The sequence below is a fragment of the Lissotriton helveticus genome, chromosome 10 (genome assembly GCF_964261635.1).
Source record: "Lissotriton helveticus chromosome 10, aLisHel1.1, whole genome shotgun sequence".
Taxonomy (NCBI): domain Eukaryota; kingdom Metazoa; phylum Chordata; class Amphibia; order Caudata; family Salamandridae; genus Lissotriton; species Lissotriton helveticus.
Window position 1 is genome coordinate 798,492,486 of NC_136071.1, and position 72,089 is coordinate 798,564,574.

Sequence of the window (72,089 nt, forward strand, 5' to 3'; positions counted from 1 at the left end):
ACCCTGCTACAGCACAGGCATTGTCCCCAGCAGTAATTCTGCAATGCCGGTAAGAATAGCTGTGGTGCCTACTGGACTCACTCACCCCCGCGGCGCCCCACGCCGTTATTTGCTGGGCGGCAACTTACTAGACATCACTTTCGTGCCATCTAGATTTCAGCGCGTTCTGCTGCCTTGGAACTATTCGCACAACAGACTGCTACTGACGACCCACCCCCAGGCAACATCTTCTGAATTTTCATAATTTGAAAGAACTAGTAACATGTCCTCATCAGGAATTCAAAAGAAATTGCCACGGTCTCTTCGTTGTTTAAATGTTTTTACTGTTTTTGTTTTGTTGTATATATTTATATGTTATTAAAGTTTTATATTCCTACTACTTTGTTGGAGTGCTATATATTTTTAATGTGACACATAATTGTAAAAACTTTGATGTACAAAGAGTCATTCCTAGAATCTTCCGCTTCAGGCTCGGTCCCCTCCCCAATCACAATACAGGATGGTTTTCAGATAGTAGGAACACGTGTGGTGTGACGGATCTCATCGGGTGTGGGCCTTGATCTACTATAACTCCTTTGAAGAGGGGTGATTCTTTACAGCTGGAGCCATAAACTACATCTGCAGGGCTAGCTGATAGCCTGGACAATCGGACACAGAGCAAGAGGAGTGTCAGAGGGTGCGGTAGTGAATAGGGCGAAAGGGAGGTGTCGGGCGGGCACAGAGTGTGATTCTCAGAGAAGAGCAGCGCAGATGGGGGGAGGTTTATTGCCCATGCATAAGACAGAGAGCGGGGGTGACCAGTGCCTGGGGAAGATGCTTGCGAGGGTGGGGAGCCATGCTACGAATCGACAGCGTGCAGAGAGTGGGTCTGGTCAAGGCATCTAAAATGGCTGCCGTGCACGACAAAAGTGTGGCATTTCAAAAAAGGCAAGATGGCGCAAACAATGTTTTTCAACACTTCCTCATTTCCTTCGAATCGAACGTTAACAGACGTTGGTGCATATTACCAAAGTTAAGCGATATTTATCGCTAACGATGCTTACCAACAAATTTTTTACCGCTAAGCATCGTCAGAAATTATCGAAGATAAACCTTGCTATTATCAAGGTTTATCGCAAATGCGATAAAAAACGGCCGCAATGCATGAATATCGCTAAAAAGTCCGCGATATTCATGCATTACCGAGCTAATGCTCTTAGCCATGTTATCCACCTCCCATTGGATAACATGGCTAAGAACTGCTCAGGGCAGGTGTTACTTTTTGGAGATATTCGCGCTTAGCGCGAATATCTCCAAAAGTTGGTAATAGGAGATATATATCTTGCATGTTGTAATGCAAATTATTGTGGTATATGGAACTCATACAATAATCTCTCAGGAAAGCAGAAACTGATCCTTTTGGGACCGCCTGAGAAGGCCTAGGGGGTGAGGGGTACTCTACTTTGCCCCCTTTTCACGTTCCGAACTATTTTATTTTACTCTCTTCTGTAATTACACAAAATAGCAGCGATAAGATGCATCAGAGACACACAGTGAGAGAAAGGAGGCCGGAGATGAAGAAGAGATGTCAAATACACATTGGAGATAATATAGTGGGAGAAGGGAAGTAAATATGAGTAAACTTACCATGTAACATAAAAATGTTGCACTCTATACTATAAGTCTCATTTTATACTACAATCACTTCGCTACAACCTCATAAATTAAAAATAAAAATGAATAATGTCTCAAACTATTTTTCATTTCTAAATATAAATTTATTCTTCAGAATTTTTCTAAATTTGAAAGAACTAGTAACATGTCCTCATCAGCAATTTCCTCTTCAATCATCTCATCTGGAATCTCCTCATTAAAAGTCTGCAATGATGATTCTGGTAACTCTATGGTCTCCAAACATTCGATAAATTCGCCATCAACAGATTGATCAAAAAAATCATTCAAGTCATCTCCTCCTTGTGACAATATTTCATTATTGGTGCTGTCAATTTCAATCAATGTAGTGGAATCATTCAAGTCATCTCCTCCTTGTGACAATATTTCATTATTGGTGCTGTCAATTTCAATCAATGTAGTGGAATCATTCAAGTCATCTCCTCGTGACAATATTTCATTATTGGTGCTCTCAATTTCAATCAATGTAGTGGAATCATTCAAGTCATCTCCTCCTTGTGACAATATTTCATTATTGGTGCTGTCAATTTCAATCAATCTAATGAAATCATACAAGTCATCTCCTCCTTGTGACAATATTTCATTATTGGTGCTCTCAATTTCAATCAATGTAGTGGACAATGCAAAAGAAATTGCCACGGTCTCTTCATTGTGAGCCATTTTATTTTTAAATTGCTTGCTGTAAATTGCAGAAAAAAATAATCACTTTCATTTATCGTTTTTAGTAATACATAATATAAAACTAACTTTATCAAGTATTTAGTATAACAGAAGGACTGCAAATAAATAACAGAAAACATTTTTCAAATTATCTTCAAGTGTACAACATAGTTCCCCTTACAAATTAACAACTCACCTTTTTAAAAGTAGGAGAAGTGTTAGTACTGTGTAAATCAAACACCAGAAATTCACCACCAAAAATTCCTCACAAATGTACCTCAGACAGTAGTATCACAAAATGGCTGTGGTTTCCTCTCATTTGAGATATATACATAACCAATTAACTTTCATCACACACAAATACAAAACCAAAGTAACATTTTAATTGGTTCTAAATTTCAACACTTTCAAATGTGTTTTCCCCATGCAATTTTCCATAGGACATTTACATACGTCTACAGCCTGAATGGCTGAACGGAATTACACCAAACTTGGCAAAATGGTACATCAAACCTAAGAGGTCAGGAAGGATCTACTATGCCCCCTTATGGTCATTTGCCCCTTCGCTTTGGCCTCCTCTTGTCTCTCGATCCTACCGAGAGACAAGATGGCGGCCGCTACGGACTGTTTGTAATGTTGACAGACGCCGGAGAACCAATCAGCTTCGCAAAGCTCCGTAACGCGAAAAGTACGCGAAGCGGAGCGCTGTTACAGATATATATATTTTTTGAACGTTAATTTCTCAAAATCCACTGGAGCACATATATTGAGACCTAGCAAAGGCACATCGGGCTACCAGTCCCTAATATTTTGCCAAGTTTCGTGCAAATCCATTCAGCCGTTCGATTATTGACATTTAGATATGTCTACAGCCTGAATGGCTGAACGGAATTACACCAAACTTGGCAAAATGGTACATCAAACCTAAGAGGTCAGGGAGGATCTACTATGCCCCCTTATCGTCATTTGCCCCTTCGCTTTGGCCTCCTCTTGTCTCTCGATCCTACCGAGAGACAAGATGGCGGCCGCTGCGGACTGTTTGGAATGTTTACAGATGCCGGAGAACCAATCAGCTTCGCTTCACAAAGCTCCGTTGCGCGAAAAGTACGCGAACTGGAGCGCTGCCCGGTCCGCTGTTACAGATATATATCTTTTTTTAAACGTTAATTTCTCAAAATCCACTGTAGCACATATATTGAGACCTACAAAAGGCACATCGGGCTACCAGTCCCTACAATTTTGCCAAGTTTCGTGCAAATCCATTCAGCCGTTCGGGCTAAAAGTGAGGCCAACCGCCCTATGGAAAACTCAATGTTAAAAACACGTTTTGGGACCCCCCTTTTTTCTCGACCTCCCCTGGACGAACCCCCCCCCAATTTTCAGGGGCTGCTCAGAAACAAAATGTGCCATTTTCCTGAAAATTTCAGCCAATTCCATCCACAAACGCCAAAGTTATTAGACATAGAATTTTCAAAAATCCCATAGAGAAAAAATCCTAACTATATATACCTACTGGCTACCGCCAGTAGGTAATATATATATATATATATATATATATATATATATATATATATATATATATATATTCACTGAAAAAACCATAGGTTATACACCATATATAGTTAGGAATTAGCATTTAAAAAACCTTATTTTACTCACACAAAACCATTGAAATTCCATATATAGTTAGTTGTACTAACTATATATCGCGCACCCGCAATCCACTGCTGATCATGTCACATATTACATCATTCATGACATGGTCAGTGACATCACTGATGACATCACTGATGACATCTCAAATGACATCACTGATGACATCACTGATGACATCTCAAATGACATCACTGATGACAACATCCAGTGACTGTATTTTTCTGTAAAGTTAAAATATGTCTTACATATTTAAGAATGAGTGGATGTATAAGTGTCTGCATGAAGGATTTAGTAGGTGCATGAATGACTGTATGAATGAGTGATTAAATGTGTCTCACTGAGTGCATGGGTTAGTGACTAAACTGTCTTAATTTGTGCATCATTATGTCTGTTGTTCTGAAAACTGCTGCATGTGTTGTTCAGTAGCTATATGAGTAACTATATGGGTTATTGATTGGTTGCCCAAGTATTTGTATGGGAGACTGAGTGTGTGTGTGGGTGGCTGGGAGGTGTATGACTCTGTGCATAGATGTGTGAGCAGTTGATTCACTAGATGTATGGGTTCAAAAGTGCATGTGGAAACAGCTGTATGGGCGGTTGACTGTGTGCATCAGTGTATTGGTGAGTGAATGGATATCTCAGTGCTACATGTCAAAGTAAGTACATATGTAAAACACAGTACATGTGAGAGTTGACATATATAAATAACTGTGCAAAAGAGCCAGTGAATGTGTGAGTGGCTGTATGGATCATTGTGAACTTGTATCAGGGATTGTATAAGAGAGTAAATATGTGTTAGTATATGTTTGAATAAGTAAGGTGTGTATAACTGTATAGTGGAGGAAATGGAGGTGTGATTGATTCTTTGCATGACTGACTAGGTGTGTGAGTAACTCCATGGATGAGTGACAGTCTGTGAGTGTCTGTTTACAATGAGTGTATCTAAGGTTATATTAGAGTCTGAAGAGCTTCATCGTATTATCACATGAATGATGTCATCAGTGATGTGATCAGTAATGTCAAATGAGATGTCATCAGTGATGTCATCAGTGATGTCATTTGAGATGTCATCAGTGATGTCATCAGTGATGTCACTGACCATGTCATGAATGATGTAATATGTGACATGATCAGCAGTGGATTGCTGGTGCGCGATATATAGTTAGTACAACTAACTATATATGGAATTTCAATGGTTTTGTGTGAGTAAAATAAGGTTTTTTAAATGCTAATTCCTAACTATATATGGTGTATAACCTATGGTTTTTTCAGTGAATTTTCAAGGTTTTGTAAATGCTAATTCCTAACTATATATGGTCTATAACCTATGGTTTTTTCAGTGAATTTCATTGGTTTTTTAAAAGCTAATATCTATAGCTGTAAAATGTATTCTTCTTTAAATCCAAAAATATATTTTATATGTATATTAATAATTTTTTTTTAAATATTTTTTTTGTTTCGCTCCCGGTCCGCGAACCGGAAAGCTTTCCGTTAGCTCAAATTGATGCCGCGGCCCGGTCCGCGAACCGGTAAACATTCCGTTTGCGCAACTGCCGCTTTAGAAATCAACATCGTGACGCGTCGCGAAAGCGCGACATATCGCGTTGCCGCGTAATGCGTCTTATGACGTACCGCGTTAGCGCACCCGGAAGTGCCCCGGGGCGCGGACCGAGGCGCGAAACGCAGCTCCCCGGAAGCGATCCGCGGCGCGTCGCGAAAGCGCGACGTATCGCGTTGCCGCGTAATGCGTCTTATGACGTACCGCGTTAGCGCACCCGGAAGTGCCCCGGGGCGCGGACCGAGGCGCGAAGCGCAGCGACCCGGAAGCTATCCGGGGCGCGGCGCGGAGCGCGTAACGTAAGCATAACAGGTCATGTGACTTGTTAATAACACTTTTCATTGGTTCATTTCACTTTTGGTTTCATAATCATGTAAGGCTAGGTCAGGTGACCTAAAAATAACACTTTTCATTGGTTGAGAACTATTGTTTTTCCCAAATGATGAAAACCCCTCCTTCTTTCCTCACTCTGACTTTCATCATTGTGAGAGGAAGACCTTTATTAATACTTGAGAAATGGCTTCAGTAGTTGCTTCAGCTGGTGCACCCCCACCACCACCTCCACCTCCTCATGGGAAGAGAAGACCACCTCCCCAGGTCATGACCAACACAGAGGAGGAAGAAGAAGAAATAGAGGAAGAGGAGAGAGAAGAACCACAGTTCTTGGAAGAGATGCCCCGGGTTTCCCATAGGAAAGCCAGTTTCATCTGGCAGTTTTATTCAATCCCTCCAGGGCAAAAGAAAGTGAATGCGAGGTATGTCACCTGCCTCATCTGCAAAGATAAATTATCAAGAGGGACTGATAAAAAGTATAGTTATGGGAACTATACCATGCATAGGCACATGACCAGGTGGCATCCACTGAATTACAGCCGGGCGGAAATACGGGATACGGAACAAAATCCAACATCAACTCCTGTGGCCAGGTCAAGATCGTCAATATCATTGACACCAGCAGAGGCACGGGAAACTGTGCCAAACATCCAAGAGAATTTTGGCCACATGAAACATACTTGTATGCACTGTGGTGCGTTGATAGCATGTGGTAATATGAGTATAAATGCCATCAACCTGGCTTATGAGAATCATAATTGCCCTAACCGCCCCCAGTAATTTTTTTTTTGCTCCTGTTGAGCCCTTTTCAATGCCTGTTTTTTGTTGTTCCCCCCCCCAAAAAAACCAAAAAATATATAAAATCGTTCAAAAAATACAAAAAAAACAAAAAATGTTCAAAAAATAAAAAAAATATATAAAACAACAAAAACATTAAAAAAAAAAGTTATTTTCAGAACTACCTCCCCTTTCAAAAAAAATTGCTAGAATGTTTAGCACTCTGGCAAGCTCTATTTCTTTTGGTTCGCTTCCCGGTTAGCTTCCCGGTACGCGGACCGGGAGCTAACCAAAACATTTTTTTTTTTTTTTAAAAGAGTAAGTATAAGGAAAGTAAACAGAGAGTGATGTTAAAAGAAAGACAGCTATAGGGAGTAAAGAAGAGATACTGTTTAATAGATCTATTTACCGAAGAAAAGATGGAAGAGGGTATAATTGTGAAAAACAAAATAGATAAGGAAGTGAAAGAAAAAAAAAGAGAGTAGAACAATAACAAAGAAGAGTTTCTTGGAGAATGTGAGTGAATGTTCAAAATAAGATTAAAACATGGGGAATAACAGAGAGAAAAAATAGAAAACAGAAAACAAAAAATAACAGAAAAAGATTAATTGAAACAGCAAAGAAATGTAAGTAACATAGAGCCATATCATCAACATAGGCAATAAAAGTTTTGCAGCTTTTATCGGCAGAAATGTGTCGCTAAAGCCGCTTTTGCGGCAGAAAACTGCCGCTAAAACCACTTTTGCACCAGTTTTCTGCCAATAAAAACAGCAATAATTTTATTGGCTGTGTTCATAATATGCCCCTTAGTGTGCTTCAACTACACAGAGAAAGCATTATGAACAAGTAGTGATAGAGTGATCAGTCAAAGACACTAAGAGTAATAGAGACGGAGTGAGTGTACAAGAGTGAGGAACTATGAGAAGAGAGGGACTGAGAAAAAGAGTGGAAGGAGTTGAGTAAGTAGGTAATAGAGAAAGGAATGAGGGAAGTAGCAAAGGCAGGAAACTGAGGGTTAAAGAAATGAAGCAGTGGAACTAATAGAAGTTAAATGTGATAGAAATGTAACGAAAAGAGTACAAAACATTTACCTTATAATTGTCGTTAAATTACTCACTTTTTGTTTTTATACTTTCAATCTGTGAAAGAGAGAACAAACATTTGAAAAATATTAAAACATTTATTTAAAAATTACAAAAGACAAGGGAAAATATTGAAGGACAAACAGTTTTTCAACAACTTTGACACTTACAGAAGCTTCTGCTTCTCCAGGCCCCCTACACAGTCCTAAAGATATACATTTTAAACTAACAGTATCTTGATGCAGATGAAGTGAGGCCTATCTTAAAACATGGTGCATCTTTTGCATTGCTGTTGTCTCAGAAAAGTGTCGCAAGACACTAACATTTTAAATGATTGCTTCAGGATGCCAATAAGATGTGTCCTATCCAGAGGTTTGTTTGAGGTGAGGCCTACTCAGGGTTGCAGATGAAATTTAGAGTTGTTGAAGAGTACAGAGAAGATAATACATTTGCAGGCCTACCAATGAAGTGAGTCATGTCCACTGCACTCTTGAACAAAGGCCAAACCTCCTCTGTTTCCCTGGACAGACCTAAACTTGATCTGCACAATGTGATTCGTAATGATAGGAAACACAGGTGATGTAATTGAAATACGTGCAACTTCTTTTGCTCATTTCACAATCACATCACTTGTGTTTCCTTTGCTTAGGTATCTCATTGTGCAGATGTAGTCCAGCATATGAAAGAGTACGCAGAAGTGCAGCACTGCATGCAACAACTTTGACACTTACAGAAGCCTCACCTTCTCCATGCCTCCTACACAGTTCTACATATACATCATAAATGCAAACAGTACAGAATTAATTATACATGTTAAATGGTTTATTTTTGCTGTTCTCAGAATGTATCAAAATTCACTAAAAACAGTGACTTGAAGGTATTCATCATATAACAGCGGGGAAAAAAAAACACAATCAAAATTATTGTGTTTAAAAAACCCATACAACATAACAAATCAGAAATCAGAACTCCTTAAAGTTAACTTACTTTCCATGACGTCAAAGGATGTCCTATGAACAGCTTACACTCTGTTGTGCTGTTATTACTTTCAGCCCGCCACTTTCTGAAAGAAAACCTCCATCGTTTTTAAAAACATGTTACATGCAATAAATGACTTCTTGCTCTCTACCACAAGTTTCCACAAGGCCAAATCTTGTCAGAGCCATTTATAACTCTTGGATTTCTTGTAAGCCAATTCCGTCATTTGGCATTTCTGCAACTTTCAGAATTAAAATGTTGAAGATCATTTTCACAATCCTGGAATAGTAATATCTTCCCCTTCTTGCTCAGTCATGTTCTACATTTCCTATGACACTGATACTGCTTACTATGAAGCAGACTTACACTACCTCTATGACTACTACAATTATTTAATTCTCTACATCACTTTTAATCACAAAGCAATGTAAAACAGTAGACAGCATTGCAGACTTACATTCCCTCTACTCTATGTTTTGATTGGCTGCTTCAATTAGCTTATAAAAAGAAATAGTTTTTCTGAACTCATTCAAAGTGCACTTATTTCTCCATGATGTCCAGTCTTATGGTTAGAAGTTATGTCTCTGAACTACACTTATCCTCAAGGCCAAATCGTGTAGGAGCCATTAGAACTTCTTGAAATTCTCAGAGCACATCCCGAGATTCTTTCCCTAAAATTTTGGTTTTAAAAACACCAGGTAAGAGTTTTTAAGGTCATACGGCAATTTTTTTTTGAAAATTAAAACAGAATCATTGCAAAATGACCAGCCATTTCTAGACTTTAAATAAGCTGTGTAATGTCCTGATGTTATTGAAGGACCGTCATGATATATAATTGCTGCAGTTACAAAAGTCCTTCCTGATATTGACAACTGCGAAGCCACAACATTTTTAATTAAAGTTGTCAATTTTGTTCCATCAGGCCTACATCGTTGGAACATTAAAATGACATACTGGCCATATGTTCGTATAAATAATGTGGACATCATTTCAGATTTACATTGGCTACACTCCATGTTGTGATCAGCTGCTTTTACTAGCTTATTAAAGGAGACTGATTTACTGTCTGGCAAAGTTAAATATATAAATCTTTCTGAGTCTACACTAGTAGTACTTGATACCATACAGTTCTCGCAGTCATGCTGCCATTGATAAGAAAGCCCAAACAGCTGATCTACATCTACACCTTCAGCATGCAATACATCAAGCATATACATTAAAAACTCCTGACAATCTTGCTGAATATTTTGAGAGAATTGTGTTTGGCCTGAACATCTGTCTAACAGATTTCGAATTTCAGACACACTTTCTATGTTTGTTCTATCAGTGCTACATTTCTCTAACACAGAATTTAACAAACTGCAAAATCTTTGATCAGAATTGACCACAATCTCTTCTTTTACATTTTCTAGAGAAAACAAAACATTAACCACTACATTAGCATAGCAGTTGACACCAGAACTGTTTTCAAATTGAAAACCAACAACATCTTCAACAGAATCCTTTTTGTTTCTGCTTATAATTTCAGGTTCATCGACTTTTCGTCTTTTTGCTACAACCTCCCCAGTATTGGTCACATTTCTTCGTTTCCGGCCTACCACACGTTTCTCAAACAAAGGATATTGAGGCAAATGTGGCGCATACTCTCTTCTTAACCTATTGTATTCCTTAACACAATCTAGATCCACACAAATGCTTGTGACATCACACTCAATCAAGTACAATCCCGATAAAGTTCTAACTCGTGACAATGCCACATATGCCATACCCTCCTTGAACACAGAACTGCCAATATTCACCAATGCACTGTCTACACTTAAACCTTGCGATTTATGGATTGTCACCGCATATGCCAAGCAAACAGGAAACTGCTTACGGCGAACATATAAGTCTTTTACAAGCAAAAATCTAGCAGAACAACGACCAATTAGCTGTACTTCCTCAATGCCATCAAATTTAATTTTTAAAAATTCAATTCCATCTCTATTTCTGTATTTTACAAAATCAACAACATTACCCATTGATCCATTTACCAGACCTCTTTCAACATGTAAATTCCTTCTTAAAATTATACGGCAGTTCAAGCACACATTCAGAGTCTTTTCAAAACCTGCAGTTTTAGATATACTCTTCTCTAATGAATCCAATTTTGTTTTCAGATTCTCAGACAAAATAATTGTTGATCCCATATGCTCTACTCTGTCAATAGCTTCCAGTTTCACAATCTCTTGCTTTTCTAAATGCAACATTTTGTTGTTGAATTTGGCACATTCTGCAAGAGTTGGCATCAAACATATTCCAGATTTCTTCTCAGTAATTTTCTGAAAAATATTCTCAGGCACAACATCTTGTTCTGGATATAAATTTGACAGTAATCGTGCATGTAAAGCTTCTTTCCCATGCTCGGTCACTTTTCCAATTCTAACATCTTGTAGAATAGTCTTGTAAACTTCATCCTTCGCCTGACGCATATTTTCATGCAGTTCAGCATAATTGAAGTTTAACCATATATTGACGTTGCCAATGCTGCCTAGGCACTTCCTGGTATCTTCATGCGTGAGCATTTTGAACACAGGTTGCCCTTTCACTGGTGTCAGCTGCAGAAGATCTCCGAAAACAATGATGTGTTTGCCACCAAATAACACATCATACTCTGTTTTGAGAACTTCTTGCATTCTCAAATGCACAAAGGCAAGCATGACATTGGAAACCATGCTTACTTCGTCAATGATAAGAAGTTTCATTTTCCTCAAGATTCTTGAAACTTCAAAACAAGCATCTCCAGATAGCTTGTGATATTGTAATTTCTTGTCATGCTCCACTGGCAGCATCAGTAAACGATGTAAAGTAATCCCTTTAATGTTATGTGCTGCCAGTCCAGTTGGAGCGGTGACAACACAAGACAGCGATGACTCTGTCCTTTCCTGCAAATAGCATGAAATTGCTTTAATGAGGAAACTTTTTCCAGTTCCCGCTTCTCCACTCACGTACAGTCGGACAGGCTTCAACGACGTACATGAGCACTCTTTCTTGTCATGACTTAATCCATGATCAATTTGCATGGTAACTTCGTCATATATTTTCCTCTGCTCAACGTTGAGTTGTCTTTCCAACTCTTCTAAGTTAACCGCATCCTCCTGAGCATGTGCCATGGCTCTTTCCACTTCATTCATAGCAGTGGCAGCTTCATTTTCGATAACAGGTCCTCCTAGTGGATCCTGACTCAATGAAGCAGAACTCTGACTGTCCTGAGAACTGTCTCTGGCAATCTCGGCTGCAATCATTGCTTCCTGCTCAATTTCCGCATTCAACATTTGTACATATTTGGGAAAAGCAGGACATTCTATGGTCTCCTTGGCGGCATTGAAAGAGTCTTCGTAACAGAGAAAATCTCCAAGCAGTTCCTCTTCTGCACGCCAAGGCTTGAAAAGTTGCAAAAGTGCTAAATAGAAAAACTCCTTTTTTTCAGGAGATTCGCCACTCAATTTTCGATGGTTTACCAAGTGGCATTTTCTTTGCTTGACCAGACATCCCTCACTTCCTATTACAGCATACACTCCTTTCTCAGTATCTTCTTTGATGTTCCTCTTGAATATGTAATTTTGAAGAACCTCATACAGACAAACATTCTCGAGGTGAATGCTTCGATTTGGATAATATGTATCCAACATGTTGGTCTTCAAAATGTCGGTACTGTTTGGCTCCTTTTCCGCCAAATACTCAATTTCCCGCACAGGTTTGAGAACTCGATTACACGTTGCAGCAAGACCAAGACTCGCCCAAATGATACTCCTGGACTTGGCATAGAGACTTGCTGAAGACCACCGGTCAGAACATTCGTACGCTCCGATTTCTCGATGCGACAACATCTTCAGACTGAAACTGTACAACTTCTTGCTGAGGCTCTTTTCATGGGAAATGTCCTCCCACATATCCTTCAATTCTGTCTTCTCTTTTTTGGTGATGTAAGACGTCACATACCGAGCCACAGCCATACAGTTATCAGCCACAAACTGTATATCCATGTTAGCATTCCACATGGACAAAATCACCGGGTTGTAGTCGTTGATGTACTTGGACTCTTCGTTCCTCTTCAAATTGTATGTGTTTTTAGGTGATTTCTTCATCACATTATGTCGCAGCGAAGACATCAAACTGTTTACTCTTCCTTTAGAAATCACCGGTCGTGGAAAACCGAAACGACATTTGGTGTAGAACTTGTCCTTGTTTCGGAATTTACGACGACAGTACTTTCCACATCGATGGCTTTGGAAACGCAGAACTTTTTCTCTTAGGCTTTTCTTCTCCTTTGCGTTTGGAACAGCACACGTAGAATACTGTTGTATAAAACTCATCACTGAGTCTTCTGGATCCGTTCCAAATTTAGGTGCATCCTTGATCCACAGCAACATATGTATATGAGGAGCACCTCTTGCTTGGTACTCCTTTCTCCAGAAGAAATCCAACACCTCTCCAAGAGGTGGATTCTTCTTATTCATGATGAAAGACAGCATAGCTTCAAATCTATGATTGAAGTACCTACATACATTGACTGGATCCAAAGAGCACAGTTCTCCGGGTGTCTTGAATTCGATGTTTTCTACGTTAGCATTTGCCTCTCGTAGAAATTCAAGTAAGTCTTCCCAGCCATACTCGGCACAGCTCAGAGTGAGGAACCATGTGGGAGTACCTAAGTTCCTCAGCATACATTTTAAATCACCATGACGACGGTACCAGTACTCATTAGTACCACGCTGACACGCCATGAGATTAATCAGGTGAGAATCCAAAATACTGTCTTGGACATTGACTTTATCCATAAAGTCACTTGCCGAGATGTTTTGCATGTGTATACCACTTTTCAAGATGTGGTTCACTGCATATGACAGTCCAGACAGATCGCTTTCAAACAGGAGATGAAACAAATAAGGAATGCATTGTCGAAACCTAGCATCTCCTGCATACAATCGCAAAGTCCGGTATTCAGAAGCAGGAATTTGATGAGGTCGCTCATCATATCTTCCTCCCTGACCTGTTGGAAAAAGCTGTGGGAAACACCGAGCTTCCAAACTTTCCTCCCAAACACTAATGGGACTCCCTTTGGCTTGTTTCATTTGAAACAACTCAATAGCATTCCCCATGACTTCCTTGGAATGCAAAGGATGAACACTATAATGTTCATATATTTCTTCACTAGTAGAAGTTTCTACTTTCTCAATTTGACCAGCACACAAATCGCTATCCTCTTCCTCACTTACTTCCTCTTCTGCAACATATACATTCTTATAGTATTTATTATTTGTTTTTCAAATACAATGTTGCCTTTTTAACTTTCCTAACATCTACTAAATCTTGCCATATTTTCTTATTCTTTGTCGGAACCCCATTAACTAAGATAACCAGAGGTTCCTCTTCCACTTTTTCTACTCCAATTGTGTTAATGTTTTTCTTCAAATCTAGAGGCAAATAAACAACTCTTCCCTTTAATCCTCTCTGTAAATCTGATGGAGGCAATTTCCCTGTCTTTGGCTCCATTCTTACAATAGCCTGAAAGGGATGGATACTTTGAATCAAAATAGATTCATAAGTATTTAAATCCTTCAATTCAGAAGGAATCTCAACCAATTCCAGATTATTATGAACTGCTCTAGCAGGCATCTGGTTTTGATTTAATTTGCAACAACAATAAGTACACACACGTTGATCCAATCCCAAATCAAAACAATTTTCTACCATCAAGTATGTTGCGAAATCCTTCCATTCACTATTATTTTCCCTTTCACTTTTTGCATATAAATCCACTAACTTAGTCTGATTCTTATAATTAGTGCGTCGACAACACACACAAGTGAAATTTGGCCTCTCACTTGATTTGACCTGAAACGTGGCAATTTCCCTCTGGAAATTATCTGTACTGGAAACCTGTACACTATCTTCCACATTACCCGCTTCTTCTTGGTCAATTTCAACATTCTCCTCTTTACTTCCAAAGTAACAAAACTCAATTTCTTCACATATATTCTTCACATCTATTTCAGAACCATGCAAAAGAGCAGCACATAATTTTTTAAGCATAATTGCTGGACTCTCAGCATAATACAACATTCTAACTAATTTCCTCACTTTATTATGATGCACTGCTAGCATCCTGAAATGATGAAAAACACTCTGGCATACTCTCCTGGAAAGACAAGCCAGTGAATGACCATGCAAACCTGTCACTTCTCTCACTCTGCAAGGATCTAATTCTTGCAACAACCTTATTTTCTGCTTCAAACTTTTCTTATTAAATGACCGTACAAAATCACAAAGCAAATTGATGGAATCCTGTCGCATACTGCAAATACTACTACACTTCCAGGTGTACACAGGACCCTTAGCACGTCTTCCTAAAACCTCATTACCTAACACCTCTTCTGCCTCTGTTGTCACAAGTTTTTCTTTTTCAACTGGACAACCATCTTTCACTTCATAAGCACGACCACTGGTGTCAACTGCATGCACCAAATCATCATCCTGGAAATAACTCTCCTCATTAAAAAATGCCTCACAGCTTGAACTATGCATCCATTCTCCAGAAAAAACTTCACAAAAATTACTACGATTAACTATTCTCTTCCATCTACTATTTCTTTTGAAATCATAAATTGCCTTGTTTAGCTTACTAATTCTATTGATTATCAAAATAAATAACTTACGTTTAATTTCAAATGCCTGATCAATAACTTTCTCAACTTTTTTTTTTCTCTTATAAAAAAACACTTTCTGTTGACCTTTCTTAATATTTTTTAACAAATTGCCAATTATCCTGTTGCGGAACATTCGTTTACGAATGTCCCTAAACTGTTGTTTCCTTCTACTATCATGCACAGAGTTGTCTCTTGCTCTAGCAGTAACATTTTTGATTGGCCTTTCCTTTCCATTTGAATTGCTTCTCTTTTTCTGGACTGAAACATTTTCTGTAGTAATATTTTTTTTACTACAAATATTTCTTATGAATGTTTTTGTACTCTTACCCGGTGCTTTCTTGTTGACTTGACAAATCTTTTTGTTAGAGGACTGCTGCTTTTTTTCAATCACCTGCTGTCTTTGACGTTTTGCAGCCTTTCTCAGTCTTTCTTTCGTTGGCATGGTGAAATGTTGAAATGATCTGCAGTTGAATCTGTGGTAAAATATATTAAAAAATGTTATTAACCACTATTACCCAACAGTACATCAATAACAGTAATCAAAAACTTAAAACACTACTTTACATTTTTACATATAAGATTTTTTAGTGCATGGCAATTTTAGAATACAGAAATAGCAGAAAAGAAATGGAATTTATATTCATGTTACCTGTGCTATCTTATATGTGAATCTGATCTAATTTTATGAGCATATTTTAATATTTTATTGAAGACACTACACATAACCTGTTTTTGAAGGTGTCTTCATTTTTAAATTAAACGGTTTACATTTTTACTTTTTATTTATTATAAATTTTAAAAATAAATGTTTATAGTTCCATAGGATCAAGCAGGTCAGCTTCCCACCCTATGTCATATAATTCGGACAAATCTGCATCCTCATCACGTTCTTCTTCATCCTCAGGATTTAAATCATCCAAGGGATCAACATCCACTGATGTTTCAATTACAAGTTCAATGATGAGGTCAAAATCAACTGATTGCTGATTGTCGCTCATGTTGATGTTGTCTTTATCTTTAAAGAAAGATAACAACAATGAGATGTTGCAGAGTAAGAGACAAATCTCAGAGATTATAATAGTAAAATTGTTTAACAAGAGTAACATTTTGCAGCTATTATTTAGCCATGTCCAGCGATGCTGAGCAGGTGAAGCCTATGTCTAATTTTTCAGTGAACAGGACTCATCTCTTCTTAACCTTGGATAAGCCTCACCGACTCTGTGTCCCCTGCACATACTTAAATGTAAAGGGGCAGATTTATGTTAAATGGCACATCCCCAGGCATGCACCAGTTAACGTGCACCGCTGCTCTGCCACCCATGGTGTGCCGCATTTACAATCAGATAGGAGAAAGCTGCGTCAAAACCCTGCGCCTGCTTTAAGCAGGCATAGGTCTTGACGCAACATTGTGGAGATGGGGCACCCCTGAGCCTTGCTGGAGCTGCATCGCACTTGCGATACAACTCCAGCAATGCGCCACCTTTACAGCACAGATACGTCACGCATCTGTGCCATTTTTGCCCCATGCTGCGCCGCATTGTAAATGCAGCACACCATGGGTGGCGGAACAGCGGCGCAGGATGACTGGCACATCCCTGGTGATGCGCCAGTCATCATAAATCTATCCCTAAGCTTCTTATCTTGTTACAGATGAACCGCCATATGTATCATCAAACTATTTTGCATTTCCTAAATAGCGAATTTTAAGGAATAAATAGCAATTCTTTACCATTCCTAATTTGCAATGAGCAAATTGCTAATTGCAAATTACCCATTCATTTCCATGGGCTAGGAGGCTCATAGGAATGAAGGTGCAATTTGCGATTAGCAATTAGCTCATCGCAAATTAGGAATTTTTCCAAGGGTGCAGGGGTGTCTCAAGAACACACTGCTGCACCCCTGAAAAAGAAATTTGGGGGCATATGGCGCACATACATGCCCTAAGGGCATGTATTGGCGTCATATGGCACCTTTTGTTTTTTGGAAAAAAAGCTTTTTGAAAAGAATTCGCAAATTACCACCAACTAGAAGTTGGTGGTAGTTTCCAAATCCTTAATGTCATTTTTTACATATTTTTTGTTTGGTACATTGCATTTAAGGAATCGCAAAATTTGCAAATCCTTCAGTGCAATCGCAAAATAAGGAATAGCAAATGTTGCTATTCCTTATTTTGCATCAAACTTGTTTGATACATACCATTTGTCTAATTAGCATTCGCAAAGGCCGAAATTCGCAGAATTTTGATCTTTGCGAATGCTAATTAGCTTGATACATATGGCCCCAAGTGAGGCCTGTCTTGCAACATGGTGCATCTTTTGCATCACTGCTGCATCGGTTTCATGTGGCACGTTTTTTTTACACCATGACACATCTGCCTAAATGCATCAATTTGTAATTTTGTCGCCTCATAGCAAATCTTTTGCACCGCCGCTGCATCATAAAAGTGACGCACAGTGGCGCAAAAGAGGCATACACCTATCATAAATCTGTCCCTAGCATTTTAAATGATTAATCCAGGATGACGATAAGGTGTGGCCTATCCAGAGGTTTGTTTAAGGTGAGGCCTACTCAGGATTGCAGATTAAAGTTACGCTTGATGAAGAATACAGAGGAGATAATACATGTAAAGGCCTACCAATGAAGTAAGTAATGTCCACTTTATTGCGCCAGTCATCATAAATGTATCCCTAAGCTTCTTATCTTGTTACAGATGAACCGCCATATGCATCATCAAACTATTTTGCATTTCCTAAATAGCGAATTTTAAGGAATAAATAGCAATTCTTTACCATTCCTAATTTGCAATGAGCAAATTGCTAATTGCAAATTACCCATTCATTTCCATGGGCTAGGAGGCTCATAGGAATGAAGGTGCAATTTGCGATTAGCAATTAGCTCATCGCAAATTAGGAATTTTTTCAAGGGTGCAGGGGTGTCTCAAGAACACCCTGCTGCACCCCTGAAAAAGAAATTTGGGGGCATATGGCGCACATACATGCCCTAAGGGCATGTATTGGCGTCATATGGCACCTTTTGTTTTTTGGAAAAAAAGCTTTTTGAAAAGAATTCGCAAATTACCACAAACTAGAAGTTGGTGGTAGTTTCCAAATCCTTAATGTCATTTTTTACATATTTTTTGTTTGATACATTGCATTTAAGGAATCGCAAAATTTGCAAATCCTTCAGTGCAATCGCAAAATAAGGAATAGCAAATTTTGAATTAAGGACATTTTAAGTCATTTCCACATGTGCAGTGTTTTCAAATTTTGATTTGAAAATCGTTTTTAGGGAAAAGGAATGGTTTGTAAATTTATGACAAGGACATAATGGTGTATGCTTCTTTATAAGGCATTTCACTGTCTCTGATGTCATTTTTCCCATATTACATTATAAGACCTTTCCCCATGGAGCACATTCCTTGTAAATATACTCCCACCTGTGCATGGTGAATTTAGATTTTAACTATTTGAGTCACATAGCCATGTTAAAAGTGACCCAACAAAATTGCAAAGGCTTTAAAAAAACACTTTCATGTGTCTTAAGGACATTTTAAGTCATGTGGTCACTTTTAACATGGTTATGTAACTCAAACAGTCAAAATCTAAATTTACCATGCACAAGTGTGACCATATTTACAAGGAATGTGCCCCACGGAGAAAGGTCTTTTAATGTAATATGGGAAAAATGACATCAGAGACACTGAAATGCCTTATAAAGAAGCATACACCATTATATCCTTGTCATAAATTTACAAACCATTCCTTTTCCCCAAAAACGATTTTCAAATCATAATTTGAAAACACTGCACATGAGGAAATGACTTAAAATGTCCTTAAGACACATGAAAGTGTTTTTTGATTGCCTTTCCAGCATGGTTGGGTCACTTTTAACATGGCTATGTAACACAAACATTCAAAATCTAAATTTGCCATGCACAGGTGGGAGCATATTTACAAGCAATTTGCGCCACAGAGAAAGGTCTTACATTAAAATGGGAAAAATAACATCAGAGACAGTCAATTGCCTTATAAAGAAGCATACACCATTATGTCCTTGTCATAAATTTAAAAACAATTCCTTTTCCCCAAAAACGATTTTCAAATCATAATTTCAAAACACTGCACATGGGAAAATGACTTAAAATGTCCTTAAGACACATAAAAGCGTTTTTTGATTGCCTTTGCAGCATGTTTGTATCACTTTTAACATGGCTATGTAACACAAACATTCAAAATCTAAATTTGCCATGCACAGGTGGGAGCATATTTACAAGCAATTTGCGCCACAGAGAAAGGTCTTACATTAAAATGGGAAAAATAACATCAGAGACAGTCAATTGCATTATAAAGAAGCATACACCATTATGTCCTTGTCAGAAATATTATAACCATTCATTTTCCTCAAAAACGATTTTCAAGTCATAATTTGAAAAGACTCCACAGCTCCTATGCAGAAAAACACCCTGTCAGTACTAATACTTCACATTTTCTCCAATTACATTTTCTCAAAGAAACAAAATCTATTTGTAAAACACTTGAGACAAAGCAACATTTGAAAAACACAACTTTCTTCATAATTTTCTCCTTAAAGCACACTATTCTCTATCTAAATTAAAGAAATATTTTCTCACCTTAGCAAATACTTTGAGTTTGAAAACAGTCTCAGAAACACACCAATTTGTCTTCAGCAGAGCAAAAGGTATGCACTCCAGAGTCTGCAGCTATCAAAAGCACAGAAATGCTGTAATTCTTCACACATATCTCTCATGTCACCCAATCAAAACTCTTCCCTCACTTTTTTTCAAATGAAAACCCTTCCCCCCTCTGCCCTCTTTGCCTTTTTTGCATGGCAACCACCTCTTGGAAGACCTCTGGTGTTTGCAAGTTCACACAACAATGTTGCAATTGAACTCTGAACTCTCAGTGCACCTGCGTATCCACTGCAATCTTTCATTTAATGATTTTTTATTGACCATTCAAAATACATCTTTCAAAGAACTCATCCATGCACCCTAACTTTCTGTTTTCAGCAATCAAAATCCACCAATCACTGTTACTGCTTCATTAACACAGAAACTCCACAGTTTTTTTCATTTTAAACTCTCATTTTTTCAACTGCCATTTCATTGCCACACTTCATCTGACTGCAGCAGAACCTTCTCTCACCATGTTTTCTGTCTGGATTGTTGGACATAGTTATATCCACTGGGCTCACAGGTATGCTAAGAACAGAAATTTACCTAACCTCAATTTACAAGATGTGGAAATTAAGTGGTTTGGCCACAGAGGATTAAAATGTCACCAATTGATACCATTGGTGAAAACCTTTATGCATTTGCCAAAACCTAACCTGTTAATTGTGCACTGTGGAGGTAATGATTTGGGCACTTTGACTGGGGTAGGTCTGGAAATGCTTTTAAAGGACACCTTTGAGCAATTGATGGCACTTTTTCCTCAAACTGCCAAAGACAGAAATGGAGGTGGTCAAACCAATTTTGTCCACAAATTGAGAAGTCGAGGAAGCATGTAAACAAATCTGTTTCAGCTTACATGAGAGACCATGGAATGGGCTCCATGTACAACAATAACTTGCGTTACTACATGCAAGATATCTACAGAGGAGATGGAGTTCACTTCTCAGATGAGGGCAACAGAATTTTCATTCTGAATTTAAGACTGTGCATTGGTACCTACTTATAAGTACCTAAATGTACCATAAACCCAAAAGCTCTTCTCAGAGCTACCCTACATCTGATCACTCACAATTATTATTTTACTGTAACATTTTTCACTAATTTTCAACAAAGTACGCTCCCTGGGGCGCTACCCGGTACGCGAACCGGGAGCTAACCTCGCGAATTTTTTTTTTTTAATTTTTTTTTCGCACATATAAGCCTCCTCAGCCACCCTCAGAAAACCTAGGGGGTCAAAATAAGTCTACCGTGCCCCCTTCTACCCATTCTGAACATTATTTGCCCTCCATCTTGTATCTTAATTCGACCGAAACACAAAATGGTGGACTCCCGTAACGCTTAAGGTTCGCGAACCGGGGCGCTCAACAGTTCGCGTACCGGGTCGCTCCCTGAGAAGCGCACCATCAAAAAAGGTGGGAAAGTAGTTTACAGAAAAGCGACTGGAGACAATTTCACCAAATATAGATTAGCTCATACTACATACCAATCCCTACCATTTTCACAAATTTGATTGGAATTCCATTTAGCCATTTAGCCTGTAGACCTCTCTAAATACCCTGAGGTAAATTACTTCTCAAAACACATCTGAAGTGTTGGAATTGACAACCAATTAAAATGTTACTTTCATTTTCTACTTTTTTTACCTGACATTTGATTGGTTATGTACCTGAATATATATAAAGAAAGAGAGAGAAACACAGCCATTTTGACTACTACTTCCTGAACTACATTGCAAGATCATTTTCACTCACAACTTAAACTTGTTTTTAGAAGGTGAGATATTATTTTATAAATTTGAAAACATTTTCAGATAGTTATATACTATCCCTCTGTAAGAGTTAGACATTGAGAAAGGCTTCTTTATTATAATTATGGATTGATTTAGGTTTCTGTGGTATAATTATGAATTTACTTAGGCTTCTTCACAGGCACTTTTTAATAGTACTACTTCACGCCTGAAACCATACAGTGCCCATAGATTACTTCTCTGCTATAAACTCACAAGTACCTGTCTGAACTTAAACCCAACAGTGCCCTATCTCTACTGATATATTTATTTTTTATGCAAATTACAGCAATAAAATGGAAGGTGAGCAGAATGTTTCCTTCGAAATTGTTCTGGACAGCAACAATGAACAAGTTATGGAACCCATTGATGACTTAGAATTCATGGATGAGTCACGGGACTATGAATTACTTCAATGTGTAGAATCTGTCGATCATTTACTCCATTATGATGACGTTCAAATGTGGGAACTTATGTTCACTCAACAAGAGGACATATCGGACAGTCAAATGCTAGACGTTCTATTAAATTTTGAAAAACAATCTGAAAAATAAAATTGTATGTAATATTAAAAAATTGTTTGAGTCTTTAATCATTTTTATATGTAATTCATAAACTAGTTAAATGTTAGAAATGTTATTAAATTTTGAAACACAATCACAATAATAAATAATTGCTTAAAAAATAAAAAAATAATCAACAAAACCAACAATCAATTAACATACAGTATTTGAAAAGTCTATCATTAATTTTTCATTATAGTACGCTGCCCAGAACGCTTCCCGGTTCGCGAACCGGGCGCTACCCACGCAAAAAAACAAAACAAAAAAAATTGTTTTTTTTGCCCCGCGGGGCCCTTTTAAAGCCTCCACATTAAACCTAGGGGGTCAGGGAGGATATACTATGCCCCCTTATGGTCATTTCCCCCTTTGTTTTGGCCTCCTCTTGTCTCTCAATCCTACCGAGAGACAAGATGGCGGCCGCTCCGGACTGTTTAGAATGTTGACAGACACCGGAGAGCCAATCAGCTTCGCTACGCGAAGTTCCGGTACGCGTAAAGTCCGCGAACCGGAGCGCTGCCCGGTCCGCTGTTACAGATATATATCTTTTTTTGAACATTAATTTCTCAAAATCCACTGAAGCACATATATTGAGACCTAGCAAAGGCACATCGGGCTACCAGTCCCTACAATTTTGCCAAGTTTCGTGCAAATCCATTCAGCCGTTTGGGCTAAAAGTGAGGCCAACCGCCCTATGGAAAACTCAATGTTAAAAACACGTTTTGGGACCCCCCTTTTTTCTCGGCCCCCCCTTGACGAACCCCCCCCAAATTTCCAGGGGCTGCTCAGAAACAAAATGTTCCATTTTCCTGAAAATTTCAGCCAAATCTGTCCACAAACGCCAAAGTTATTAGACATAGAATTTTCAAAAATCCCATAGGGAAAAAATCCTAACTATATATACCTACTGGCGACCGCCTGTAGGTAATATATATATATATATATATATATACTAGCAGCCTGTCCTGACGTTGTCCGGTATGAAATAGAATGTGTGTAATGTGTATATTCAGATACGGTCATTCGTGTGTTCCCCCGCTTGAGGCCCAGCTGCAGCCCTGGTTGATGTTAGCAGGCGCATGTAATTAGTGTAGTCATCCGCCGCCTGAGCCCGGCTACAGCCCTGGCTGATGTTAGCAGGCGCGTGTAATTTGGTTTAATGTGATAGTTCAGTAACAGCGCGCATGAGAGGCTGCAGTAATTGTCCCCGCAAACACGCTCAGTCACGTGTACCCCCGCTTGAGGGCCAGCGGCGACCATCTAACAATTAGAATTGTGTGAGTCTTGAATGATTGTTTCCCGCTGTTCTTATTTTTTTATGACCCACACCGACACTCTTCGGCCCTGAGTGCTTTTTAGACACACCCAGGCCAAGCCACATACTGCGTTCGGCCCTTTCAGACGCACCCAGGCCAAGGCACACACTGCATTCGCACCCCCAGTATGTGTGAGACAACGGGCAGTCCCCCAAGGTAGTCTTGCGAATGGTTACTTACCACACTTCGAGGTGAATGCCTTTGTGACGCCCCCAGCACACGGCCACAGCAGACGATCTGATTAATGTACAGCCCAGATGGCATGAAGTGCGAAACGTAGCACTAGCCCACAGCGTTTGTCACGCCCCCAGCGTGCCCCTTGATGCGGCGCAATTGCATAGTTGGTGCTTCACATGGCATGAAGGGCGGACACACGCACACAGCGCGGACACACGCCCACAGCGTTTGTCAAGGCCCCAGCGTGTCACGCCCCCAGTGTGCCCCTTGATGTGGCGCAATTACGACACATGGCATGAAGGGCAGAACGTACCACACGCCCCCAGCGTTTGTCACACCCCAACACACGCCCACAGCAGAACGCAGACACGCCCACAAGGGACTACTTTGCGGGCACGGTTCTTTTACCTTTAAAATGTATATGGTGGTCGTCTGCATAGCCTATGTTCTTCTGCTGCAACTGCCCTTTTCAACGCTGTATTGGGTGTTGTGATTGGTGCTGTGGTTACTGAGATTACCTGCCTCAAAGGTTTGGGCTCTATCTTTATAATATTAGTATGGATATATATCGTCACCTACTCAGCAATGCCGACACAGTGTTTGCTGGGACTTGTAGTTCGAAGAAATCATCACGAACACTCACAGGTGTGCTGATTGCATCGGGGGAGGGGATTCAGATGCTAGCAGGTATTTTACACAGGACTGGGTTCATTGGAGGAGGGCTCATCACAGTGCAGGGCGCTGAAGAAGGCTACCATGCCGAAATGCATTCGCCGCCACTGGGACACTCGGAAACAAAATTGTTCTGTATCATGAAATCCCCTTGTGGCCTCTGATCTTTTTACGGAAGGATTTCTCATTATATATATATATATATATATTACCTACTGGCGGTCGCCAGTAGGTATATATAGTTAGGATTTTTTCTCTATGGGATTTTTGAAAATTCTATGTCTAATAACTTTGGCGTTTGTGGACGGAATTGGCTGAAATTTTCTGGAAAATGGAACATTTTGTTTCTGAGCAGCCCCTGGAAATTTGGGGGGGGGTTCGTCAAGGGGGAGCTGAGAAAAAAGGGGGGTCCCCAAACGTGTTTTTAACATTGAGTTTTCCATAGGGCGGTTGGCCTCACTTTTAGCCCGAACGGCTGAATGGATTTGCACGAAACTTGGCAAAATTGTAGGCACTGGTAGCCCGATGTGCCTTTTGTAGGTCTCAATATATGTGCTTCAGTGGATTTTGAGAAATTAACGTTCAAAAAAAGATATATATCTGTAACAGCGGACCGGGAAGCGCTCCGGTTCGCGGACTTTTCGCGCAACGGAGCTTTGTGAAGCGAAGCTGATTGGTTCTCCGGCGTCTGTAAACATTCCAAACAGTCCGTAGCGGCCGCCATCTTGTCTCTCGGTAGGATCGAGAGACAAGAGGAGGCAAAAGCGAAGGGGCAAATGACCATAAGGGGGCATAGTAGATCCTCGCTGACCCCCTAGGTTTGATGTGGAGGTTTTAAAAGGGCCCCGCGGGGCAAAAAAAAAAAATAATAATAATAATCGAACGGCTGAATGGATTTGCACGAAACTTGGTAAAATATTAGGGACTGGTAGCCCGATGTGCCTTTGCTAGGTCTCAATATATGTGCTCCAGTGGATTTTGAGAAATTAATGTTCAAAAAAAGATATATATCTGTAACAGCGCTCCGCTTCGCGTAACGGAGGTTTGCGAAGCTGATTGGTCATTCTGTCACTGGGCTATAGTTGGGCTACATCTGGCTGATATTTGGGCTACATTTGTTTTTTTTGTCTCTGGCGGCCATCTTTGGGCTACATTGGGCTACATTGGGCTTCATTGGGCTTCATTGGGCTACATTGGGCTACATTTGGGCTCCAACATTTATATAGGCCAATGTAGCCCAATATATATTTTTCAAAGTTAATTTTCGTAAAAACCACTGGAGCATATATCTTGAGACATAGCAAAGGCACATCGGGCTACCAGTCCCTACAATTTTGCCGAGTTTCGTGGAAATCCATTCAGCCGTTCGAGCTAAAAGTGAGTCCAACCGCCCTATGGAAATGAAGGAAATGAATGGGTAATTTGTAATTAGCAAATAGCTCATCGCAAACTAGGAATGGTAAAGAATCGCTATTTATTCCTTAAAGTTCGCTATTTAGGAAATGCAAAAAACTTTGATGATACATATGGCGGTTCATCTCGAACAAGATAAGAAGCATAGGGATAGATTTATGATGACTGGCGCATCACCAGGGATGTGTTAGTCATTCTGTGCCGCTGTTCCGTCACCTATGGTGTGCTGCATTTACAATGCGGCGCATCATGGGGCAAAAACAGCACAGATGTGTGATGTATCTGTGCCGTAAAGGTGGCGCATTGCTGGAGTTGTATCGCAAGTGTGATGAAGCTCCAGCAAGGGTCGGGGGTGCCCCTGTCGCAGGGTTTCTGTTCTCACAGAGAACTGTGCACAGAGGATTGGAACCTCGGCGAATTAGGGTGCCCCAAAACTCACGTTAGTAATCAAAAACCCCTTAGCAAGCTAGGTACAGTGTCACATTGGATATAACAAACTCTCAATGTTTAGACAATCCAGAATATGAACTTATAGTACCTCAGGATACGTGGAACTCATGAACAGTCGGTCGTTATATATTTCTTAGAAACCAGAACATGGAGTTAAGAAGAACACATGTGTATTTGAAATGTTTATTTACTAATGCCGTCTTCTCAGGCGTAGTATCTTAGATACTACAAGTACACATATTATCAGTAGCAAAATTACCAGCATAGTTACTAGTACATAAAAAGCGAATGGTGACAGTATGTTAACATGCTGTAAATGAATAGGAGTTAGCAACACTTATAAGCAGCCACGGGCCGTGGAGGGAGTTACGGTGGGGCAGGGAGGCGGGGAGGGGGAGGGGCAGGGTGGAGAGGGCTCCACCCTGCCCCTCCCCCTCCCCGCCTCCCTGCCCCACCGTAACTCCCTCCACGGCCCGCGGCTGCTTATATCTCACCCTCCCTAATACACATATTATATTATTTGCTAAGAAGGTCTGTTTGTGTTGGTTTAGGGCGTGCCCATACTTTAGTGTCTTAGATTTGAAGGAATCACATCAGCATACACCAGCTCTCTCTTCATGTGAACCGCATCAACTGTTGTGTATGTGTGTTCGGCAAAGCAATATAAAACCCGCCTCATGCCCAGAATTGGCAGAAGCTGCACTTATGTTATGAGTATGAAGTCGTGCAGATCAGACCTCATAACAATTCTGTATCGTGTTGTTCTTGAAACTTCAGCACTCGCTGTACAGATATAGTTTAACAAGCAAAGCAGATAGTAGAGCAATAACATATTATTCTCATGTAAACCACGATGAACTACTAGGTTGAAAGCTAAAGCAACAACTAAGTGTCGTGTGCAGAAGTTGCAAAAAAGGAAAAATGGCGTTTAAACCGGTAATGAGCCCATGCTAACTTAACACGGTGTAAAGATATCCAGGACCTAGATGACACCTCCCCATGATCCGGAAACGAACTGAATAAGATAATAGAAGTGCCATCTCATGAGAGCAGATTGCAACTTTATATGTGGACGGTCCGCAAGGTAAAACATTAAAAACTAGGAACATTTAATGCTAAAGAAAAATAAAACAGCCAAGTACTTTATCGAGTCTTAAGCCAATAGGCAAGCTAAATAATAAAAACTTGACAAATAAGTCAATGAATTGTCAATGAAATGCTAGTACTCAGCATATCAAACATGAAAAAGGTCTATGACATAACTGTGTATGCAAAATAAGCTGCAACAGCCTCCAATAGGAAGTCACCGTCTTCATCCGAAAAGAGTTCAGCCATCCAATTTAAAAGCGGAAAAGAACATACGTGCTCTCCCAGCACCGGATCCTCTATCACCATCAGAGGACAGCTCGGTGGGTTTTCAAGAAACCTCTGTTCCAAGAAAGACTGGGTTGCCGCCAGTAAATTCCAGGGACCAATTAGTCCATGCATCAATGCCACAGCCATAATCCTTTCGCCAGGACAAACCAACTCGTGAGTAATGATAGGAGTCATCAGCTGATTAAAGTCGACGTCAGGAGAAACCGGTCCGCAGAGACACAAATCAATGGCCCAATCGAAATCACAGGTCAGGCAGTGAAATACAGGCTGGACACAGGTGAAGTAGGAGAATCGAAAAGATAATCCATATGCCGTGCTTAATATCGCCAACGGCATTGTGCCATAATATTCTAGCATGCGATTGCGGAACAGTGTCAGCAGCTGCAGGGCGGGAGCTTGCACAGGAGGGACATCCATATTTAAAAATGTAAAAAAGCACAAGAGCGTCCGCTGGTAATGCAAGTAAAAATGGCAATCCACGAAGCACAGTGGAGAAAATAGAATGAAAGAAAGCAGGGATGACTCCAAAGATTTTCTCAAATGAAGTCACGAGACCACTGGTAACAACTTTAAAAAAGTGCGCCAGGGCCTTTGTGGAGGACGCGTTAAAGATAGTCCGAACCATCTTGCTGAAATGCAAAGGCGAATCAGTATTGAAAAGGGTCTGCACCTCTGTACGGGTGTTCGCTATGTGAAGCACGAAAGTTTCACGGGCCGAACTCAAGGCCACCTCTCTCTGAGACAAAAGAGCTCTTATTCTTGCCATGCCGTTGAAATCTGCTCCCAAGGTTGGTATTTGTGGCCAGATTGAAAACTCCCTATGTTCATGTGTGGGAGGAAATAGAACATTTCTGCAGCAAATAACCCGTTCACTTACTGTTACGATAAAAGGAATACTTTTAATTAAGCCAGAACAATCTTCATTATTGAGCATCAAATAACTACCATTTTCTAACAACTTGAATATGGGGATGATAGCAGGAACTGGCGTGCCTTGCAACACGCAAGCCATATTTGGTCGGTGTTTGTTGCATGAACCGTGTAACTGTATGTGCCTACACATTAGTGAATGATCTGGCGTCTCAGTGCATTCCTCTCCATTCGGATAAACTTCTTGATCATCTTTGAAACATCTGTATGTGTATGGAAGCGACCAGACCTCATGAAGAAAAGCACTACCTAAAGGTTCATAACGACCTATTGGTATATATTTCATACAATTTGAAAACTTATATAAAGCAAAAGGCAGCGTTATTAAACCGTGGATAAGGCACGTTGCCAAAAAACCCGCAATCCTCTGCTGATGATGTCACTGAGCATGTCATGAATGATGTAATATGTGACATCATCAGCAGTGGATTACGGGTAATAGTATCTCTAGTTTACTCCCCTATAGCTGTCTTTCTTTTAACATAAGTGTCTGTTTCCTTCCCTTATACTTACTGTTTTTGGTTCGCTTCCGGTTCGCGTACCGGCGAGCGAACTGGGAAGCGTACTACGAGAAATAGAGGTTGGCACAGTTCCAAATATTGTACCAATTTTTTAATAACGGGGAGGTAGTTCTGAAAAGAACTTTTTTTTATTGTTTTTGTTGTTTTATATTTTTTTTATTATTTTTCTGAACATTTTTTTACTTTTTTTGAATTTTTCTGAACAGTTTTATATTTTTTGGGGTTTTTCTTGCAGGGGGCAATGAAAACGATTCATTGTAAAGGGCTCAACAGGAGCAACAAAACAAAAAAAAAGTATTTATTATTTGGGGCGTTTCGTACAAACTTGCATATGATAGTCAATAGCTCTGTTGATCAGAGTGATGCTTCTTTCTCCGTAGCAAATGAATCCACTGCAATGTACGCAGACGTGTTTTACTTCATGAAATCTCGTTTGAATATTTGGCACCATCTCCCTGCCCTCTGGTCCCGTTACTTCTGGTACAACAGATCTTCTGGCCATAATAGGGAGATTATCTAGGTCGTTACGAAACTGTGCAGCACTGTAGTTGTTAGGATGCCACCTAGTCATATGGCGATGCATTGTGTAGTTTCCGAAACTGTATTTTTTGTCGGTCCCTCTGGACAGTCTATCTTGACATATAAGGCAAGTTACGTATCTTGCATTTACTTTTTTCTGACCTTTGGGAATTTTAAAAAATTGCCAAATGAAGTTTTCTTTCCGGTGAGACGTCCTGGGCACCTCAGGCAAAAAGTGCCTCTCTTCGTGCTCGTCGTCCTGTTCTTCTTCTTCCTCTTCTTGCTGAAGTATAACTTGAGCAGGTGGTCCACTCTTCCTTGGAGGTGGTGGAGGTGGTGGGGAAGCACCAGCTGAAGCTACTAAAGAAGCCATTGCTCACTGGTAACAAAGGGTCTTTCTCTCACAATGATGAAAGTCAGAGTGAGGAAAGAAGGAGGGATTTTCATCATTTGGGAAAAACAATAGTTCTCAACCAATGAAAAGTGTTCATTTTAGATTATATGACCTAGTCTTACATCATTAGGAAACCAAAAGTGAAATGAACCAATGAAAAGTGTTATTACCAAGTCACATGACCTGCTGTGTTTACGTTAAGCGCTCTGCAGGGCCTCCCGCTTTGCTTCCAGAAACCTGTGCTTTGCGACTCGGTAAGCGTACCAGTTCGCTAACGTAGCACGTCATATGACGTATCACGCGACAACGTGAAACGTCATGCGGACGGGAGGCGTCACGATGTTGTTTTCTAACGCGGCAGTTGCGGTAAAGAAACGTTTACCGGCTCGCGGTCTATTTCGCGGCATCAAGGTCAGCTAACGGGAAGCTTCCCGATTCGCGAAGCGGGAACGAAGAAAAAAAAATATTAAAAAAAAAAATTATTAATAAACATATAACATATATTTTTGGATTTAAAGAAGAATACATTTTACAGCTACAGATATTAGCTGTTAAAAAACCAATGAAATTCACTGAAAAAACCATAGGTTATAGACCATATATAGTTAGGAATTAGCATTTACAAAACCTTGAAAATTCACTGAAAAAACCATAGGTTATAGACCATATATAGTTAGGAATTAGCATTTAGAAAACCTTATTTTACTCACACAAAACCATTGAAATTCCATATATAGTTAGTTGCACTAACTATATATCGCGCACCCGCAATCCACTGCTGATGATGTCACATATTACATCATTCATGACATGGTCAGTGACATCACTGATGACATCACTGATGACATCTCAAATGACATCACTGATGACATCTCATTTGACATCAATGACCACATCACTGATGATATCATTCATGTGACAATACAATGCATCTCCTCACATTTTAATATAACCTCTGTTTCACCCAGTGTTAAATACAGAGTATAATTTTTGAAACCATTGACACACCAATACTAGTTACTACATACGCACTCACTGATTCCTATGTCTACACACACATTCACTCATTCACCCATACAATCATTCATACACACAATCACTCATCTTTACAACACTATCATATGTACTCATACACCTATACAGACACTCACAGTCTGCCACTCATCCATGGAGTTACTCACAGACCTAGTCAGTCCTGTAAAGAATCAATGACACTTCCATTTTCTTGTCTATACAGTTAAACATAGAGCACCTTACATTTTCAAACATATACTAACACACACTTACCTTCTTATACAATCATTGATACAAGTACACATTGATCTGCACAGAGTCACACACCTCCCAGCCAGCCACACACACACTCAGTCTCCCATACAAATACTTGGACAATCAATCAGTAACCCATATAGTTAATCATATAGCTACTGATCAACACATGCAGCAGTTTACAGAACAACAGACATAATGATGCACAAATTAAGACAGTTTAGTCACTAACCCATGCACTCAGTGAGACACATTTAATCACTCACTCATACATTCAGTCATGCACCTACTAAATCCTTTGTCCAGACACTTATACTTCCACTCATTCTTCAATATGTAAGACACATTTTAACTTTACAGAAACATACAGTCACTGGATGATGTCATCAGTGATGTCATCAGTGATGTCATTTGAGATGTCATCAGTGATGTCATCAGTGATGTCACTGACCATGTCATGAATGATGTAATATGTGACATCATCAGCAGTGGATTGCGGGTGCGCGATATATAGTTAGTGCAACTAACTATATATGGAATTTCAATGGTTTTGTGTGAGTAAAATAAGGTTTTCTAAATGCTAATTCCTAACTATATATGGTCTATAACCTATGGTTTTTTCAGTGAATTTTCAAGGTTTTGTAAATGCTAATTCCTAACTATATATGGTCTATAACCTATGGTTTTTTCAGTGAATATATATATATCTATGCTCCTGTACACCAATGCACACGGGTCACTCTTAGCGGTGGGTGCTGTAACGTGGTGGTGTCCCGCGTGTAAAATAGTCGCTCCAATTTTCCTTTTTGAAAGAAAATCCAGCACTCGCGGGTTACTTGGCAGTCAGCAACAGATTTATTTCAAACAAACGCGTTTCGGGACCAAGTCCCTTCGTCAGTGTTCATTTTTGAAAGCGAGATACAACTCTTTTAACCCTGTTTGTTTGGTCATTATCACAAACAACGGACTAAAGCAGGTATCTGTTCATGCGCGCCATCTTTACATGTTTGCCAATTGCAATTTGAATGTTTTATAGTATCAGAGGCTGTTCAACAATCAAAGCCGTGTATCGGCATTTGCAAAGGAAAAGCGGAATAAAATGATATTTATATACATGTTGCATTTTGTAAACACATTTGCCGCATACCTTTGTATATTCGTTTTCTGGGACAAAACAAAAACGCTATGAATCCACAGCGTTACCGAGTATACGTGTATCATGTACTCATCAATTTATACATAATCTTGCCGTGTATCGGCACGGGCAGCCCTAAGCTGCCATATTGTCTCAGAAAACTCAAACAAATAAGCCTCAGTGATATCTAATGTTCAACGTTATTTCAAATACATGCATTAACACAGTTCATCCAATTATTCAAAATTTACATTTACGATTCCTAATGTTACATACACAGAGCACCTCAGCATCACAGGTACTATAATTATTTACATCAGCCCAGATGTGAAGCCAATTCTTCTCCCATATTAAGGCCCTTCGGAATTCTACTCTCAAGATCTATAATGAATCTAGACTCCAACCTTCTAAGTGTTTGTAGTTTATTGCCGCCTCTTGGGTTATCCACTACACAATCCAAACAAAAATATCTCAACAGATCCCTGTTGCTATTATGTTTGATAGCAAAATGTCGGGCAACCGGATAAGAAAAATCTTTATTCGCGATTGCCCGCATGTGCTCTAGCACCCTCAGTTTGACTGGATTTATGGTGCTGCCAATGTATCTTAGTTGGCATGGACACATTAAGCAGTAAACCGCATGGTCGGTATGGCAGGACATAAATTTGTTAATTTTCCTGCCTCCCTTACATCCTGGCACATCATAACTCAAAGTTCTTTTACTGGCTGTACAGGCTTTACATTTCCCACAGGGGAAGAAACCCCACGCCTCTCTCAGAGTCCCTTTCTGTTTAGAATAAGATCAAAAAAGATATAAAATTCTACAACTTAGAGACGACTTATCCCTATCTACAAAAAGATTTTTATACCAATAGATCCTATCCTGCACACCAGAACAGCCGCCCTTGGGGACGTTACAACAAACGTCAAAATCTGGTTGGATTCTCAGATACTTCTGCTGAATCGTCAGACAGTTCTGATCCAGGTGAGGGCAATAGCACTTCTAGAAGAGGTGGAGCACAACAGGGCACTTTTTTAGGCAGAGGAGCTCAGGATCCACCACAGCGAGGCAAAGTAAAAAAGGCTCAAAGATGGTACAATCCACCAGGAGAGAGGAGGACCCGGAACAATTATTACCAATGGTAATAACAGGCGCCCTCTCATCACAAAATAGCGATACAATTCCTATTTTTAATCTTTCTACCCACATCTTGGCGGAAAACGAGCTGTCACTGCTCAAAAAGGGCTTATCGTTTGTCCCCACGGTTCCTCCCAATTTCATGGAACTCCAAACAGAGCTCATGAGATTTTTTAGGCGCATACGCCTACAGGCCTTCTTCCAACTACACCCGACACCCGAACTAACTGCCAATACTCCATTCCGCCCTCCCTCGATCTTTCTACCCTCAGCTGGTATGATCCCCGCTGAGGTTGTGACGTTCGAGAAAGTTATTCTCAAAGAACTCTCTTGCCTCCAAGAAGGGAGGAAATGTATTCCATACAATATTACATTGGAAGAAAAACAGGCTATCCAGCTATTAAAAAACAATGATGCCTTGATAATTAAGAGCGCCGATAAAGGTGGTGGCATTGTTCTCCAAGAAAAAACAGCGTATAGCATAGAGATAGAACGCCAACTTAACAACAAAGAACACTATAGAAGGCTTGGACAAAACCCTACTAAAGAGATACAGATTCTTATTCAGAAAATAACAAATGAAGGATTGGAAGCAGGATTCCTTTCAAAAAAAGAATTTAATTTTCTCAATGTAAAGAGTCCACGCATTCCCGTCATTTACACACTTCCCAAAGTGCACAAGAATGCAACCAACCCACCAGGGAGACCCATTGTCTCCGCATGCGGTTCAATATTGGAACCTCTCAGTTCGTACGTTGATTTCTTTATTAAAGACTTCGTACCAAAAACTCAATATTATGTCAGAGACTCAATGAACATGATTAATATGATCGAACACCATCCTTTCAATCCCAGCACCGAGACTCTATGTACCATGGACGTTGAGTCTCTTTACACCAACATACCCCAGACAGCTGCATTATTGGTAATTCAAAGAATTCTTGACTCACGACCACGCCCTCACTCTGTACCCACCACATTCATCCTTCAGCTTCTCGAGCTGTGCCTTACCAGGAACTTTTTCATGTTCAAGAATGACTTTTTTGAACAAATTAAGGGGACATCTATGGGGGCTATTTTTGCCCCCAATCTGGCGGTGCTCTATATGGACCAATTGGAGACCAATGTCATTCTTGCACCCTCCAACCCTTTCTTTGACAACATAGGATTTTGGCGCAGGTACATCGACAACATTTTCATTATCTGGAAACAAGACGTCGAGTACCTGCGCCAATTCCTTCACTGGCTGAACAATAATTGTTCTGGACTTTCATTCACCATCACTACATCCAATGACTCTATAGCATTTTTAGATCTCACAATTTTTCATTGTGATGGTCATCTCCTCACTAAACTCTATCGTAAACCGACAGAAAAGAACACTCTCTTGGCCTATAGTAGTAATCACCCGAGGGCCCTACGTGACTCCTTACCTTATTCTCAATTTTTGAGAATAAGGCGTAATTGCTCATGTAAAAGCGACTATTTTCACGAGGCAGCAATTCTATCTTCCAAACTTAAAGAACGAGGCTACCCTCGCAAAATCGTAAAGAATGCTTCGAAACGAGCATGGTATTGCCCCAGAGAAGTTTTGCTGACCCCCAAACCTAAAAAAGAACTGAAATGCATTGCATGCGTTACTACTTTTTCGCCCATTTCGCACAAACTAAGGAAAGCAATACTAAAACAATGGCCAATTATCAATTCAGGTGTTCTCAGCATTGACAAACCTATCTTTGCCTTCAAAAAAAGCAAGAACCTAAAAGATCATTTGGTCAGGGCAACACTACCCTGTGCACCCACAGCCTCCACTCTTGATGTTGTATGGGGTCTGTCCCCCATTGTTGGTCACGCAAAATGTGGTGGATGTAACAACTGTGATTTGACAATTGAAGGCAAAACCTTCACGTTTAACAACATTACCGTCAAGAGCCAGTCCTTCTCGAATTGCAATACGCAGAATGTAATTTATCTGATTCAGTGCCCATGCCTCAAAGTGTATACAGGTCAGACCACCCAGAAGATTCGGACCAGGATTGGACAGCACAGAAGCCGTATTCGATGCGGCACCCCAAATGCCCCTCTTGTCGAACATTTTTCAGCCGCAAGACACACAGAAGATGACCTAAAATGGACTGTCCTAAAGTCACTCAAACTACCACCAAGGGGAGGCAACATGGCAGCACTACTGAACAAAGAGGAACTCAAATCTATCATCCAGTTCAACTCCATTCAAGATGGACTAAACAGATCAGAAGACTGGACGAGCTTGCTTTAACACTCTCTCACCTTGTGAGATGTAATCCAGCCTGAGGTGATTGCCACTCTTGACCATATGACTAAGTGAACGAAGGACACAATTCAACAATTCCCTGTTGAAATTGCTCACGTCGATGTACATTAGTTACTGTCTGATCATGAAATGTTTTATCTACCAAGTGGTTACTCGTGATGAATAACTATGTGTAATAATTCACTGTTTTTAGCTGTTAAACTAGTATCACTTTCTCATCCTTTAGAAATGGCCGCCGCGTCCTTACTGCAATCACCTTCACTCCCCTCACTCCCTTCACCACTCCAATATGGCGCCTAAACACAAGACTGGCCATCCGGACTAGTCCCTTCACTATTTCTATAGTCTGCGCTCTGTATGTCACATAAGATCGCTAGCGTTGCCTGTCCACTACTCTGCCATTGAGCGAGACACCCGCGACCGAGCTCACTGCACGCTCCAGTCCAGGTAAGCGGGCTCAGCTTAACTCCACACGAAGCGCCTCTAAGGCTCCTTGCTCCCCTTGATTCCCTCCATTGCTTAATTTTAGGACCCATGTGACGCGGACCGCCTTACCCCTGCAGCCGCGCTCTAACCTGAACCCCTCTGCGAGGCTTCATCGAAATTCCAGCCCACGAGGCACCTTCGCAATTCTAGCCCGACTTAGCAATTTCCAGGTAATCCTGCCGTAATATGCATGCCCTCGGACTCGCGACCCCCAATCCCCGTTTAATTCCCCTCAACTGTTGGTCTGATTACGTTTCAGGCTCTACGGCCCCCAGAAGCCGACCCCGGCTCGCTTGGGCTGCAGCCTGGCCACGCCATTGAGCGAACTCACGACTTCAAAATCTGCCGACTCATTGAAGGTAAACTTCCGCGAAGTCCCTTACATCTTGCTGCATTATCGTTATGCCCCACAGGCCAGCTAGATCACCCCCACCACTAAGCCGGCATCGTAGCTCAATCCTCTGATCACCTAGTGTGCTCTCACCAGCACTAATCACATGTCCCAGTCGGCATGCAGTGGGGCACACCATATGCCACTACTTGCTCACTTATTCCCGTAACCCACGGCCCACCGATGCTCTCAATGTCACCCGAGCGATTATTCACCAGGCACCAGGCACTGACATTACGCCTGCATGATTTCGCACTATTGCTCAAAGAATCACCAGTGCACCGGTAATGCAATTGCGGACAAGTTGATGACATGCTTATTTTAGAATGTAATAACTATCGTGTAAAAAAAAAAATTCTCTTCTTTTCTTCCCCTGTTTATTCCCACAGGCTACTAATGTTTCAGGCAATATTTTCTTTACAATTGTCCTGAGGATGATCCCAGTATAAATTAGGAGCTAGGGATCGAAACGTTCATCGACTGTTTTAATAGTACTGCATGCCTCATTTGCATATAATCATTGCAGTTACTGTTGGTTTGAGCTTGCACAAGATTCGATTGTAAAGCAAGCCGCCACTCGCTCCAACTCTCTTTTGCCTGCTCTCTAACTATCTTTATTCTTTCCTTTGATTGTTTGTCTTTTTCAACTTGGTACAGGCTTGTGCCCAGTTTGCTTGATTCTTGGTTCAAGTATCTAGAAATTCTTCTATAATACTATAAATAAACAGTTCCTTGTCCGGCTGGACATTGGAATACTACGCCATGGCACTTATTTAAGTCTATGTTTGCAATTCTACCATTTGTATTCTTTAAGCTAAGGACCACTGTTCCTCACAAAATGACTAATTACCCAAGGTCCTTTGCTACCTAATACGGGTTCCCTTGTTCAATATACCGTGTAGTTAGAAAGAGGCTCGCAACAGGGTAAGTATCAGCCACATTTATTTGATGGAGGGAAAACGTGAGTGAAGACTTGCAGCAACCAAATTTGAATCCGAAGTGCCTGACGCGTTTCGTGAATACACCACTTCCTCAGAGGCAACGGACATGAAGTAAGCAAGGACACGTCGATTTGTAGACACCACTCGCCGCGGTGGGCGTAGCCGCTCTCAAGGCCTGATGTCTGAGTAGTGTCTCTGTATTGCTGCTGTGAGCTGGCGTGCCCTTGTACATGTTTGTTCAATTCTTCCACAGTGGGTGGTGTCGAAAGGCTTCAACTCATCGCTTACGTTATGTTTCTCCATCTAACCGGCACTTGTCCCATTGGCAGCGGCGTCGTTTGGCGTCGTTGCTGGAGTGCTGTGAGGCACCGGGGCTCTTTCGGCAGCTCAGGCGGGGCCGCAAAAAATACCAACAAAGTTGCCTGTAGTTAGAAAGAGCCTCGCAACAGGGTAAGTATGAGCCACATTTATTTGATGGAGGGAAAACGTGAGTGAAGACTTGCAGCAACCAAATTTGAATCTGAAGTGCCTGACGCGTTTCGTGGATACACCACTTCCTCAGAGTCAACGGACATGAAGTAAGCAAGGACACGTTGATTTGTAGACACCACTCGCCGCAGTGGGCGTAGCCGCTCTCAAGGCCTGATGGTCTTAGTAGTGTCTCTGTATTGCTGCTGTGAGCTGGTGTGCCCTTGTACATGTTTGTTCAATTCTTTCACAGTGGGTGGTGTCGAAAGGCTTCAACTCATCGCTTACGCTAAATTTCTCTATCTAACCGGCACCTGTCCCATTGGCAGCGGCGTCGTTTGGCGTCGTTGCTGGAGGGCTGTGAGGCACCAGGGCTCTTTCAGCCGCTCAGGCGGGGACGCAAAAAATACCAACAAACTTGCCTGTAGTTAGAAAGAGCCTCGCAAGAGGGTAAGTATCAGCCACATTTATTTGATGGAGGGAAAAAGTGAGTGAAGACTTGCAGCAACCAAATTTGAATCCGAAGTGCCTGGCGCGGTTCGTGGATACACCACTTCCTCAGAGGCAACGGACATGAAGTAAGCAAGGACACGTCCATTTGTAGACACCACTCGCCACAGTGGGTGTAGCCGCTCTCAAGGCCTGATGGTCTTAGTAGTGTCTCTGTATTGCTGCTGTGAGCTGGCGTGCCGTTGTACATGTTTGTTCAATTCTTCCACAGTGGGTGGTGTCGAAAGGCTTCAACTCAGACCATCAGGCTTTGAGAGCGGCTACGTCCACTGCGGTGAGTGGTGTCTACAAATCGACGTGTCCTTGCTTACTTCATGTCCGTTGCCTTGGAGGAAGTGGTGTATCCACGAAACGCGTCGGGCACTTCGGATTCAAATTTGGTTGCTACAAGTCTTCACTCACGTTTTCCCTCCTCCAAATAATTGAGGCTGATACTTACCCTGTTGTGAGGCTCTTTCTAACTACAGGCAACTTTGTTGGTATTTTTTGCGGCCCTGCCTGAGCCGCTGAAAGAGCCCCGGTGCCTCACAGCACTCCAGCAATGACGCCAAACGACGCCCCTGCCAATGGGACAGGTGCCGGTTAGATGGAGAAACATAGCGTAAGCGATGAGTTGAAGCATTTCGACACCACCCACTGTGGAAGAATTGAACAAACATGTACAAGGGCATGCCAGCTCACGGCAGCAATACAGAGACACTACTAAGACCATCAGGCCTTGAGAGCAGCTACGCCCACTATGGCGAGTGGTGTCTACAAATCGACGTTTCCTTGCTTACTTCATGTCCGTTGCCTCTGAGGAAGTGGTGTATCCACAAAACGCGTCAGGCACTTCCGATTCGAATTTGGTTGCTGCAAGACTTCACTCACGTTTTCCCTCCATCAAATAAATGTGGCTGATACTTACCCTGTTGCGAGGCTCTTTCTAATTACAGGCAACTTTGTTGGTATTTTTTGCGGCCCCGCCTGAGCCGCTGAAAGAGCCCCGGTGCCTCACAGCACTCCAGCAACGATGCCAAATGACGCCGCTGACAATGGGACAGGTGCCGGTTAGATGGAGAAACATAGCGTAAGCGATGAGTTGAAGCCTTTCGATACCACCCACTGTGGAAGAATTGAACAAACATGTACAAGGGCATGCCAGCTCACAGCAGCAATACAGAGACACTACTAAGACCATCAGGCCTTGAGAGCGGCTACACCCACTGCGGCGAGTGGTGTCTACAAATCGACGTGTCCTTGCTTACTTCATGTCCGTTGCCTCTGAGAAAGTGGTGTATCCACCAAACGCGTCAGGCACTTCGGATTCAAATTTGGTTGCTGCAAGCCTTCACTCACGTTTTCCCTCCATCAAATAAATGTGGCTGATACTTCCCCTGTTGCTCGGCTCTTTCTAACTACAGGCAACTTTGTTGGTATATATATATATATATATATATATATATATATATTTCTTTTTTTTAAAGTACTAAATCTTAAATATTTTGATATAAACCATTAATATAGTAAATCTCACTAATATTTAGCACTATATATAAATATACTTATAGAAATGCATATATATATGTGTGTGTGTGTATGTGTTGATATGTATATATAATATTTTTGTATTTAATTCTTTAAATTTACTACTCCAAAAAGCACCATATATATATATATATATTTGCTGAAAAAACCATAGGTTTACGAAAGAGGTTATAGTTAGGAATTATCATTTGAGATGTCATCAGTGATGTCACTGACCATGTCATGAATGATGTAATAGGTGACATCATCACCAGTGGATTGCGGGTGCGAGAGTTACAGTTAGTACAACAAACTATAACGGAGGAATTTCAATCATTTTGTATGAGTGAAATGTCCAGCTAACTATAACACCCCTGAAACCTACGTTTTTTTCAGTGAATTTCTAAGGTTTTTTAAATGATAATTCCTACCTATAACCTGCCTGAAACCTATGGTTTTTTCAGTGAATTTCAAAGGTTTTTTAAATGATAATTCCTAACTGTAACCTGCCTGAAACCTATGTTTTTTTCAGTGAATTTCAAAGGTTTTTTAAATGAGAATTTCTAATTATATTGTTTATGAAGCATATTTGTTTTTTAATATCTTTTTAAAGTATTATCCCGTTCTCAATGTAGTAAAAACTGCAAATATTACCACTCTTCAATGTATTCCATCCTCCAAGAAAATCGCTACAAACCAGAACCACAATAATATACAAACTAGGCGTTCTCGTAGAAAAATAACAAAAAAACACCAGTCCCCATACTTTCAATAACAAACCAAATCTACACTGCTATCTAAAAAAACAGTTTTCCATTTACCACTAACTAATTAATATCAACATTTAAGTAGTGTAAGAACGCCGACTATGTAGTGTGTGAATTACATCCAACTCACACCCATATCTAAAGACAAATAGGTAATAGAGGTACTAATTATGCACTTCCAACACCCAACAAAATCACAACACCTAGCACCACCACCAATACTACCACCCCTCCTGACCCCTCCCTCTCTACTACCTCAGAGGCAGCTCAAAACAGGACAACTGACCTTCCCAAAATAATATATCCCCTCAACAGCACACTAGCTCAATGTTCACAGATGTGGCAATCAACTATGTATAAGGGAAGGAACGCGCACATCAACAATAATGTACACAATACTAACATTGCAGGTGATATGCTATACACAACTCACTATACAAACCGAAAACGTTTCCGAGTGTAGATATACTATTGATACGTGTAGTGTACTGCACAGTGGACGCAACCATATTATCTCAGACTTTGGGGAATATCTCGGTCATGTAGCTGTGTTGTCTCCCCCCCTAGAAGCAGAAGCCGAGTGGGCTGGTCCAACATACGCAACTCCAGAGTAAGAGTATAAATAATTAGCCTATGCCTTGGGCATTGTTCACTTCTGCAAAGAGAAAAGACTCTGCCACAGCAAAGCTCCTTACCCTGCCACGTGGCTGCCGCCATGACCACGTGCCTCCTCGATACAGGCCCATTGCGAACTCAGTGCCACAGCACCGCAGACTTATGTCTGTATTGACCTACACTGCGGACAGCAGGGTTCACAACTTGAATTCAGCTTTGGATCTACACTACAGACAGCATTGAAGTTAGCCTTGATTTATTTAGGACAGAGACAATTGTACTCTAAGTCCTCAGATTTTGTTAAAGGATGCAACAAAAAACATTCCTCAATGTCTGTACTGACTACTGCCTTCGATCTACACTGGGGTCAGCAGAGTTTACAACTTGATGCCAGGATCGCATCAGCACTACAGACAACATTGAAGTCCGTCTCGATTTATTTAAGGCAGAGACAATTGTACTGTATGTGTTCAGATTTTGTTAAAGGATGTGACAAAAAGCATTCCTCGATGTTTGTGTCGACTACTGCCTTCGATCTACACTGCGGACAGCAGGGTTCAAAACTTGAATTCAGCTTTGGAACTACACTACGGACAGCATGAAATTCAGCTTTGCTTTCTTTAAGGCAGAGACAATTGTACTTTATGTCTTCAGATTTTGTTAAAATAAGTGACAAAAAGCATTCCTTGATGTCTGTGTCGACTACTGCCTTCGATCTACACTGTGGACAGCAGGGTTCACAACTTGAATTCAGCTTTGCATCTAAACTACGGACAGTAGGGAATTCAGCCTTGATTTATTTAATGCAGAGACAATTGTACTGTATGTGTTCAGATTTTGTTAAAATAAGTGCCAAAAATCATTTGTCGATATCTGTGCTGACTATTGCCTTCGATCTACAGTGAGGACAGCAGGGTTCACAACTTGGATTCAGCTTTGGATCTACACTACGGACAGCATGAAATTCAGCCTTGATTTATTTAAGTCAGAGATACTTGTACTCTATATCTTCAGATTTTGTTAAAGGATACGACAAAAAGAATTTCTTGATGTCTGTCCTGACTACTGCCTTCATTCAACAGTGCAGACAGCAGGGTTCACAACTTGAATTCAGCTTTGGATCTACACTATGGACAGCATGAAATTCAGCCTTGATATATTTAAGTCAGAGACAATTGTACTCTATGTCCTCAGATTTTATTAAAGGATGCGCCAAAAAACATTCCTCAATGTCTGTACTAAGTACTGCCTTTGATCTACATTGTGATGGCTCACTATTCACGTGGAATGGCTATTGCACATGACGCATTCCAGTAAGAGAGAGACATTGCACCAATGCGACCCACCCAAACCACGAATCATCGCTGGGTGTGCACATGCTGAGTTCTTTAGGTACCACTAACTCACTGCACCACAAGTCATCTCCCCGTGTCCTTATTAAGGCAGAATTCACTAGGCTAAATTCATTGCTCCCAGTGCGGCCTGCCCGGACCAAGCATCATCGCAGGTTACATACACGCTCAGTGCCAAAGGTACTACTAACTCAGTGCACCATAATTCATCGCCACGTGGCCGTATTTAGGCAGAATTCAACAGACTCTTCATTCATTATGTGAGGAGTGCAGTACCAAACACAGTATAACGTCCCTCAAACCTACACAATATCCCGTTAGTAGCCTTCCTTCAAAAACTTCTTTTATATCAGTTCTAGGTTTAGTTGAATAACAAAATTCACGCTGCAAGTGCAAAGGCCCACTCAATGGCAGTCTACACTGCAGACAGCAAAGGTCACAACTTGAACTATAATGTCCTTGACACATACACATTTCGACAAAGTATTCCATACATGTTTCATCTTTTATTTCAATCGTGATTACAGATAGTGCAGTCCAGTAGGCAACAGACAATACTTCCAGTGCAGATCACTCAAACCACGCATCATCGCAGAGTGCACACACGCTGAGCACCAGACGTACCACTAACTCAGTGCACCATAAATAATCATCCCTTGGCCTTATTAAGGCAAAATTCAGTAGTCAAAAGACATTCTTACCACTGCGGTCTGCCTGAACCATGCATCATCGCAGGCTCCACACAAACCGACCCAACCTTGGTGCACCACAACTCATGCACCCTTTACGATAGAATCTTCTGTGTATTATTTCACATATAGTGCTCCTACCTTTGTACAGCAGAAGTCATAAACCGTTCATAATTGAATATCTGTGTATGATATCATGATTACTATTCTACTTGTTACCAACCGCAACGTAATAAAATGATCTGTGTCTGTGTATTTATTATGTTTGTAAAATGCTGCCCCTGCGCCCTACCACATTATATTGTGCTGTAAACAGCGTATGCAACCATCTTACCTCTGCCAGTAACACAAATTTTGATTATATAACTTTCTCTTGCTCATTCTACAAATACGAAAGTACAAACTGGATCATTACAATACTGCAAAGAAAGTGTATAGTAAATTTATAAGTGTGTGCTATTGTTCGATTTTTTTTTCAGCCTATTTATATAGCCCGAAGTCGACCCAAAACTATATCAGCAATTTACATGAGCACCGTATTTACAGTAAATTTTCAGGTACACGTAGATTACATCATTCCTCTACAATAACAAGATAAAGCGACTCCGAGCCTCAAACACTGATTTCCAGCATCAAGTTCGACAGTATACCCGAATGACCACATACGTATATATATTAGCTTCCCTTCATGTGACAAAAACTGCAACCTAAAGCTTTCATAGCCCTTTATTACTACAGCTACAATACTCCACCGAATGTACAACAAACATTCATATTCGCAGAAATGCTTCATGTCCACCATCTTTGATGTGTGACACTATGGATGAATATAGGGTCAGTGATACCCCGTACCTTCCATGTTGGCCATGTTGTGGGACTTAACAGACATCATGACACATTTGCGTTTAAGACCCGGGTAATGGCAGCACTACAACACGGACACCCGAATCAGTTGATTTCTCATATAGCTCACGACGGAACCATGCCCATAGCTCCAGAGTCATCGTTCACAGCCTCACTCAGCACTGCCATACGTCAGACCACCCCACTCCACTTACGCTTCCAGGAAAACACAACAACGCTACATGGCCCAGATTTCCATTGTAGTGATTTCTTAGTTCCAGGTCTAGTTGTCAGAACGGCACACACACACTCCCTCATGGCTGGTATTCACCCACACCACACCCATTCAGCACATGCGTCACAACACACGTGACCCTACCAATAAAAAAGACGGGGTGTACATGCTCTACGCCATTTTTGAGTTGCTCCCATCGCAAGCGCTGTGATGGCTGTGATGGCTCGTCCTGGTCGTTCAGACGTTGCATGTAGGCCCGAACTACCGAACAGGGGGTCCACCACCATGTGCGTGGCCTCTTTGGTCACTGAGTTAGTGTTACCGCAAGGACTGAGCGGGTGAGGATCTGCGATGATGATGGGTGCACGAGTATATCCTTTGCCATGGCGATATCAAGACTTAGCACCAAATGTGAGACTTCTTGGTGACAGAGCAAGGCTGCATGATGTAGAACCTACCCTGTCTGCGAAAAGGTGAGCAGTGAGGTCTGGGTGCGCAGCAGAGGGAGTAGATGGGGTGCAGCAGACTGGATACAAAAAGGCAACGCAGTGATTTAGGCGTACGCAGTCCTATGTAAATGTGTAAATGTTTTGGACTTGTAAAGCGCACAGCTGCCCGTGAGCGTCCCGGCGCTGAAGACTGCTGGGGAACCCGTCCTTGCTTTCCCTGTGAGATGGTCCCTTCTGGGTATCTCCAAGGTGAAACCAGGCATCCCCGGCATCTGTGGGGGGCCGTTGTAGAGATGAGGCAAGCTTAATGCCCAGCGTTGCCGAGTGTGATCCCTGTTAGAGTAGGCACCGAGGCGAGAATTGTCGAGTCCGCGGACCCTGGTCCACGACCCTGCCGCGTCGGGAATTGAACCCTGGTCCCGGGCCGTTCTCTGCTTCCGGGTCTGCAGCCTCTAACCAGTGAGCCACACCTCTCCACTCTAACCAGTGAGCCACACCTCTCCACTCTAACCAGTGAGCCACACCTCTCCACTATATACCGTATCTTATTGCATTTGTATTTCTTTTCCTTAAGCAGGAAAGTTTTTATAGTCGGTCAAAAATCCGTCGCTCGTGATGATTGAAACCATGTGTATCACTGCGCACCACTTGTTTTCTATACCCGGATGGAAAACATTACTACTCAACTAATTCTTCATAAATCGGAGCACATTAAACAAGTTGGAACTGTACAAATAGTTGTATTTTTGATGTGGGAGGGAAGGTGTGTGAAAGGGCGATGTTATTCTACTCCACATTAAGATAGTGACAATTACCAATCATAACATCTTTCTTTTACTATCTTTTAGATGTAGAGCTTCAGGGTGCACTATGTCCCGACATGTGGTGGAAGACACACCGGTGACAGAAAGGTGAGCTGCGATTATTCTTTTTAGTCACTCTCTCACTTCCTCTCTTCTTTAAAAAACAAATGGCGCACAATCTTATCTTCCTTTTTTATCTAACAGGTTGTGTTTCACACATTGGCGTTCCCCCCAACACCTCCAAATCTCAACGTTTGAGGATTCTGCGATAATGCGTGGCCATAGTAACAACACATAAGAAGGGGGCGTGGCTACGCAGGCGAACGAAATGGCCGCCTGATTGTAGAGCTCCGCCGAGCGGGAGTGGAACGGGGCCATTCGCAGGAGATCCGGCACTGCGCTGGGGTCGGGAAATGCCTGACACCGACCCCTAACACCACCTGATGCAGCTGGCCAAGTTTGGAGGCCGGGGGACGGCGAGGACGGGCGGAACAGCGGAGGGTGGTGAGGCCGGCTGTGCCTCGCTGGACGTTACTCCGCAGCGCCGGAGCGCCTGGTGAGTCTTTTTGGTGGCCTCTTCGTTGTCCCCCTCGGCCTTGGGGTCACTGTTGGGCTCTCCCGGGCCCGCTGCTTGGCCCCGGTGGTCTCCGCTGGTGGAGGGGCGGTCCCTCGGTACGCGACCGGCCCTTGCGGCCTGGTCCGGCCCTGGGAGCCGGGGCCTCGATTTTGGAGACTGCCTGGGACATGCGGCGGCGGGCGGGGGGAGCGGGCGGCGGGCTCCGGGGTTGAGTGGTGGGTGACGGGGGGTGCGGCCGGTGGGCTCTGAGGCGTTCTTCGGGCGGCTACACATCGCTGCACTCGGTGGGGGCACGTCACCTTTGCCCTCACCGCTAACGCGCACCCCAGATCCACGTCTGTCCCCCAGCGGGCCCTGGACCTACGCACTCTCCTGCTCTCATGCTGCTGCAACTAGCCACAATTGTCACACGCCTATGAACATCTGCAAGTCCGGCGATGGCTACATGACCTGTGTGACTTTGCCCAATTTTGCTGATGGTGCCTCGTTGACCTGAGCACCTGGTCCCCCTACTACGCTGCCATTTGCTGCCTGTCTCGGCGGAGTCCTGGTCCTGCTGGCTGCTGCTGAGTGATCGTCACGGCCATCTACTGGCCCTACTTACTGCGCAGGGCCTCTAGCGCTTTGCTCCAGACGGGGTGAACTGCGTGACTCGGCCTTGGCGTCTTTGAGGCCCCTGCGGTGCAGAACAGCCCTAACGCGAGGAGATATCGGGGACCCCTGATCCATTGGTCCCGGCCTGAACACCTTGCTGGCGGGGTGCCCTGTGACTGTGCTCGACACTCTGGCTGGTCGCAGTTGTCGCTAGGTCCTGCGGTGCTGGTGATTTGCCCGCCACCATTTCCAACATGGTAAAGAAAGATGCTACCCAGAAGAGGCTTACCTTCGGTTGCGGTTTCACCTACAAATGATGCGAACACCGGGGGCCAGGCGGCGGCGAAAGACACCGCTGGTATGGTCGCTGAGATGATGGGTGAGATGCGTGCTGGATTCAAGGCCTTGGACTCTCGCTTCAACACCCTCGAAAAGAAAATGGCGGACATGGGCGCGACGATTCAATTGCACGATAGGCGCCTGGATTTGGCAGAATCCAGAGTTTCCGACATCGACGATGGAGCTGCGTCGACGCTGAAAAGATTGGAACGCGTGGAAAAGATCCTTAAAGACGTCGCAATTAAGAACGAAGATTTAGAAGCGCGCAGTAGGCGCAATAATATTCGCATAATTGGTATGGCGGAGACGACGGCAACCGGACGCTTTGATACTTTTGTGGAAAATCTCCTAATCGAACTATTTGGTCGAGACACGTTCACAGCTGGCTTCATAGTGGAACGCGCACATAGATCGCTGGGGCCCCGGCCTAATCCAGGACTGCCGCCCGACCCATTATAGCCAGAATCATGAACTTCAGAGACAGGGACGCGGCGCTGAAGGCTGCCAGAGAGGCGGGCGAGGTTAGATGGCAGGGTGGAGTGCTTTCTTTCTACCCAGACTTCACAATCATGGTCCAAGATGCGCGCCGTAAGTACACTGGTGTCAAGACTGCTTTGCGCAAACTGGGATTACGCTACGGAATGCTGTACCCTGCCAGACTCAGAGTGGACGTGGATGGCAGGTTTCGCATCTTTGACTCCCCCGCGGAGGCACAGGAATTTTGTCAAGCCTACAAAAACAGGGGGTCGCCTCGAAACTCAGGCGATGCACAAAAATCTCCGCCACACACAGACTCGCAGGCTAGTGCTGACCTTTTTGCTGAAAGCGGACAGGGTTGACTTGTTTCCGCACCATCTTTTCCATGACAGGCCATTTTACTTCAGTATTACGCATCTAATGATGTTGTTAATTTTTGCAGTGTTTTCCATACTTGTTGATAATTGAATGTTGCCCCGATTGCGGTTCTCGCATGGCGGAGCGTTGCCACCCCCATGGCACGAGCCGTACTGTGCTTTTCTCTTACCTTGCCTTTATTTTTCAGGTACATTACTAGTCAACTGTTTTTGTCTGTTGATACTGGTTTTCTTATTAGGGGTGGGAAAAGCCTCCTAGGGCTTAAGGAGTGGCTGGGTGGTGGGAGGTTGGCTAGGGTTGTTTTATGCTTTGGTTCTAATGTTTGTGACAATGCACTGTTTTTCTCCATGAGTGATGCCTGTTTTGTGGGAGGGAGGCGGCGGTTATGCACACACATGTTTTATTGTGATTCTTTCGGATTTGAATGGCTAAGGTAGGGCAGCAATCTGGTCCTTCCAGACTTACCCTCATGTCTTGGAATGTCCGAGGTTTAAATGACACGAGAAAAAGACGACAGGTTCTTAACTACGCAGCGCGACATGGGGTAGATGTATTGTTTCTACAAGAGACACACCTGGTGAGATCTGACTCTTCCTCCTTTGCAAAAGGCTGGGGCATGCACAGGTTCTTCTCTAGCTATAGCAGATATGAGAGGGGGGTGGCGATTATGATACATAGGCGCGTCCCATTTGTGCACTCAGACAGTATATTTGATGATGATGGCAGATATGTTATAGTTACGGGGATACTTCTTGGCTTCAAGATCACCTTTGTTGGGGTATACGGTCCCAATTCAGATTCCCCTGCCTTCTTCCAGAGTCTCCAGGATGCCCTGCTACGGTTGGACACTGATATGTTGGTGATGGGGGGCGACTTTAACCTGTTGATGAACCCTACCAGAGACAGCACTTCCTCTTCCCCAGATTGTAAACCCCGTTCACACGCTGTACTGACAGATATGTGCACGCACTACGCACTAATTGACATTGAGGCCCGTTTACACTCTGACACACCCGCCTATACCCATCACTCTGGATATCACAACACTAGTACCAGAATCGACTATTGGCTCCTTTCCCCAGGGGTGGCCGGCTGGGTAAGAGATCATTCGACACTCCCACGCACGCTGTCTGATCACTCTCCCATTGTGCTAACCCTGCTGATTCCCAGGCTGGGAGGATATGAGAAACAATGGCGCTTCCCTGGCAAGGCGTTATCTGATCCGGTCTTCAAGGAAGACATTCGTACGGCTATAGAGGAGTATTTTGAGCTCAACGAGGGCACAGTGGACACTTGGGCTACATTGTGGGAGGGATTCAAGGCCACAATTAGAGGGGTTTGCATCAATAAACATGTAGGGGCTTTGCGCGAGATCCGTGCCTCCCTGACACGTATCGAGACTGAAATTGCCACACTGGACATGGGCGCGCTCACGGACGCAGACGGTAGGATAGAGGCGAAAAGGCTAGAGCTGCTGCAAGAGTTCAGAGACACTGCAGACAGGGAACTGACATATCTCTGCTCACAACACTCAGCTAGACAATACGGAGAGGGTGACAGGCCTGGCAAGCTCTTGGCTCAATTGCTCCGTCCTCCCCGCCAGGCTTCATACATCTCTGACATGGTGGATGAACTGGGCGTTCGTCATCAGACCACCCCTGCCATTTGCGATGCCTTCCTATCCTACTACAAAAAATTGTACACCTCCACTCTGACAGAAGACTGTCGCGACCCAGGCCCCTATATCAACGAGATCTCTATGGTATTCCTGGAAAAATATATGCAGGATTTTCTGGCGATGCCTATCGATCCAGACTGCGTTGTGGAAGCCATAGATGCATTGAAGGGCTCCTCGGCGCCGGGCCTAGATGGCTTTTCGGCCGACTTTTATAAAGAATACAAAGAGGAACTGGTACCGCGCCTGATTGAGGTGTATGCGGAGGCGCTTGAGACGGGGGTTTTGCCACCCACGCTGCGAGAGGCAGTCATCATTTTACTTCCTAAACCGGGTCGGGACCCCACGAGATGTGGATCGTACAGACCCCTTTCCCTACTCAACCTTGACTACAAGATTTTGGCAAAAGTCCTCGCAACTCGACTGTCTTTACTTATGGAATCTATCATTTCGCCGGCCCAGTCCGGATTCGTCCCCCATAGGTCCACCTCCTTTAACCTAAGGACGTTGTTTTCTGTGCTCCACAGAATAGACCCACGTACACCAGCGGCTGCGGTGTTCTTGGATGCCGAGAAGGCATTTGACTCCCTGGAGTGGCCGTTTTTTCTGTCAGTCATGAACCGGATGGGCATGCCATCACTGTTTGTCTCCACGGTCGAGCTGCTTTATACCGCCCCTAGGGCACGGCTGCGCCTTAATGGCACGCTCTCTGATAGCTTCCCTCTTTCCCTGGGAACCAGACAGGGATGCCCCCTGTCCCCCCTACTATATATTCTGGCCATGGACCCTTTGGTACGACACTTTCAGGAGCGCCACCTACACCGCGGGCTCCAGTTTCGGACGGGTCCGTTACTCATCTCCCTCTACGCAGATGATACCATTCTATATGTCAGGTCTCCAGAGACAAATCTGACGCCCTTGCTGCTGGAGGTGACACGCTTTGGGGAGTACTCCGGCCTTCGTATTAATTGGCACAAATCCGACATCTTTCCACTCACCCCATCCACAGACCGCTGGGAATGTCCGTTCCCGCTTGAGTGGAATGCTGACTCGGTGAAATATCTGGGTATCCACATTCATCTGGACACGGTATCCATGATTCGTCTAAATTACGGCCAGGCGTTGGACTTTCTGGAGGATAATATAGCGCGTTGGATTCGCCTCCCTCTCTTGATGGCTGGCCGTATCGCCATAATGAAAATGATTGTACTTCCCCGTTTTCTATATTTATTTAATAACATACCGATCCCACTCACTAAAATCTTCTTCACCCAACTACGCTCTCTGTTGATGCGGTTGGTGTGGGGGGACAAGAACCCGCGAGTCTCGTGGCGAATCCTGACACTGCCTTATGAAAGAGGTGGCTTTGGAGTTCCGGACTTTTATCTTTACTACCTAGTCGCGCAATGCGCCTATGCACATCCTTGGTTCCATCCGGACGCTCGGATCCCATATCTGAGGCCCGAAGCAGACTTGGTACTACCGCTTGCCCTCAATTCGATATTGCCCAAAGGCTTACCCCGAGACCCGCTAGACATACAAACTGTGTCCACTACATCGTGGGCTTGGATGCAATTACGTCGACTGCTCCAGTTGGACGTGCTGTACTCTCCGGCTCTTCCACTACCGAACCCGCACTGGCTCCCCATCACCGCGGAGACAGTGGTCCGCAAAACGTTGTCCAAATACTAGCTCACCACAATAGGAGACCTATTCCCAGACGGACATGTTTTTTCGGTGTCCGAGGATCCGCGATTCACGGACCGGACGTTTATGGATTCATTTGTCCTGACCAGAGTGCGATCCATGCTTAGAGCACAGTTTTCCTCGTTCCCACTACCGCCAGATGACATGGCTGCACTAACTTTCCTACTCCAGTCGCAAACGGGAGCGCATATGGTTTCCAGGTTGTACGGACTCTGTGTAGCGGCCCTTCCTGCTTCGGACGCGAGGGTCCGTGCGGCATGGGAAACTGATCTGGGTGGTACTATCACGGACGTCCAATGGATTGCCTGTTGCCGCGCCACTAAGGATGTATCCGTCAACAGTAGACATAAGCTAATACATTTTAATTTTTTGAGGCGCCTATACTTCACGCCGGCGCTGGCCCACAAAATCGACCCAGCCAGACCTCATTACTGCCCTAAATGCAAAGCCCCACATGCTGATTTTGCACATGTCACATGGACTTGTCCAAAACTACACAACTACTGGCTACAGGTACACCGCATCTTGGGCGACATTTTAGAGTGCGAGCTGCAGCCCAAACCAGAGATTGCGCTGCTTGGGTATGTCGCTGAGTTCCCCCGTGCCACGCGGAAACTTGCTGCCATAGGTTTCTTGCTCGCAAAACGGGAAATTGCTTTACTCTGGGGGTCCAGACGAATCCCCGATTCCAAGTCATGGTTGCGCAGCCTTGCCCAATGTAATACCAATAGTGTGGAATACTCCACGCAGGTCCCAACAGCTTCGCGCCCAGTCGACATCTGGGGCCCATATCGACAGTATGTTAGCAAGATAACGCGGGCTACGCACTCCCAAGCTGCTAACTCTATTGTCCCAGAAGGGGTGGGCTAGATATTTCTAGTAGGACAGTCGAGCGCTGCCTATTGCGTTCTGAAGGGCTTAGCGTGAACACACTGTTGGAAAGGGGTAGACATGAGCTGCTGATTCCAGAATGTATGCTGGTTGGGAACGGGATGTTTTTCTCCTCTGTTTCATTGCCTACTTTGCCCCGATTGAAAATATTGCATTACCCAAGTCTTTTCATTTGTCGTTCCATCAACCCTCGTCTGCCTATGCCAGTGCTGCTACCACCTTGCTCGTAATTGATGTGTTGCTTGTCGCTCTCTCTGTCACGAAGGCCTATGCATTTTTGTTATGTTTGAAAAAGGTTATATCTCTTTGCATTGACTTTCCACACGTGCGATTTTCATTACGATCTGGAAAAAGGAAAATAAGAGTTCTAGAATGTTTTGCAATGCTTATAATATTATTGGTCTCGTCCTCCACTTGCTTATTTTGTATAATGACCACTTAAGTTTTCATTGTAATCAGTTTACTATGTGATTGTATGCTTGCACGGACCAATCTAATGCTAATAAAGAGATTTAAAAAAAAAAAAAAAAACAACACATAAGAAGGCTGCTTCGACACCTCTTTGAATCACGCTAATGGCTCAAGGTGAGCAAAGAAACTTGTTTCCGAAGCAATGAGAAGTCACCTGTGGGCGGAGAGAGTGGATAGTGTACAGCAGCTTGACTGCGTAAGAATGCACAATTACCTCCGGACAGTGAAGTGGATAGATTAGAACAGTCTGGGTGCACATGAAAGGGCACTCACCTCTGGACACCGGGAGACAATGGGGTGCAACAGTCTGGGTAGGCAGTAATGAGAACTTACCGCTAAGCAGTGGGAATGCATGGGGTACAGTACTCTGGGAGAAAATGAGCGCACAGATACCTCCTTGCAGTGGAAGTTGATGTAATACAGTATCCTTAGTTGCCAAAGGCATAACACAGAAATATACTTGTGCAGTTGTATGTACTCTGCTATGACTAACTCTATACTATCTTCCAGATCACTTAACTTGACGGTGCACTATGAACCGGCACGTGCTTGGACACACACCGGAGGCAAAAAGGTGAGCTTCGAAGATTTTCTCCAGTATCAACACTACCTCTCCTGCTCCATCTATTACTTTCTCTTCCTCACACTTTCAATGTTGTTTTTTCTCTATTTCTATCTCTCCCTCTCTCTCACATTGTTTCTCTTTCTCTTTTCAAGTTATGGACGCTGCTGTCCACTCTGCAGATAAATAAATCAAGGCTGAATTTAATACAGTCTGCAGTATAGAACCAAAGCAGAACTCAAGTTGTGAGCTCTGTTGAAAACCGTGTTTACAAAAAGTAAGCAGAGCGGCCTAGATCCACAATGGCTCCAATTAAGCGAGTTGCAAATAAACTATATTGTCCTGCATAATGACGTGATCTCTCACCTAATTCTGTTTCATCTCTGAATAATTTTAAAGACCGGCTGGATCATACTGTAGATCTGACCCAGCAGGCACTTCCCTACAGACACCTCTTCAACGCGGGCCTATGAGAGGAGTGGGATGTATCAGGCACACTGCACATGTGCAAATAAGCAATATTGACAAGTGTTATGTTAATTTGTGATCTTTGACCTCATTCAGTCACATCGATCTAACTTTAAAGACTTATTTTCATTTTTGTTTTGCAGGTTACCGACCCTCCTACCATTGGAGTCCATCTCACATTTTGTTCATTGTACTGTTATGTTAAAGTTACGTTTCTATTTATTTATTTTTGTTTTAAGAAAAGTTAATTAAAAAAATTAGTGTATACGTCTTCTTTTTCTGATAACATTTCACTATTATTTAGTGTTATAATCATAGGCTTAGAGAAGATTTAACAATCAAAATTAGAAATTATGTTTATAACTAGAAGTATATATAATACTGAGGCTAACTCTTTACTAGCTCTTTACCAGAGTCTGTAGCTGCGATTAACGGTTCGTATGGAAAATTTTTAAAAGTCCATCACACTTACTGTTTGGATTAGCAACATTGTGTGGTGAACTTGTGACCTGTATGCTCAGTTAAGTGTTCCATGAACCGTTACTATGGTAACAGGCAGTAAGCAGTTTGGGGGTATAGTTGAAAGGTACTGGCTGTAAAGAGGCGTTATATTGACCCAAGATCCTCTACATGACAGAGGGGAAAGCAAACTGAGAGGACAGAACACTATGTACATTACGAGCAAAAGAAGTACACAACTCTTCAAATTAACCTCAAGAGAGGGCTCGAGGAATAGCCACTGACGTTACAAAACCCCTTTTAAAATTGACCTACTCTGTGCTCAACAATGGGCAATTCTTTATCGACAAATAGACACTGTTGCTTCACGATTCACAGTGTGCACTTCACTAAATACTTCGTGCCTATTTAAATGGGAGACGGGATTGTCGACATTCCAAAACTTAGGGGCATATTTACAAGGACGGCGTTAAAATTATCGCTGCTTTAACGGCAGCAAACTACAGCTAAAACGGCGATAATGGACTTCAAGATCATTTGTTGTCTTACCGGAAGACTTTTTTCAACACTGCTGTTTGCTATGACAGGGTGAGAGCCGAGGCTCCCACCCTGCCATAGCAAACTTGGTTTGCATTTTGAAAGAGATAAGACAAAAACCTACTCTCTCTTTTAAAATGCAATGCAGAATGCTTTTCCCCACAGGGAGCTGCATATTAGCAGGTCCCCATGTGGAAAAGTAATAGTGGCTTCCGAAGGATCAGGGAGCTGACTGACACCGTAGGGACATTGGGCCTCTACCCACAGTCCCCAACGTTGAATATACGCCCATTGGATGGGATCCCGAGGAAGAATAAAAATTAGTAGTAGGTGATATTTTTTTTTACGGTAAAAATAGGAGTCTGTAATGGTCATATTTACAAGGACAGCGTTAAACTGTTCTGGTGTAAACCTGGGCTTCTATTGGGATTCTCATGAATTCTCAAAAACCTATTATTAAGCCCATTATGGCCGCTTTAACGGCACTTTCCTAACGCTAAAGCAACGATAATTTTAACGCTGTCCTTGTAAATTTGGCCACAATATCGCGAGAAATTTAGCGATAATTCATGTTCGCAAGTGAAAAGCTTGACTGTGGACTTAACATATCAATCCACCTCGCATATTAAACATGCTTAAGTCTACTTCAGAACAGATGTTAGGATCTGACATAAACCGCAATTACCAAGAGTTTTGCTATCGATCCTCAAATCCAGGGCTGCCATGTAAATACAACGCTGTTGTCATACCTCCCTCTTCCATGTTATATTGTCATAGGAACACCTACCTTGCCACTGGGAACGCCTACATTACATCTCATTGGAGTTATGAGGCGAGCCGTTAGCAAACCGGCTGCTAACATGCGTTAATGCATCTTAGCGTCGCCTGGTAAATAGGGCGATATAATTTTCACCGCATTTTTGGCTTTTTTTTAAATTGCGGCGAAATGGCACTTGTTAATATGCCCTCAAGTTTGCTATGACAGAGCGAGAACCTCGACTCCCGCCCTGCTATAGCAAACAGCAGTGTCCCGGGGGTAGGCACCCCAAGACACAGCAGGAGCTACTCCTGGGGGGGGGTGTTCCCCAAGGCTTACGACTGCTACAGAATGGAGACCACGTGGCCCCCCTCCCAAAATATAAAAAGAACTGGAGGGTGGTAATCCCCGGGGCTTAGACGGACCTTTGAGCTCCCACACCCATTTATTTTGTAGCACCGAGGAATGGCAGTCCCAGGGCTACAGTGCCCCTCTGAACCCCCATCAAATGTAATATTTTAGACCCCGGGTTTTGGCACCCCCAGGTAGCTAATTTTTAAACAAGCACAGGAGCCCGCCCTTCGTTTTATTTTTTTTTACGGCGGATCCATGCACCCAACTCACATTTCTCCGTTTAAAAAAAAAAATTCTTTTTGGGACCCCTTAAGCTGGTCTAGAGGGTCAATATATTTCTTACCTGCCCCCTTTATACGTTTTAAACACTTGCTCCACTAATTTCTAGATCCTCGCTTCTACCGAGGCACAAAATGGCTGCCAGCACTTCCTGGTTTTGAATGCTAACAACCACTTGACAGCCAATTAGCATTCAGCGCGTGATCAGGACGGTGGGCTTAGAGTGCGCCCAAGATGTGCAGATCCACTGAGGCCATAGATATATATACATATGTAATATATTTATACTAATATCCCAGCACTCAAAAGTGACATCTCCTATTCATAGTCAGTCATAATCAAGCTTCACTGTTCATACTTATAATATCACTGGCAACAAACAGATTTGAGTTAAAAAAAACAGTGATTATTTAATTCAAACAATCAAGTAGAACATCAAAATTTACAAAAAAGATCAAGTAAGGACCATTTCCCCTCAAAATTATATAACATTCGAAACAGTCTGATTGATGGTTATGTCCTCATAATCTTGATCCGAATACACAACAGCCGACACGTGTTTCGTCACACCAAGTGACTTCATCAAGGCTGCGAAGATAATAATATAGTCTCATGTACATGATATAGACACATAAGTTAAAATTACTTTAATATATCCTACAGTGTTTAAGATCTCTTTAACCATAACCAGGCTAAGAGAAAAGAAAGAGCGTGAAGGACCAGAAAAGAAGGTGATTTAGAATAGAAGGTTTTAAACAAAAAATTGTCCTAAAGGTAAGAATAGAAGATTGCAATATGTAAACACCTCTGGGTTTTACCCTAACAATTATGCCCTAGTGGGCGTATTCAAGGGCTGACATAATAGTCAAAGTTAACACCTCGAGGGGCATATTAGCAAGAACCTCGTTAAAATTATTGCTGTTTTAGCGGCAGGAAACTGCTGCTAAAACAGCGATAATGGCTTGCTAATATGCGTTATAGAATTCCAATAGAAGCCCAGGTTAGATGTGCAGAACATCTAACCTGGGCTTCTATTGGAATTCTATAACGCATATTAGCAAGCCCTTTATCGCCATTTTAGCTGCAGTTTCCTGCCGCTAAAACTGCGATAATTTTAACGAGGTTCTTGCTAATATGCCCCCATATTCTGTATATACAGAACTCAACGTCTTGCCTCAGTGGGCAATTCATCATATATAATCATTGCAACTCAAATTGGTTACGCCCATGCAAACAGACAAGACCATAGGAAACCATGAAAAGACTGTCCAACCTTTTGTTACGCCAAAGTTGAAAGATGTAGTGTCAATACCTAAAAATTAAAAACATTTAAAATCACTATAAGTTTAGAAACCACATCATATTATTAACATATTTCATTTCATTCAATCAAGTGGACCGCCAGTTCTTCACTAGAATTCAACCCATTAGGCGTCAGACTCTCAAAATCAATAATATACTTAGACTCAATTTTCGCAGAGACAGTTCCCGATTGCCGCCCCTGACATCCATAGAAACCGCGTCAATCACCACAATTACCAAAAGCTTTTCATCTTGGAAATGACAATCATAAAAATGACGTGCTACCGGGTATTGCCTGTTGGTATTTCTGATAGCACGAACGTGCACCAGTACCCTCTTTTTAGCACGATGTATTGTGCTGTCCACATACCATTTATTGCAAGGGCATCTTAGTACATACACACAATACATAGAATTGCATGTCAGGGATTTTCTTATTGTAAACTCTCTGTCAGTGTTTTGGATAGTTAACTTGCGACTATCATGGCTTTTACGACATGCTTTGCAGTTTCTACAACATCTAAAACCAGGTTGAATTCGGTTTTGATTGAGGTCTAGCTCAGTAACATGATTATGGCTCAGGCCATCCCTCAGGGTTCGACTCTTCCGGATGGTGATTTGTGGGTTGCTAGAGATGTAAGGTTTAAGATGTATATATATATTTTACATGAAACTGAAAAAAATGTTAACAATTCAATTTTAAAATATTAAATTAATTACCAACAAATAAAATACAAAAAATAAAAAAGCAAAAAGACATTTACAAAAAATATTATAAAAATGTAAAAACTAATAGATATATAAACAAATGCTTTAAAATTAACATTATAAACAAATATGAATAATAAATATATTTCAGAATAATTAGGAAATGTTTTGGAGCCTGGGAATAATGGATGTACTATTCCCACTCCAGTTTATGCAACAGAAGAGAAAGTGCAGGACTTAGCAGGGGTTAAGCAGTTCATTCCCACTCCAAAAATTGCAACAGTAGAAGGAGTTCAATTTTCTATTCCCACTCCAGTTTGTGCAACAGTAGGGAAAACGTTGGGCTTCGGAGGTGTAACATTTACTATTCCCTCTCCAGTATGTGCAACAGTCGGGAAATGGTTGGACATCGGAGGAGTCAAATTTACTATTCCCACTCCAGTCTGTATAACAGTAGGGGATACATTGGACTTTGGAAGGGTAACATTTACTATTCCCACTAAAGTCTGTGCAGCAGTAGGGAAAGCATTGGACTTCGAAGAGGTTGAATTTACTATTCCCACTTTAGTCTGAAGGATCTAGATTCCCTCTTGGATGACAAGTATTTATTTATTTATTTTATAGTATTTGTAAGGCGCGCAGCTACCCACAAAGGGTTTCCCGGCGCCGGAGAGAGGATCACGAGCCAGCTGACCAGAGAAGGGAGTCCAGGGTACCTATAGGAAAACTGTTGTATGTAAGTATGCAACAGTAGGAGGAGTTAAATGTACTTTTCCTACTCCAGTTTGTGCAACAGTAGGGAGAACGTTGGACTTTGGAGGCGTAACATTTACTATTCCCACTCCAGTTTGTGCAACAGTAGGTAAAGCGTTGGACTTTGGAGGAGTTACAATTACTATTCCACTCCAGTCTGTGCAACAGTAGGGAAAGTATTGGACTTTGGAGGGCTATGATTTGATATTCCCACTCCAGTCTGTGCAACAGTAGGTAAAGCAGTGGACTTTGGAGGAGTTACATTTACTATTCCCACTCCAGTCTGTGCAACAATAGGGAAAGCATTGGACTTCAGAGGGGTTAAATGTACTTTTCCCACTCCAGTCTGAAGCACCTAGATTTCCTCTTGGATGATTAGTGCGTTATACCAATCATTAAAACATAACATAACTGTAAGGAAACTGTTGGACTTTGGAGGGGTACGATTTACTGATACCATTCCTGTCTGTGCAATAGTAGTGAAAGTGTTGGTCTTCGGAGGGATTACTATTCCCACTCCAGTCTAAGAAACAGTAGGTAAATTACTTCACTTCAAGCACATTACATATTTGAATAACCCTATTGATTTAGAAAACATACAAAACTCTAAATGGAAACATTGTTACATTGTATAATATATATATATATATATATTAAGAAAACAATTAACCAATTTACGAAAGTTCTAAACAATGTAATAATTATTTTTCAATTAAAAAGTAATGGTTACCTAATTGATACTTAATTATCTTGCCACCCTATATAAACCTAGCAACCCACAACATAAATGTAACTAAAATAAATAACACAATTAACATAATTAATGAGTTCGATAATTAACAATTAATAATTCATTGTTAAGTTTTAGTCAATTAACTTCCTATCCTAGAAACATAGCAGTCAACATCTAAAATATAACTAAAATATATCATTATTACACAAATTACATAATCATTAATCAATTAATTATTTAATTATACATTAATGATAATACTGTTTTAATTATTACTTAATTAACTTCCCACCCTTCAACAAACCTTGCAAACAGCAACTAAAATATCACTAACCTAAATCAGTATTACATAATGTACATAATTAATAATCAATTCAATAATTTATGTTATTGTTAATTACTTAATTAACTTCCCACCCTAGACCAATACAAATCCAGCAACACACACCTAAAATATAACAAAAATATATGATTATTACACAAGTTACATAATTAACAATCAAATATATAATGAATACATTAATAATTAATTGGTAAATAATACAAACCAAATAACATGCTACAACACTATAAATTACTATTAGCATTTAAATTAAAAATTCTAAATCACTAAAAATTAGAAAGTATATTTGAAAATACTAATAAGAATTGTACAAACAACAGTAACACATAAAATTGATATGGGAACTGAAACACAACAAAATAATTGAAAAACAATATTCTGTAAAACTTAGGGGTCGATTAGGATGTATGGTGGATCGCCACTGCCTGCATGGTGGTGGCGATCCACCCCACATCCTACCCCGCCCGCCACCCATATTAGTATGGCGGGGGGACCCCGGCAGACGGAAAGACCGCCCGCCTGTTTTCCGCCTGTCACACAGGTGACCGGGCGGAAAAGGGGCCTGATATGGTGGCGGTGTCTGATAGACACCGCCATCCATATTAGGAAGGCAGCGGGGAGCAGCCTTTCCGTGGTGGCATTGCCGCCACGGAAAGGCATGTGGATTGTGCTTACAGGGCCCATTGCGGGCCCCAAGGGTATTGGGGGTTGCACCCCTACATTGTCATGGACAAGGTGGCAGGCACAGTGCGGTGCCTGTCGCCTTGTGCATGACAATGCACACAGTGCATTCCCAGTATTGTGGCGAGTGGGGTTGTGAACACCAGCCACCACAATGATGGGAATGGAGGATGCCACCACTACGGTGGCGGTGGCATCCTAATTGCAGGTGCGGGACTGCCTTACCACTGGCGGCCGGTCCCAGCACCGCTAGGGTGGCGGGCGGATTAAAGTCCGCCCGACATCCTAATCTGCCCCTATATTTTTAAAAGCTATATTAACAACAATATTCTTAACAACAATATTACTTACCTGAAAAAAGTATAGTCTTGACAACGATATTTCTGCATCACAGTATTTTTGTATTACAATATCTTTTTACCGATATTTCTGTCTCCATAACAAACTGTAGGTGCAGGTGTATGAAAGGATTGCAAGCACAAAATTACACCAAAGTATATCTAATACACAGTAAGAAACATTTAATGAACATCACAGATTAGGTACTAATTGACACATGGCCCTGACCATCTGCTGGACTTGTAAATACATATCAACAGCATACAATAGCAACTCAAAGGACACAAAGACAGAACATTCAAACATGTTGACCTTCATTACCAGCAATCTGTGTCTAGGGAAAACCCCACAGGACTCTCAAAGTCTTGCATGTATAGATTTGCCATACTTGGGGCAAATGTACTGCCCATTGACGTACTAGTGACCTACAAGTATAGATGTTCACCATATTGAAAGAAGTTCTCCTTCATAGCCAGTGTGGCGCATTTGAGCACAAAGGAAATCAATGTCAAGTCTTCTCGTTCTTCCAGTAGAGACCTTATGTTGTTCAAGGATTCATCCTGTGGGATATTTGTATACAGAGATTCCACATCGAAAGATGCTAAGATATGATTCACTGGGTCAAAATACATCTCTATCATTGTATTAAGTATCTGCTTTGTGTATTGCAAATATGATGGTATTTCTGTAACCAGAGGGCGTAGGAACCAATCTACAAATTGAAAAAGTGGTTCCAATACTGAACCTATTCCGGAAACAATCGGTCTCCCCGGTGGTAGTCTCGTTGTTTTATATACCTTGGGTAACAAATAGAGTAAGGTGTCTTTGGTCGTGTGTTGACTAAGGAATCAGCTTCACCCTTCGTAATCCAGTTGGATTTCAAAGCCTTGTCCACCATGGTCTTGATGTTACTCGACAGACGAGGTGTGGGATCAAGGTTGAGCTGACGATAGTATTTCTCATTGCTTAGTTGGCTGAGACATTCCTAATGGTAAGTATCCACATCCATAATGACAGAGGCACCACCCTTGTCAGCCGGTTTTATCACAATCTCAGGATCTGATTCTAGAGTACGGAGACAATCCAGTTCCTTCTTGGATACATTAAAAAAAAGGGGTCTTCGCTTTGCTGAAGGTTAAGTCTATCAAACTCTTTGATAACAGCTTTCTCAAATGTCGCCACTTCCATCGGCACCTGGGGGAGAGGTGGGTTGAAGGTGGACTTGGGTTTGAGACCAGTATTGATTTCTCAATCAGCGGTCTCAGTCATTCTTTCTTCTTGAAAGAAGAAATTCAATCGTACTTTCCTGAAGAATTGTGCTAACTCTGTCCGTGTAGCAGAGTCATCTCCTAAGTGCGGTATTTTGGTAAGACTGCTGGGTGTGCTGATTTCCATCTAGCGCTGCTAATGTTAGAAATCTCCAATCTTTATAAAAGTGAAATACTAAGCTGCACTGTTTGTTTTTAAAATTGAAATACTTAGCGGTACTGAGATTGTTTAAAATTTAAATACTATGTCACACTAAGCTGCATTTTTTAACTTTTATCGGCGATATTTGCATAATTTACAATTTTATCTGCAAGATTTGCACAATTCTCACCAGTTTACCCATCCCGGTCCATCACAGCTGAGTGCCGTTTGTGTGGAGGGTGGGTGTAGGCAGCTTCTAGGCCACTCAAAAAGCATTTCCGGTCTAGGAGGGGGCGGAGGTTCTTTCCCGCCCGCCCTCCTACATTAGACAGATGTGCCAATGTACGCGCAAAGCGGGCGCGCCTAAGGCAAGCCTGTCTGTGCCCGTCTGTGACCGGGCAGCGGCCAGCACCAGCCATGCTGCCCATCTCAGCCCCTCAGCCAGAATTGTCTGGTCTAAGGAGCAGTTACTCGCTCTTTCCCCACTGGGCTGCTTCAGGCCTGCATGTCTCGATCTCTGTTTGGTGGGACAAGAGGGGAATGGTCAGGAATTACATTGTAAATCATGCTCCTTTACACTTGATAAAGAGCTGATGGAGGGAGGTAGAAACAATGGCAACTTTGCGCCAATATCTTCTGCAGCACACATTCTAACATCCAGGTCCAATATCAGGGCCTGTTTAATTAACTGCAGATCCCTCCCCAGGCATGCAGATGATATCTGGCTCTCTTTAGAGTTAAACTCTTGGGATCTTATGTTCCTAACCGAGACCTGGTTAAGAGAGAGTACTAACCCTGACATGCTACTGGCTATTCCAGAAGGCTATAGGATAACTAAGGCTAATCGGGCAGATAACAGACTCGGGGTGGGCTTGCTGTGATCCTGAGAGATGGTTGGGATATTACGTACGAGAAAATTGAGAGTACAGGGCTGATTGAGACGTTGTCCTTCTGTATTAAAATCTCACCTGTCTCCTCCATTGCCGGATTGTTGTGTCTATAGACTTCCGGACTCTCTGTCTGCTCACTAGTTGGAGTTATATGATATTATTGCAGATCTTTCATTGAGGCACACATTATGTTATAGTCCTTGGCGATTGTAATGCCCATATGGACAATGATAATTGCCTCCTAGCCTCCCAAATGGCTGATGCTCTCAAGGGGTTAAACCTGATTCAGAAAGTGGCTGCACCCTATCATATGGCTGGTCACACACTGGACCTCATATTTACTAATGATCCCACTTTAAAAGTGGAGGATCCATTACCTCTAACCAGGTCGGATCACCGATTAGTTACTTTCAATCTTAACAGCACCCTTTGTAATAATCAGGCTGGGTCAGTGTATGAGGAGAGGAGAAACTGGAGGAAGGTCTCACCAGAGTCCTTGGGTCCAGAGCTACAGAAGGCTCCTCCTTTGCTAACGGGAGAACCCAGCTATGGTGCCTCTGTCTTCAACTGCTGGGTCACCTCTGTCCTCGACAGAATAGCCCCAATCAAGACAATGAAATTGGCTATGAATCAACCCTCTGCTCCTTGGTTTATGACTGAACTCTGTTTGGAGAAAAGCCTATGCATTGAGCTTGAGCGTGCCTGGCGGAAAACATATAAATCAGAGGCCAAGTGTGCATACAGAGCAGTGCTAAAAAAACTCCACAGGCTAAAAAGGTATACCATTAGGGATTACGTTGCCAATCAAAATAAGTCCTCTGACAACTCTACGAAAGAAGTTTATAAGATTGTTCAGGGCTTTATTAAACCACAGGCCTTGAAGAGTACTATTGCCGCTTCAGTTACCCTCTGCGAAGATTTATGTACTTTTTTCCAGTAGAAAATTCTGACTATTTACTCTTTCTTTCCTGTGACAGGGCCGCAGGTTATGCCATCACATAATCCCTACCACTCTGGCAGGTGGTCTGAATTTTGCATTTCTACCCTGAAGTGTCCCTGTCAGAATTGAATAATATTAAAAATGGCTCTCTGGCTGACCCCTGTCCAGCCAGGTTTTATAAGTTGCTGGTCCCCTGGTTCAATCCTTTATTAAACTCCATTTGGAACTCTTCTCTGGCATTGGGCATTTATCCAATTATTTGGAAAACAGCATTTGTATAGCCAATCCTCAAGAAAGAGCACACTGACCCAGCAGAATTCAAGAATTTTAGGCCTATTTCTCTTCTTCCAGCGCCGGCCAAAGTCCTTGAGAAGGAAGTTCAGAAACAATTATCAGAGTTCAATAACTATCTTCATGAATCCCAGTCAGGCTTTAGATCCGGCTACTTCACGGAGACAGCTCTGCTTGAAGTGGCAGAGACTATACGTCAAACTTTAGACTAGGGTAACTGCGCAATGCTGGTGCTTTTAGACTTGTCTGCAGCTTTTCACATGGTGTCGCACCAGATTCTTCTAGAAAGACTAGAGCTCCTGGGAGTGTCGGGAACTATTCTAGCTTGGATCCGCTCATTTCTTGAGGGCCGTTCTCAGCTTGTGTTTCTCTGCCCCCATGTTTCCTCCTCTAGTCCTCTTATGTGCGGAGTCCCCCAGAGATCGGCCAGCCCTACTCTTTTTAATGTTTACCTCACCCCCCTCGCTAGTTGAGCAAAGTGAAGTGAAAGTTGTCTCATATGCTGACGATACTCAGCTGGTATTATCTTTTAGGGAACACTCCGAGGCAGATTTCACTAACTTTAAGCAGTGTCTGCTCAATATCTGGACTTGGATGATGGGCAGCTGTTTGAAATTGAGCACAGATAAAACAGAGGTCCTGTTCTTTAATCAATCTCCCCCTCCTCAGTTAGAACTATGGTGGCCGTCAGAGTTAAACCCTCATCCTCTTCCAGTTGTCTCTGCTAGAAGCATAGAGTTCAAGTTTGATTCCAACCTTACAAGCAAGGCCCATATTTGTCAAGTTTCCTCATTGTGCTTTTAGAAACTAAAAGCCTTGCAGAGATTCCTACATTTCCTGCCTATGGACTGTAGGAAAACTGTGGTCCACACATTAGTCACGTCTCAGCTTGACTATGTCAACAGTCTGTACTCGGGTCTCCCAGCCTATTTGATAAGGATATTACTAATTATTCAAAATGAGGCAGCTATGCTTATTAGAAATGTACCTCTCCGCCACCACATTTCCCCCTCACCGGCGTAGCCTACATTGGTTGCCTGTCAAAGGAAGGATAAAGTTCAAAGCATTGACCTTGGCTCACAGAGCAGCTAGAGATCCACAATACTTGAGGCAGAGACACCAGAAATACAGCCAGACCAGGATTCTGAGATTGCATCACCAAGTATTCCTTGTGATACCTCATATTGCAAAAGCCAGGATTGGCGGTCAAGCCTTCTCTGTGAAAACTGCTTATCTATGGAACTCCATGCCTGAACACATACGGAAGGCTAAGTCAGAACCCATGTTTAGAAAGTCTCTGAAAAACTGGCTTTTAGGCCTACCCTAGAGCTCCTCACCAGTCCTCGAGTCATTACCTGTTGTATTCGCTGTTAGCTGCGGGACACTTCCTTTGGAGGTAGCCATGCGCTCTATATGCTGCAATAATAATAATAATAAAGTGTGTGGGTACAAATCCTAGACCCTTGTTTAGGACCTCATATTCCAATGGGGTCAAGGTTCAGGAGCTGAGGTGAATAATTAAGTTTTTAGGGTACTTGTCGATGGTGTGTCATGCTCCGCCTGATTCTCTATTCGATTGAGGGATCCCATTTTATCCTCTGCTAGTCTTGGTGGTTGTTGGTCCTGGTCCACTTCTTCTGCGTCCTCTGCCACCTCGGCCTTGTCCTAAAAAAGGATAGCTTGGTGCTTCAAGAACATTTGATGGAACTGAGATTGTGGACATCCCCATTATTGTGGAGGCCATCATGGTCCTGGAGGAAATTGTTTGGGGGGTCTGTCATATCCACCTCTGTACTGGCGGTTTCTTGGTTGAAACGACGTGTTGGAATTGCTTGAATCGGAGTCTCCCAAGGCACATCATTCTTCTGAGTTTGAAGTCCAATCGTCCATACCTTGCTTCCAAACTCTAGCACTCCTACGATTGTTGTTTTTAGTAGATGCTGGAATGCATTTGTCTTTAATGTAAGGATATACCTTCTTGTGTGTAAAGCGATCCATATCCTTCTTCAACTTGTTGATCTTATATCTCAGATCCCTTCTCTCAATTCCGCCAATAGTTTGTTCACTTCTTCTAACTTCTGTTTGTAGGCCAAAATCTGCACCGTCACCTTAATCTGGTATTCAAGCTGTTGTATTTCAATCAGCAACTGGTCTGCGACCTACTTAGCCGTGTTAATCAGGAGGATCAGCCAGTCTTGTGTGCATTTCCACTAAATCAGTAAGGATTTTTTTCTTGAAAATCTTGTTGTCAAGGAATAGGCAAGGGACATTGGTAACAATCAGGCCTTGTGGTGCTATATAAACCCTCTCAAATATTCTGTAAGAATTGCTGCATGCATGGCAGTTCTTAATTTTTATTTCTTTAAGTTAGAGACTTTGTTTCACTCTTCAGTCTGGTTAGTGATTGGGGACAATGTCGAATCTAGAAAACTAGGAGTCTGTAGTATCGACTGGACGTTATCTTCGTCAAATGCTAGTCCCACACTTTCTGCCATGTTTTAAAACTATAATGTCCTACCAGGCAGGAAATCTGGTATATGTAAAGAAGTGAAAGGTAAAATGAAAAAGTGGTGAAAAAGGGATTATTACTAAGGATCCCCAGCCACTAGACTGTTCATTAAATCAATATCACACTAAGGATCCAAAGGAGAAATCCCAAATGGGAGCGTATCAGTCCCTACCATTACATGAGACTCACAAAAGATCCGATCTCCAAAAACCCGGCGGTTTTGTTCGATATGGAAAACTGTTCTTTTATGAGGACGAGAACCCTCACTCATCTGAAGGTGACATGCTTCTTCATGGGGCTCCCTCCTCACATTGGGGCTGCAAAGTCCCATGTGGGCTACAACTCTTCACCGAGTGAAGTAGGTGGAGAGGAGCTGAGGTGTTTTGACTGGGGGATGCCACTGAGAGGTGTGAGTGAGGGGCAGAGTGCAAAAACAGAAACAAACCAAGTGAAAGGTTTAAACTATCTCCAGGGACCTAGTATATGTATTCAATGGTACCCTTGGATAGAGTTAAAAACAAAGAGGACAGGGGGTTCAGAGAAAATATATCCCCTTGGTGGTCAACATGTTTCTGCCTTTAATACACTCTAGCCGGAGTTCTTAGGCATTCTTCAGGACCACATACCCTCCCACATATGCAAGAAGAGGCTCTTTTACGATGATTGATTATGTTTATAACACTGGTTGCTTGAAAGAATGAATCTGAGACTATAATGTTTGGGAGATTAGTTATAGTGACTCAATCCTATTGTGATCCTCTTTGATTTTTACTTAATGTCAAACAAAGTCTCTGTCATTAGGACCCGTGCTGCTAAGACGATAGAGGGAGGTAGAAGACTGCAGAGGGAATTGATTGACGTTACTGCAGTTTCAAAAAAGGATTATCACTGATTGTTCTAGTGATGTCATGATATGACCGCCAATATTTTGGGCGCTTTTAGTCCTATTGTACTGGCAATTTACCATTAACATAGTGTGTCCTTATATAGCCAACCCTATTATGTTCCCAACATATGTTTTGATATTGCTGAATAATGGGCTAATCATTTTATAGTTTTAGCTGGTCTATGAATCATTTTATGATACTCCTAGGACAAGCAACAGACTGAGTGTTACTGTCGCTGAAGTCATTGAAGCCATGAATAATATTCCTTCAGGTAAAAGCACAAATACTTGAAAGACTACAATTGAATCTTTTTCAAGCATGGTATTGAACTTTTCCCCTTTACTGGCGACTGTTTTAAATTCTTCTTGTGTTAAAGAGATTCCTCATTCTTGGACCAAGCTAATTATCATTCCAAACTTCAAAAAGGGTGGTGGACAACTTAAAATGCTCATTGATTGAGTCTATGGTCAACATAGTGGATAACATTTTGATGCCTAGAATCAATCCAGGCATGAGAAACCTCGAATGGCTCCTTGAATGAATGTCAATATGACATAAGACTGGACTTGAGAATAGTGGAAAAACGCTTGCCCCTTCATTTGCTACCTCACAAATACATGATGGCTCACTATGTAACTGACCTTTAGGAACCTCAGCTTGGCTTTTCACAGGGTGAGCAGGTCGATTTGTTTATCGACTTAAAGAATCATAAGGATAGAGCCTGCTGTTGCAGTCTTTATGAGCCACGTTCATTGTAGCATAACAGCTAACATGAGTTTTGGACCAGGTGGTGAGTGTTCTGCTTTTATTTAATAAGGTGTGCTAAGTTTATGTTTCGGCCCCTCCTTCTGTTTATTCTCTATGCCAGTCAGTTGCAAGACCATTAACAGAGAGCTCGACAGGGCTCCCCCAGGGTGAATTCTACATTTCTTCCTGTTCTTTTATATGCAGACTATGCTTTCCAAGTACTGGACTGCTAAACTTCTAAAAATTCTAGTAGAATGATATGTGGCATTTATGGATAGTAGAAATCTTACCATCCATTTCTTTAATACTTTTGTTTTATCCTCGCAACCCATTTCTACTACATTCAGAACTTTCAGCATCAATAGGTTGTGAAGAAAGTGCCATCCTTCCTATATCTAGGTATCCCCTTTTACTTAATGCTCGGCATGCGGGACGCCAGTATACTTTGTTGTGGGAGCTCTATAAAGTGCATCTGTTCAGCGTGGTATGCGCATGGGATGCGCCCAGCCGGGCCAAGAGCAGGCCCATCTGCACCTGTAAGTCAAAGGGCTATCCCTGGAAAGATTTATAGACAAGAGAACTACTACCAGAGTACCGTACTCTTATCACATTCACCCACAGCAAGCACTAAATATGTTGAATACATTGGGACTTCCAGTATTATACAGTAAAATATCTCTAGGATCCCCTAGGCTTGTTTGAATTCTGTATGGAAAAGTGCACTTTCCTAGGGGATCCTAGAGATATTTTACTGTATAATACTGGAAGTCCCAATGTATTCATGTATAGGCTATTGAATCGGTTAATCTGTAGCAACATTAATTGCTCTATTGAAAATAAGGGGTTTTGTTGTGTGTTCTTTCCTATTGATTTGTGATATACTGTATGATCATTCTGGAGGACTAAGAAAAATGTACTTTGTCTTTCATTTTTAATGTGTTTTATATATGTAATTGTATTATGCTTTTCTTTTAAAAATAATTCTTTTATGCTATGAGATGTCTCTACACTAATGTTATCAGTAGAATCTAACAGAGTTCTTACTGAAATTTTAACAAATATAATTTTTAATAAAACAGACTGTAAACGTTATGATCTAGTTTTTGACCAGTGATTTTGACAACATATTTAGTGCTTGCTGTGAGTGAATGCGATAAGATTACGGTACTCTGGTAGTAGTTCTCTTGTCTATAAATCTTTCCAGGGATAGCCCTTTGACTTTCACTGTTTCAAGTACCCTGTTCCCTGGAACTCATATTTTTTATTTACCATCTGCACCAGTCACAGCCCTGAGGAGGCATGGCCTGGCCAGCCCCCTTGACCCTAGGATTAAAGCATTGTCTAATTTTTCTTGTACCCATACACCCCCAGTTTATTCATATCTGAGTGAAACCTATGCTTTTATGCTTGTGTGCTTGTCATATTGTGGCTGTTTTAAGGCCTGGAGGGAGAGTGAAGGGCAAATTAGACTCCAACATGTAGTGGTCCTCTGCAAAGAAAAAGGTTGGCATACTTGATGGCTACATTAAAAAGGCAGTAAATGCCATAAACAAAGAAATACTCAATGTCAAAAGAAGGTTCTCTCTTGCCCCCACTAATTATGGTGTTATTCATACATCGCGCTCTGCTACCCCATACCAGATGGTAGAGGAAGGTTACATGGGCGAAGATACCCATAGTCAATATGCGAAAGTCCAGGTTGGTGTAAGTGGTCCCTTGCCTATTAAAGGTGTTCCTTCCCTAAATGAGGTTTCCATCTAACCCTCTAAGTCCCTAAGTACCAAACAGAAATGAGGAGCCATCCGGAAACAAAGCGCCACTATAAACCAACTGAGCCCCTTGGGGAACGTGATTTTAAACAGTTGTGGCACTACTATAGATTGCTTCAAGGTCAAGCTGGGCCACTTGGGTAAGATGAAAGAAGCGCTCCTGGACTCTAAACTGCAAGGCCTGTATAATCTCTTGGAGTCAATTGAGGTGAAATGATCTGACTTGATTTGCAGGCAGGACTCTGAATGTGCCAAACCTGACTGCTCGATAGCTGGTAATACCATGACTAGTGTGGTGCAAGAGACTAACCCATTGGTGGTAAGGAGGAAGAACCAGAAATTTGGCGCACCTAAAGGGTAAGTGAGACTAATCCAGCCACAACATGCCTATTACCAACACACAAGGTGAAATGTCATGTTGTCGAGGCATTTAAAGCACCCAGAAATGTTGTTATATCCAGTAGCAAATCGGGCCTGGTATATGGCTTCTTCCAGATGGATCACTGACACAACATCAACCTCTAAAATATCGACCTACACAATTATCGAGTCACAAAAATATTGATTCCCAATACACACAATTAAAATAACATAAATATAAAAAAAATCATCAAAATATTTATCGACTTCAAAAATATCGACTACAAAAAAATAGTAGACCAAAATATAAAATAATAATAACATATAATGCAACAAAAAAATCGAAATAAATAATTTTGACAACACAAACATCGATAAAATACTTATTAACTAAACAGAAAAGTAACATTTAAACTTCAACACTTTAAAAAAAACACATAATCCAAACATTAAACAGACACTAAAGAAGAATTACAAAAATGCGAAAGCTAAAATACAAACTAATAAACTTGAAAAATGAAATTCAAATAAATACACAAATACTACAACGTAAAAAACATAACCACTATCAAACATAAACAAACATATATATATATATCATATATATATATACATATATATATATCATGCCGCACCAAACTAACAACTTGGTTGTCCACTAGAGGGCCGGACTTGCTCAAAAACAGACCGCCAGTGGCCCACGATCAGTGCTCACTCATCGGTGACTAAACCTCTGAAGAAGTTTGCAGAGACATGCGAAACGCGTCAGGTGTGCCCCACACTCCTTGAAATGAATGCCT